Source organism: Bombus vancouverensis, chromosome 17, assembly GCF_051014615.1.
Source record: "Bombus vancouverensis nearcticus chromosome 17, iyBomVanc1_principal, whole genome shotgun sequence".
Taxonomy (NCBI): domain Eukaryota; kingdom Metazoa; phylum Arthropoda; class Insecta; order Hymenoptera; family Apidae; genus Bombus; species Bombus vancouverensis.
In genome coordinates, this window is record NC_134927.1 from 2,960,648 (window position 1) to 3,032,736 (window position 72,089).

Below are 72,089 nucleotides of genomic sequence, written 5' to 3' on the forward strand. Positions count from 1 at the left end.
ATTGGAACCAAATGACAAGATAGCAATGGATATATTAGGACCACTGAAGAAAACGAAACAAGGCAATTCCTTTATACTCTCCATTCACGATGAACTCACAAAATACCTTATCCTTGTTCCTATAAAAAACCAACAAACAGAAACTATTTGGAATTCCCTGTTAGACCATTACATATACATATTTTCAGCACCTAAGAAAATACTGACAGACAAAGGACAAAATTTTATTAGTAGTTTAATGCAAAAATACGAATAAGGCTTCAAAATAAAACACATTAAAACTACTACCTTCCACCCCCAAAGTAATGGATCATTGGAGCGAACTCACGCTGTAATAGCAGATATGTTAAAATGTGTTCAAAAAGACTCAGGGAAAGAATGGGACGAACATTTAAATTTCATATGCCTAGCCTACAATACGATGATACACGACTCGACCGGTTATACACCTTTCGAATTAACATTCGGACATAAAGCAAATTTACCCTCGACCATTTCACGAAATCCACAACGCACTTACGCGGACGAAGTAGCACCCAGAAAACGAGAATGGGATTCTAGACTTTCGAAAGCTCACGACCAACTGATTAAAAGTGGCCCAGGTAACACGACCAGGCTCTTGTGACATCAATCTCATCTCAACCATAAGATATCGACCCCCGACCTTCGGACACATTTCCACATCATAACCTACACCGCGCCGCTCAACACCCTCAAACCGAAACGTATATAAGCCGAGCCTTCACCCAGCTCGGGGAGTTCTCGTTCTAGTTGGTGTTCTTGTACAACACTCCTTTTTCGGTTCAGTGTTATTCTTCTAAGTATTAAAATTTATAATATAGTTTTATAAAAGAAAATTAGTAGTTGGGTTACGACTCAGCCTTTTTACTACAACCCAAGTATCAACTTTACATGACACTCTCCTGAGCAAATCCACAATTGCTCCGTGCTACCTCTTTCGTGGCGAAAGTGCAATAGATCTCCCAAACCACTAGTGACACTAAAAACACTAAAAAGCGCAAAATAGGGTCAGTTAAAATAAACACAAACGCCACCCAGAACGAACAGTCAACAAACCAAATAACCACATACAATAGATACGCAATATTGGAATCCACAAACGACTCCATGGAAGTTGCAGATCCACCAATAAACAAACATACTCCCCCACCTATATTTGTTGATGATGTCATCGACATACAGCGAGCGAGCAGAAAGGGAGAGAAAGAAAAACTCTCACCCTTGTAAGATAAGACGATGGAGAAGGATGGCAGTCAGGCGACCTAGAGCAGCTACATCGTCTCCCCCCCCCCTCCCCCCCATCGCCAATTCAATAGTCAGGAAGTATTAGGACTGGCTAGAACAAGAGGACGCGGGAAGGGGGTGCAACAGAAGTTAATTCATAAGAGGTTCCTGGTGCACTCCTGTCATACGCGTAGGATGGTCATCGTGGAGTTTTAGTCGGTAGGAGTCCGACACTACTCTGCTGTCACGCGATTATTGCAACAGCGGAGTATCCATGAGGATTTCTCCACGTACAAAAAAAAGAAAAAAGATGGCAAACAAATGAAGAAGTGGAAAATGCCAGCAACACAACTGATAAACACTGCACCATACTCAGCACAACAGCGCAAGAAGTTACAAACTTAATTAAGGCAACAAAGACAAGTAAAGCCCCAGGATTTGACTTGATCAATGGAAAAATCTTAAAAGACCTTCCCCCAAAGGCAATAAAACTAACAACGATAATATTCAACGCAATTCTAAGAATACAGTACTTTCCTGCACTATGGAAAATAGCACAGATCGTAATGTTACCCAAATCAAACAAAAACCCACATCTAACTGCATCCTACAGGCCAATATCATTACTACCTGCGTTTTCCAAATTACTAGAAAAAATAATATATAACCGCCTAAAACCAACAATAGAAAAAGAAAAATTAATACCGGTCCATCAATCTGGATTCAGGAATAAACACTCCACAATAGAACAAATGCACAGACTCGTCAATGAAATCTTACAGGCGCTGGGAACAGAACAATATTGCACGGCACTCTTTATGGACATCGAAAAAGCATTTGACAAAGTTAACCATGAAAAACTTCTTCAAACATTCAAAAAGCAATTTCCAGAACAAATCTACATACTACTCAAATCTTACTCAAACAATAGAACCTTTGTAGTAAAAATAAATGATGCATATTCTGAAATTAAGGATATCAAGACAGGAGTACCACAAGGAAGCGTCCTAGGACCAATACTAACACACTATATACGGCAGACATACCAACAACTGTGAACAGCCAACCTGCTTGCTCATCACCTATCTAACGTATTTAAACCTCGCTCCTCCAAAACTGCCGCAAAAATAACAAATATCCCCTCCTATTGACCCCCTTCACTTCTGCAGAGATTATAGAATCAATCAGTCGCCTGAATCCCAAGAAAGCAGCGGGGCATGACCAAATATGTAATAAAGTAATCACGGAACTTCCCACAAAAGGGATTGCACTCATCATATTGATTTTCCGCCGACCGATGTTGTTTCATCTCCGACATATATATATATATGAGTTTTCTCTTACGAGGAGAGGCCGACGTTTTGGTCAGAAAATTCATCGACGGGCCCTGAAACTAAACGACGTAGGTCATCAGACCCTCGAATTAGGTGTCACCACTGTAAGCACTACGGATATAAAGTGGTGGAGTGACGCAAGAGAATAAAATTGGAGTAGGCGAAGAATATACGAAACCTGGAGGCAAACCGACCAGCCGCATCGTCGAAGCCATCTGGCTTCAAATGTCATGAGGAGGGCCATGTCGCGTATAATTGTCCGTTATTGCGGAAAGGAAACAATAACAGCAGCACACCGAAAGGAATCGATAACTTCAATAACTGGCATCGAGTCGACCTCTACGTAGTGGAAGCGGCAACTGGTAGATCAAGTCATCTGGGTGAATCGTCTCCAGTATTGTATAAAAGTCCGCTTACGAACAGCGTTAATACAATCAATTACTGTAATGTAAAAAACATGTAAATCCTATTCCAAATATTTTATAACTACGTCATGGCGTCAAGTTTAACGATACTTTTGCTAGAGCCAATTCTCAACTGAAATTCTTTGTTTGTTGAGTATGTAACATATGTAATATGTATTTCCTTGGGCAATAAACGTTATAATTAAAAATTAAAAAAGCACTCGTTCTCGTCCGATAACGAAAGTTCAGATGAAAAAAGTATTTAAATGAGTGACCGCTTGGGAACTCCGCGTGGTGCTCACCTTTTTATTTTTCCAACCTTTTTTACTTTCCTTAATGATCTATTTTTAATAATCTATGATCTAAACATAGAGAAATAGAAACGTTTTAGTATTACGCGACTAGTACCATATATCATTCATTTTTGCACACATTTATATTTTTTCAAATATTCTTTTTTTGTACATTAAAAGCAAATAAGAAAATCACTTATTTCAGCTAACTCTCATTCCGCGCTCAATGGAATCGTTCTCGTCTAAAGGCAGTTTGAGAGATGAGATAGAGTTTGGTTCTTTTTATGTGAAAATTTGATTTCTCTGTGGGACATGTTAACAGAGTCCTTTTTAGAGATATTTTTTATTTTGTTTGCCCAGTGTTGATTTATAGAGTTTGCGAATTCTTGTTTTAAACACAACTTTATTTTGTGCAAAAGGTACTTCTCTTTTATCGTAGGAATAGTTTTGTGATGGATGAAAAGAGAGTTGTGCGTTTCGTCCCGGGACTACCGGTGTACTCGTCAGTAAGGCTATGTCCGGTAGTCCCTGCCTTAGACGTAGAGGGGGTCTCGCTAGGTGCGGTATTTGTATCAATCGCTCATATATTCGACCGCTAGCGAGTTAGACAGACTCGTTATCGTCGTAGCAATCCAGTGTTGGCGGTTGGTATCCGCGGATCGCCCGGGAGGTGTTGCGCCGCGTTGATGCCTCGACCTGTCGGCGTCCTGTTGATACCGATCCGCCACAGTTTTATTTTAGATTGTTTATTTCGGAAGGTATGAAGCTTTTGTTTCGTAATTTTTTCTTATTACAGATATAGGGCTCGAAAGCCGACTTTTGTTTTATTTCTAGTATGGATTCTTGAAGGGCGGTTTGTACATGTTTTTCTATTTCGTCTATAAATGAGTCGATTTGCCTCTTTGTTAGGTTGACATTGTTGTGGATATTTAAGTCTTTTCGAGCTGATTTTGTAATATTTCCTACTTTCTTGTCTTTGTACTTGTACCTGGGTCCGCCACTCCGTGTTTCCAGCGTTAGGAAGTCAGATGTATTTTTGTTTATCTGGAATACGAGAACGTTATAGTCGCAATCGTAGTCTATGGTTTTGAGCGTGTTAGTTGCCCGTAAATTAAGGAATTGTAATTGTGTGTCTCCAAGGCATATGACTAGGTAACGAGCCTCCTTTTGGTTAAGACTCAATCCTTTCTTCCTGCGTTTTTAATGATTGTTTTAGTTCGTTTAATTGTGTTTGTTGTTCATTTAAGGCTTTGAATATGCTTTCTTTGATGGTTCGATAAGTTTATTACCTTCAGTTGTGATATGGTTTTAATTGGGTTTCAATTTTGAATTGCGCGCGGTAATTTGCTTGATGTGGTTGGTTTTCGGAGACTTGGTTTCGGCTTATTCCTTGTCTTAGGATGTCTGAGAACTACGGCATGAATTTGCGGCTTATTTGAGCAACACGTTTGCTTTTGATGCTTTGTATTTGTTGATATTTTCCCAAAGTTTCTTGCAAACTTTCTCCATACAACAAAGACACCCACTCCGAGCTTTCCTCCGTAATCACACAAGAACGAACTTTACTTGTTTTCGTAACTACAGAGCAGTCACTTCATCTCTATACGTGTTCTCACGACTACAGAACAGTCAACTTGTGCTCTCGACTTCATCTATATACTGGATCTTTAGACTTGTCACAAACAGTAACATTCAAGTAACAGTCAAATCTCACCAGTAACAGTTAACACCAGCTCGAGTTAAAATACAGTTCAAGGAATAGCAAGTGTCAGAAGTCAAGTCAGCAGAATCGCCAAATAGAAGACAGTCAATCGACAGAAGACGCCAACACGAAACGAGTCTCAGGTCGTACTGATTCATAGTTTGTCATTCCATATACGTAACCTTGTATCACATTGAAGTTGTTGGATCGTTGAAAATATATATTAGCCTGTTCATATCAGCGTTATATTCATCCAACCACCCTTATTATATGAACCGAAATAAAGGATCGACCGATTCGTGGCGTCGATCAGTCAAATTGTAACGGGAATTTACGACTCCCGCTGGCGCGCTTCTTCGAGATCGCATCTCGCCACGAACGACCGAAAGTTCATTCAAATGGAAAGATCCATTTTTGCAGCATTTTCTTTTTGGTTGCTTCTTTCATTCTGCCTATCTTCTTTCTGTCTCTTATTTTCTTGATTCTTTTTATAGTGAGCATTATTTGTCATTTTTCGTTATTGAATATCACTGTATAAATCGGCAAACTCACTAACAAGTCTTACGCCTGGTATTTTTGGCCAGTGAAGTCTGACCTGCTGGGGGGTTCACAACATTCTGACGAGAAAGAATACATTCAGCTCGGCATGAGCGTTAGTTGAAGTAATCAATTTTCTTATTTAATATTATTAAATAAAAAATATTTACAAAACATACAATTATGTAGTAGAATAAATAGGATATGTGAAACCATGCGTGACTTCGTTTTCAAGAAAATGGACTGTGAAGTTAAGTAGGGGCAATTTCATAATTGATTTTCGCGAAAACAAAGCGAAAAATGTCATTTTACATTTTCGACTTCATTTTCGCCACACGCAGGGAATCATCGTCCTTCGGTTTGTGTCACAATTTTCGGCACATGTATTTTTGCATTCTTTCAAACGACATATTCCGAATTCCGAATATTGCATAAATGTAACATTATCGGAAAATATAAACAAAGGAATATATAAGTAAACGTGTATGCTAGAATGATCAACGTATGGTGATAATCGTTTAATGCTAAAAAGATATTTAATTGATGTATACGACCATAGCTTATTAACACTTAGCCAACCGCGCGCGCCAGAGCGAGCTATACGCTTCACTGTCCACCACGCCCACACAGGCCAAATTATACGCTGTCCACCGTGCATTTTTCTAATTAAGGAGGACTAATATTCAGAAATACTTGAAAAACAAAGTTTAAAAATTAATTAAGTAGTCCATTATATTTTGCGGTAATGATTTCGTTTAACGATTTCACATATCGATTATACAAAACATCAAATTAAAAGTATATATTAAAAGTATAAAGAGATATAGATAAAATTAAAAACATTAAAGATGACTAAAGATAAATGACACGACTTGAACGTGAAATTAAAAATCCATAATGCATTTTAATATTTTTTTACAGTGTGATATCGTTCAACTATAACATTACTTAGTCATAACTGATAGTGTAACTTTTTAATTAATTTTAAAACTACTAAATTGGTGCATTTTATTACACATTGTACTCTATAAAAGCAGAAAAAGAGTAGCAATTAATTTGGAACAATTCCAGGTAAACAATAGCTTACAACGACAACGACAACAAAAAAGGAAACGAATTGGTAAAGTAAAAAAGAGAGACCTGCCAGTTCGGTTGGCTAAGTGTTAAGAAAGGTAAAAAAAAGCCAACACCACACGGAGTTCCCAAGCGGTCACCCATCTATGTACTATCCGTGCCCAGCCCTGCTTGACTTTCGTGATCGGACGGGAACGAGTACTTTCAACGCGGTATAGGCGTTGGCTGAAGTAATCAGTTTTGTTATTTCATGTTACCGAATAGACAACATATTTAAGAAAACATACATGAATGTATGAGGATAAATGGTATTCTTAAACGTGCATTCAGGTATATAAAATTTCTCCTGCCTTCGTTTCCCAAACAATGGATTGTGAAGTTCCGTCACATAGGTACGCGTATACTTAACAAGTAGCGAGTAAAGAGGACGAAACTTCATAATTGATTTTCTAGAAAACCAAATCTTGTGTCAAAACTTGTCACTTCGTACTCGATTTATTTCTGTATAGGAAATCAGGCCCTTTTGTCTTGCACGATCGTAATACTCTAATTTTCTCGACTACTTCAGTCTTACAACTATTTAGTTTCACTGGATTGCGTATAACTACCAACATCAAAATACTAACATTCACGGACGACACGGCTGTACTAGTCAGGTGACACTGTAGAACGGCTTCTTTGGTCTCTATTATAGTAACGTGGATAAAGCGCAACTGCCTACAAGCAGAAAGGGTCGGAAAACTTGAATAGGCCTGTAGCGGCACTCGACAACAAAACTTTCTAACGGTATTCACCGAAGCGCAAGTGCCGACAGGCCTAATAAGCCATCTATATCAGTAAGGACCTTCCGCCGAATATTTGGAAGAAGGCGTAGGTGGCAATGATTACGGACGCGTAACGAACACGTGCGTAGGAGGGATATTAACGGATGACAAAAGAAACGAATCGGATCAACAAAACGGTTGAGTTGTAACCGAGGGGAGAGAATCGTCAGTTGGAATCGGGAGTTGTACGTAAAGTCGAAATCGAGAATGGTACGTAAAGAGTCGAAAGCGAGAATTGTTAATAAGTATACTGTTAAACACCACCGAGTATTTCTTTGGTACCCTACACGTCCTACACCAAAATCATCTCAGGGCTGACGGCCATCAATATATTTCGGCACCGCAGCCGTTGATCCTCAGTTAGCCACCGAAGAGTCAAGAGTCGTCAACCGAGAGTCGTTATATCACGCCCAAACATTCTTAACCGTCACTCTGTTGAATTCACATAATAAATGTCTGAATTTTTCTTCCCTTGCTCGTGAAACGTTTAAACCTAAGCGAAATCATTCGAACGACGCAAGGACACGATCAGTGATTTCTTAATTTCACTGCTCCCCGTGCCTTCGACGTAACACAAGCACTCTAATCCAGAAACAGCAGTCATATTACTACCAGAAAGTATCAGAAAAATCGAAAAACGAAATGATAAATGCAAAGCCCAGTCGATTTAACCACATTACATTTAAAATACGAAAACAGAAGCCGTCTAATATCTAATTGAATGATACGCATATAACACAAACAATGCAAGTTAGATACTAAGACTCCACTTAGATTCATAACTTACATTAAAGCAACATACTAAATCAATTATAGACAAAATACGGATAAAAAGAAGACAGATGTACTGGCTAGTGTAGTATGAAAGGAGAGACGTTTAGCACTCCCCTAGACAAGGATGGAACACATATAAATGGTAAGGCACAGCTCGCCTTTCGGTGGCTCTTACCAGATTCTTAGCGCCCGCTTAGCCGCGGTGGAAACACTAGTTTCCCATCGATCACGAAGGTTAAGCAACGATCGCCGCGGCAAGGACAAGGATGGGTGACCGTTCGGCGGGCGCTGACGAAGAGGAAGGAGGCGCACCGAAGAAATTTTTCTGGGACTATCCAAGGAGCACGAGGCAGGCAGAAGCCCCCGGGACACGGGACTACCCTGGGAAACACCGATGGATCTGATATTTCTTATAGTCGGGTGGCGGCTGGCCGGTGTCCGCGGCACTAGCCAGTTCGCCGATCCGGTGCGGAAATTTCGGAGAAGTTGGTGGGCCCCACGCCTGCCAGGACCACTCACCACCTCATCACAAGGGGCTCCCTGGCACACCTGCACCGGCTCTGACCGGATCAGGGTGTGAAGAAGAGTGAGCGGCACCAGGACGGGACACACCGTTGACGACCTCGGCGAAAAAAGACCAAACAAAAATGGATATACAAAACATAAGTAACAAAGTTTACGGTGCAGGGGAGGGATACCCCAGTACCGGCGCAGCCGTGGGTAGTGAAGTGGGCCCCACTGCGTCGACATCTCGCGACCACGGCCGTTCGAGGGTGGACCGCCAGGCCCCCGGACGTGTTTCTACGCCTGGCGATGGAACAGGAGACAGGAGGAGGACGACAGAAGGACAACCGGAGGACAACCGGAGGACAACAGGATGGAAACAGCGGAGGAGTCTCCGAGGAGAGTGACAAGACGCTCGCTAAGAGCCGCGGACAGGCCGGAGGGCGCCTTTCTCACACCAGCGAGGCTGGACGATGGCACGTCACCGATGGCAGGAGGATCACGGGCGCGAGCGAGGTCCGACGACGAGGACCCGACCGCCTCGATCACCTCGCGCTCGGCCTCGGCGGCACCCAGGGGTAAGAGGAAGAGAACAGCAGCCACAACAACACCGGAGGTGTCCGAAGAGTTGGAGGTGCAAATGAGAACGAGCTCCCCGGCGGAAATCAGCGCGGGCCTGACGATGCACGTGTCTGAGATAATGCACGTCGCGACGACGTCGTCGAACCTGAAGGGGACCTACATCAGATCCCTGAAGAACGCGGCGAGCTATATCACCGCCGCCTGGAACAAGGAATCCGCGAGGAGGGCGAGGCCAGTGCGAGGCACCGACGACGACGTGGACGCGAGGCTGTCCGTGCTGGAGGAGGAGAACGCAGCCCTCCGCCAGGAACTGAGGAGACTGGCTGCTCGCGTCAGCGAGTGCCCGCGATGCGCCGGCGCGGCGCCCGAATACGTCCGCCCGCCGTGGGAAGGCGGAAACGACAGGACGCGTCTGGACGCCCTGGAAAGAGCAGTCCGAGAACTGGGACCCTCCATTCTCAGGACCATCGAAGAACGATTCGGGGACGCACGATGGCAACGCACCCCCGAAGCACGACCCAGCGGGGACCGCTCCGTCGACCCTCCCGCGGCCCAACCGACGCCGCCCCGAAGGGAACAGGAGGACGGCGGATGGGAGCTGGTGGAGACGAAGAAGAAAAGGAGGAGAAGCAGGAAGAAAGCGAACGGGACGAAGGCAGCCGCCGCCGCCGCCGGAGGAGAGGCGGCGAGGAAAGGACCGACCGCGCCACCACCGACGCGGGTACGGCAGCAGCAGCAACCCCAGCCCGGCAGGACGACGGGCGCACCGAAGGCGAGCGCCCCCGTAACGCAGAGAGGACCACCGCGGACACCCAAGGTGGTCACGCCCCCTCGCGCACCGCGAACATCCGCGGTGACCCTGACGTTGAACGAGGGAGCGAGGATGTCGTACGCCGACGTCCTGGAAGCAGCAAGAACGAGGATCCCGCTATCGGAGCTCGGCACGGAGCGCCTCGAGATGAAGAAGGCGATGACGGGTGCCATCATAATACAAGTCCCCGGAGACAAGGACAGGGGAAAGGCGACGCTACTGGCGACGCGGCTGGCCGAGACGCTGGACCCGACAGCGGTGAGAATCGCCACACCGACCAGGATGGCGGAGTTACGCGTGACCGGGATAGACATCTCGGTCAAGAAGGAGGAGCTGCGAAGAGCACTGGCCTCAGCGGCGGGATGAGGCAGCGCGGAGATGCAGGTGGGCGAGATCGGCGCCACCAGAGGCGGCCTCGGGTCGGCATGGGTCAAGTGTCCGGCAGCAGGAGCCCGCAAGCTGGCCCAGGCAGAGAAGATAGCCCTGGGCTGGTCAACGGCGAGGATAAGGGCCATACCGAAGCGGCCGTTGCAGTGTTTCAGGTGCTTGGAACTGGGGCACGTGCGCGCCACTTGCGTATCCGGCGAAGACCGAGGGCACCTGTGCTACAGGTGCGGCGGGAGCGGACACCGCGCCAGAGACTGTCCCGCCTCCACTCCCAAGTGCCCCCTGTGTGAGTCGCTCGGGGCGCCCGCGAACCACAGGATGGGTGGAGAGGCATGCACCCCACCGAAAGTCAAGAGAAAGCGACCGATCCGCCAACCAGCAGCAGCAGCAGGCGCGGAAGGGACACCAGGAAGCGCCGCCGAACCAACAGCGGCAGACGGCCGGGAGGAGGCCATGGAGGTGACCACATAATTCAAGCGCCTCCTGCAATGCAACCTCAATAGGTCGAGAAGGGCGCAAGATCTGCTCCTTCAGACCATCCGGGAGAACGAGGTCGCCCTGGCGGCGGTGGCCGAACCACATCGCATTCCCGACTCGCCCAACTGGGTCGGGGACCTGAACGGATCCGCAGGGATAACGTGGACGGCAGACCCGGGCGTCCTGCTGGACCGTGGCAGCGGCTTCGTCGCGGTCGAGTGGAAGGGAGCAGCGGTGGTGGCGGTATACGTCTCCCCAAACATCGACCTGGCCGCGTACGGGGACTTCCTGGATCGAGTCGGCGAGTGCATCGGAAGATGCCTCCCCCGCCAAGTACTCGTCCTCGGGGACTTCAACACCCACTCGACGCAATGGGGAAATCCCAGGACCAACTCTCGAAGAAGGATGCTCACCGATTGGGCAGCGGGTCTGGGGCTCCTGCTGGCAAACAGGGGCTCGGCGAGCACCTGCGTGGCGTGGAGAGGATCCTCGGTAGTGGACATCACGTAGGCCACCCCGGAGCTACTCAGGCGAATCCACGATTGGAGGGTGGCCGAGGGGGGGTGGAAACGCTATCCGATCACCTCTACATACTGATGGAGGTGGCCCTGGGGGCCGAAGACGACGCCGGAAGACAACGACGACCGGGAGAAAACCGCCGCCGCCCGCCACCGCGATGGCGTTTCAAGGAAAGGGACAAGGAGATGCTACGGGCGGCCACGATCGTGTCCGCCTGGAGCTGGGACGCCCGACGGACAACCGAGCAGGAAAGCATCGACGAGGAGGCGGAGGAGCTCCGAAGATACATGTGCGCGGCGTGCGACGCCTCGATGCCGCGCTCCGTCCCGGGGGGGAGACGCGACCAAAGAACGTACTGGTGGACTCCGGAGATCGCGGAGATGCGAGAGAACTGCGTTCGGGCCCGCAGAAGATTCCTAAGGGCCCGCCGTCGCAGGCTGACGCGCGACGAGGAACAGATCTCCAGCTGCTACGAGGAGTACAGAGAGGCGAGACGCACTCTTCAGCGGGAGATCAAAACCGCGAAAGCTCGGTGTTGGACGGAACTGATCGAGGAGGTCAAATCCGACCCGTGGGGACGGCCCTACAAAGTAGTTACGAAGAAGCTACGACCCTCGGCGCCTCCACTGACCTCGAACATGGATCCGGCGTTGCTGGACAACGTCATCGGGACGTTGTTCCCGCCGGAGGACACGGACACGAGCCAACCTGCGCCATCCTCCCCCTCTGTCGACGACGACGAGGAGGCAGCGACGACAACCGCAACAGGATGGAGCGAAGAACTGCGAGTGACCGAAGAAGAACTCTGCGAAGCAACCAGGAGGATGGCATCCCGCGACGTGGCACCCGGTCCGGACGGAATACCGGGCGGAGCGTGGGTGGAGACGATCGTCACCATGGCTCCCCGCCTGCGACACCTGTTCACCAGATGCCTAGAGGAGGGCGTCTATCCCCGGTCATAGCGGACGGCTAGACTGGTCCTGCTGCGGAAAGAGGGCCGCCCGCCGGACTCACCGTCCGCGTACAGGCCGATATGCCTGCTGGACGAGGTGGGCAAGATGCTCGAAAGGATCATCGCCGCCCGGCTGGAGGCTCACATGACCGAGAGGGCGCCCGGATGGCACGACAGCCAATACGGATTCCGCCGCGGCCACTCGACCGTGGACGCGGTGAAGAGGGTGAAGACCATGGCCGAGGACGAGGTCTCTCGAGAAGGGGTGGCAGTAGCGGTATCACTAGATGTCACCAACGCCTTCAACTCGATCCCCTGGGCCAGGATCGTGGAAGCTCTGCTACACTTCGAGGTCCCGGCGTATCTGGTAGGGATCATCCGAGCATACCTAACAGACAGATACATCGTCTACGCCGGGAAGAACGGGGAGGAAAGAAGACGGATCGAGCGCGGCGTTCCGCAGGGATCGGAGTTGGGACCGATACTCTGGATCACAGCCTACGACTCCGTCCTCCGATGTCCGATGCCCCCGGGAGCAGGCATGGTGTGCTACGCCGACGACACCCTGGTCCTGGCCGGGGGACGGTGGTGGCACGACACGGCGAATCGCACGGCGACGCCGTGGCGTGCGCGGTGCGCGCCATTCGAAGGCTCGGCCTGACGGTGTCGCCGGCCAAATCCGAGGCACTGTGGTTCTTCGACCAGCGACGAAGAGGAACACCTCCACCCGGACTGTCGGTGAACATCGGCGGAGAAGAGGTCCCGGTGAAACGCCAGATAAAGTACCTGGGTCTCACGATAGACAGCGGATGGACCTTCGGACCGCACTTCGAGCAACTGGTCCCGAAGGCGACGGCCGCAGCCAACGCCCTGTGCGGCCTCCTACCGAACATCGGCGGAGCAGGATCTTGCTGCGGAGGCTGCAGAGGACGACCGCTATCCGCATAGCGAGAGGCTACAGGACGACATCGTACGCGTCGGCGACCGTGCTGGCGGCATCCCCCTCGTTCGAGCTGCAAGTCCTGGCGCTCGAACGCGTGTACGAACACCAGAGGGGCCCGACGCCATCGACCGCCAGCCAGCCGGCCCCGAACATCCGGGAGGAGGCGAAGAAGGAGACGTGGGAACGATGGCGCTCGCAGCTGATCCAGGAGGACGCCGTGCGGCCGCACCGGGCCGTTCGCGCCGTGCTTCCCAACTGGGAGGCCTGGAGGGATCGAGGCGGAGCACCGCTGACCTTCAGGATGACGCAGGTGCTCACCGGCCACGGAGTGTTCGGCGAGTACCTGCTAAGGATTCGGCGAGAGGCGACGTCCGTCTGTCACCACTGCGAGGAAGAGGAGGACACGGCGCAACACACGCTGGAGTTCTGTCCGGCGTGGGCGGAACCACGACGCGTCCTACGGCTCGAAATCGGCGAGAGCTTAGCCCCCGAAGCGGTCGTCGCGGCCATGCTCAGAGGGCGCCAGGAGTTCGCCGCCATCCGCACCTACTGCGAGCAGGTCATGCTGGCGAAGGAGCGGGCGGAAAGAAACCGGGAGCGAGCTCGCGATCCGTCCAGGACATCGCAGCGCCCGAGGAACACAACGCGCCGCAGGGGCGCGACGCCGCCACCGGCGCCGCCGCGGCCACCGTAGGAGCGCGAAGAACCGGGAAGAGGCGTCAGGGGACGGGGTCCCCAGGATGACGCAGCAGGAGCGAGGCGCTAGGGGGCGTGGACCCCCCCCCCCAGCGGTCCAAGAAGAGCAGGACGCCTCCCTTCGACAAAAAGGAGAGATAGACGCCCGGGGGTAATCGGTAGTAATTCGGGAGAGATCCCGGGTGCATCTCGACTCAGGCGTCAGGACAGGCCACCGTGGAGGCTTTAGCCGGTACGAATCCGACACTACCCAGCACCCTCTCCCCGGAGGGCGCGGGGCGCCTATGAAGGTTTCCTCCACGAAAAAAAAAAAAAAAAAGGATCCATTCATCGCATCAAGAGGAAACTTCAACGGGAACTCTACGGATTCTACAGCGAAGGACCACGGTCACCTCCTTGATCAAAAGAAGAATCTGCAAAGAATCTCGGTAAGCTGGCTTTCGTACATTGTCGAAACCGTAAACCTGAAATACGTTCTGAAGATAGTGACTCTTCTTCCGCCGAAAGTGTCATATTTCTCAGCATGAACCCAACTGACAAGAGTACCGCTAAACAAAACGAACTAATCGCTACCCTGATTGAACAATTTGAAAGCCTAACTCACGAGTTTAGAAGCTTTAGAAATAGCACCGATCAAAACATTAAAAACATAAAGGAATTTGCGGAAACTAGCGATAGAAATCGCTCTAAAGAAATACGCGATCTTGCAAAAACCATGGAAATAAAATACGACACCGAGACTGACCAGTCGCAAATAAACACCCATTTAGAAACCGCTGCTGATAACGTAACGGATGACGAAACTGACGGACCGAAAACGTCACAAAGACCACGAGCCGCATCTAGCCGCGCCGCGATTAAACCAATAAACAACTACAACGAAGATCGAGGGCTCGAGGCAGATAAGGCCATACGAACTGTCGAGACACTACGAGGTCGAGATGACGTAGGCGTTGAAGATTTCATCTTATCGGTCCGCAAAGCAAGAGCTAGGTGCAAGGCAAGTGACAGAGAGCTATTATTAGATCTCATACTGATCGAAAGGATTACCGACAACGCGAAACGAAACATACGATATCTAAAAATCAACTCGTTCGAAGACTTATATTCATGCTTAAGACAACACGTATTAACACCAACAACTATTAGCAACTGTAGGGACAAATTAAAGAATTTAAAACAAGGGGCAACAGAAAGTGTACAATCTTTTAACTCCAGATTCCGACAACAGCTAAACGAATTAAATTATGCAGTCCAAAACGAAAACCGCACACCAACAGAACGACGCGTAGCTATAGATATTGAAGAACGCGAAGCACTTAAAACATATTTGCTCAACTTACGATACGAGATAGGACAGATGGTGGTATCTAGCGATCCAAAGAACCTGAACCTTGCCCAACAACTAGCAGCTGATAGAGAACAACGGTTACGAGAAGCAAATCGTGTCGCCAACCGCCCAAAGAATCAATCTCACAACACTACATTAGTATCCAAGCGAACTACTACCGATTCACAGCCACAAACTTTTGCTCAGCTACCTAGCCGACCATTAGACGACCGCATGAAACCGAAGTGTCCAAAGTGTTTACGAATTGGACACACAGTCGAAAACTGCTACTCTCGAAATTTTCCATTCGCCAGCCAAGGAAAGATTCCACCTCGAGTAAACCAAACAACGGAGAACCCAGAGGAAGCTTACCTCGAGTTAACTGCGCCACCACCGAAAGATTACTATCAATCGTACTGCAACGAAGAGACGGAGGAAGAGCCAGATTCCTCGTCGATACCGGAGCAGGAATCAACCTTATAAAAGAAAAAGCCTCACTAAACGTCCAAACTTCTAACCCAAAAACCTTCCTAATGGGAAGTGACAAACATACCACTAACAAAATTTGCAATTTAACCATGCTCAAGAAAAATCATCAATTCTACGTAGTCCCTAACAACTTTCCCCTAATCGAAGATGGAATAATCGGACTCCCATTCCTTACAAAGTATCAATACAGCGTCACTAACAATAAACTAACCTTAGACGAAATTATATTACCATTCCAGGAAACCGATAGCAAGATAAGACCAGGCGAAACTCTAATCTCAGCCCAATACATCGAAGGAAAGCCCACAACAGTATGTTTCATCAACACTGGTAAGCAAATCTGTCACATTACAAACGAAATAGAGAAACCCGATAAACTAAGCCAAATTAATAAATTCGCACAAATAATACGTACCAAACATATTGATCCAGAACTTCGAGAACCCCTTCGAAAATCCTCATCAATTACTTAGACGTTTTTAATATGGAAACAGACTCATTACCATGTACCAACTTGACAGAACATACAATCACACTCAAGACAGACAAACCTATAAACATCAAATCTTATAGACCGCCCGAATGTCATAAAAAGGAAATCGAGACTCAAATCAACGACATGTTAGACAAACAAATCATAGAACCATCGGACAGTCCATATAACGCACCAATTTGGGTAGTTCCAAAAAAATTAGGTGCATCAGGCAAACAAAAATGGAGAATCGTTATAGATTTTAGAAAATTAAACGAGCAAACAGACCAAGACGCGTATCCTTTACCAAATTCGGACGAAATACTCGATCACTTAGGCAAAGCTAAATTTTTCTCGGCCCTAGATCTCTCGTCAGGATTTCACCAGATACCTATGGAGCAAAATTCCAAAAAATATACTGCATTCTCAACCCCACAAGGTCACTTCCACTATAATCGCATGCCCTTCGGCCTTAAAAACGCACCGGCGACGTTTCAACGTATGATGGATACCGCGCTACGGGGGTTAATAGGAAATAACTGTTTCGTATACCTGGATGACATTATAATATTCGGGAGCACCATCCAAGAACATAACCGAAATCTAGCCATTATACTAGACAGACTACAAAATTTAGGATTAAAAATACAACCGGACAAATGCGAATTTTTGAAACCAGAATTGGAATACTTAGGACACGTAGTAACAAAGGAAGGAGTAAAACCTAATCCCAAAAAGATTCAAGCCGTGAAAGACTTTAAAACACCAAAGACCGCGACCCACATAAAATCATTCTTAGGACTCGTTGGATACTATAGAAAATTTATACGTAATTTTTCTAAAATCGCAAAACCATTGACAGATCTCACAAAAAAGGACACTCCATTCCATTGGACCGATAGACAACAACTTGCATTTGACACACTAAAACAATAACTCTGCGAAGCCCCTGTACTACAATATCCAGACTTTGACAAAACATTCACATTAACAACAGACGCAAGTAACGAAGGGTTAGGAGCAATACTCTCCCAAGACGGACATCCATACTGTTATATATCCCGAACTTTGAACCCTCCTGAAAAGAATTATTCCACAACCGAGAAAGAGTTATTAGCAATAGTATGGTCAATCAAAAGACTAAGACAATACCTACTTGGTAGAAAATTTAAAATTCAAAGCGATCATCAAGCCTTGAAATGGTTAAAGAATGTTAAAGACCCCTCATCGAGACTCATGCGATGGCGTTTGAGACTCGAGGAGTACGATTATGAAATCGAATACAAAAAAGGAAAAGAAAATACAGCTGCAGATGCTCTATCCCGATTGTATCCTATCACTAATGAAGAAATCCAACCCAATGTAGAAAACCCGGACTATTATGACGAGTATATAGACTGGAAAATCAATATCACCCCAGCTCCGATAACTCAAAAACCTAACAGACCACACTTTAAACAAATTACAAAGACCGAACTGGGAGACTTTAACGAACAGCATTGGTTGCGTCAATTAACCAAACACTTTATTAAACATCGAACCGGACGCTTACAAATAGGAATAAACGACAATAGCTTCAGCACGTTAGAAAAGGTAAATATTCAACTCATGCTGAGGTTTCTAACAACTAGATTCCCTCAAATTAAATTAATATTTGGACAAGATCCGCCAGTAGACTACGATAACGAACAAAAACAAACGATACTACGCGAAAATCATAACGAATTAGTAGGACACTTAGGTATACACCGCACCGTGAAACGAATACAAGAGCACCATCACTGGACAAACCTAGAACAAGACGTTACAGAATTCATACAAAACTACGAAACCTGCCAACGAGAAAAGCTAAATCGTATCAGGGCCAAGGAACAACTCATGATAATTGACACACCCCTTAATCCTAATGACAAAATCGCAATGGACATATTCGGACCTCTCACCAAAACCAAACGGGGCAATCAGTTTATCCTGTCTATCCAAGATCAATTAACCAAATATCTCATCCTCATACCCTTAAAAGACCAAACAGCCAACTCAATCATTAACGAACTTTTGGATCACTATGTGTACATATTTTCCGCACCAAAAAGTATTCTGACGGACATGGGACGAAATTTCGTATGTAAATTGATGGACACATTTGAAAGGGCTTTCAAAATTCGACACATAAAAACCACTTCTCTCCATCCACAATCTAACGGATCCCTTGAACGAACGCATGCCGTAGTAAAGAACCTTATTCGAACTTGTACGACCGACCGACAGAACGACTGGGATGAAAACTTAAAATTAATATGCATGGGATATAATACTTCAGTACACGAGACGACCGGACATACCCCATTCGTATTAACATTTGGACGACAAGCTAACATGCCATCCTCAATATCAACCACTCCTAGCCTAACCAGAGAACAATTGTTTAACCTCTAGAAAAATCGACACAACGCCTATATAGCTAAAGCAAGACGAGTTACCGAATCTAACAAAAGGCGATACCAGAGGGATCAAATGCGAAAAATTATTAAAACACAGACGATATTCCAAGTAAAAGATAAAGTATGGGTACATAACGATCACAAAACTAACAAGCTAGACCACGAATGGCTAGGACCTGCAGAAATCCTCTCATCCAATCCACCCACCTATCTTATCGAATATTCCAACGGTCACACGCAAAGAATCCACGGTAACAGGCTAAAACCCTACCTTTCAGGAAGAAGACCATAATATGGATCATCATAACACTCGAGTACATTAGAAGCGATCTAGAAGTAAAACCATTCAATTACGCCAACATATTCCTGGAACACATTGACAATTGCTATCTGTACAACGAACAAATAGATATCTCCCTTATAGTAGGCCTTAACGATCCAATTGACCAAGTTAATAGATTACAACGCGTAATAGATTTAATAGACCGTCAATGTAAACCACCTTGCGCTTACACACCAGAAATAAGCAGCCTAAAATTTAAGTACAGAAATCTTCAAAACCTGACTCGACAACTCAAATTATTATTGCGTTATAAAAGCAAACGCGGATTGCTCAATGTCATAGGCTCAGTATCCAAAATTTTATTCGGAACTCTCGACGAAAACGATCTAGAACTCATTAACAAGAACATCGATACATTATTTGATTCCAACAATAAAATAAAAACAGTTCTTAGTAACCAAACCGCACTCATCAAACGCGTGCTAGACAATACCAAAACAAATCAACTTGAAAACTTAGCCAACGATATACACAAGATTGAAAACCACAATGAAAAAAACGAAATATTAGTCTCCCTACTAATTCAAACCGAATCTACCATATCAGAACTCCATATAAACATCGACGAAATTTTTAACACTGTTATGTTAGGGAAACAAGGAATCATAAACCCACAAGTTATAGAACCTGAACAATTCTTAAAAACACTTGACCAAATAACGAGACAAAACTTTATGACTAACCATATCGAACCTTCAGTTCAAAACTTTCAACTAATTCTAGATCTAAGCAAACTAAAGGTATGGATAAGAGATAACAAACTTATATATACAATAACTGTGCCGCTTTTGGAAAGCAATGAATGGAAAATAACTAAAATTTACCCGATACCTTCCAAACAAAACTTTGTATTCATTGCGCCTGTAATAGAAACTGATTTGATACTAACCGACTCAGAACAATACACCTTTGTCGATAGTCACTACTTAAACAAATATTGTAAACGAACGGCAATCATCCACATTTGTAAAAGAACTCAACCGAGTCACAATAGAATCAATTCACCTGAATGCAGATCGGAATTAATTAATAATCGACAGACAGTCAAAACTTGCCCGACTGCTGTCTTCAAGCTGGAAGAATTGACGTTCGTACCTTTGCAAACGGAAAATCATTATATTATTATTCCCGCGAAAAACGTACAAATCGACGTGTTATGTAAGACACATAAAATCCTAGAGATTAGACGACCAAGCTTAATCAGCAGTAAAACCGAGTGCATAATCACATACGATCATAATATTATGAAAATAGGAGGATCACATAAAAATATCTCTTACGAAACCAAATTTAAGAATAGCATATACAGCTTCGAAGAAACAGATGTTCCAATCTTAGAGAAAATATTAGAAACAGCTCCAAAAGTAACTCACAATTTTAACCAATATAAAGCCAACCTCGACACATTACAAACACAAATCAGTACCCTGCAATTTGAGCGACGCATAAATTCATTGAAGGAATATGGCATATCCACACTACAAATATTAGGAATCGTAGCCCTAGGACTAGGAACAATATATGTAATGTACAAATGTAAACTTTTCGAATGTCTACGCCGATCACTTCCTAAAAATGTACGTATCAAAATACTCTGCCCTACCGCTCGCGTAAACAGGATCGATCAAACATCAACAGTACCAAGGACTGTCACCTTCCAAAATATCACCGAAGACGAAGATGAGGGGATCATTCAACTTAGAAGCCCCACCAGAGCCTTGCGCTTTAGCGGAGCAAAGCGAAGCTAAGGAGGGGGGAATGTCACGGTGGTCGTGAGAACGCAGCGAAAGGATAATTATATCTCACATACCTTAGCCAGCAGAATGGTGGCTAAGCAGTAATAGAAACCCTATGTGACCGGCATCCACCGATAACCCCTCCACAGGAACCAAGTCCTTGATATAAAAAAATACCTCTCAAGTCAGTACTCGACATTCTTTTCTGTGCTGCTTTACCATTCTGTATCGTTACTCTGTCAGTGTTTAATAAATTTTCTAATAACAATCAAAATTGAAGTACGAATCTCTCACCTTGCGTGCGGAACGTGAAATTACCCCGAATCGACGTGACAATACACTCGTTCGCAAACGCGAGTCGGTGCGCATTTGTACGACCCGCACGAGACGGTTTACTAATCGTTCGCTCACGAAAATGATACTTACCTTCGCGTATGCTTGGAGATACTGTTCACAACTGAAGATTTCGCACAGGACTGTCCACAGGTCGTTACGCCTGATGGAACGACTCTGTCTCCACCAACGCTTACAGCCATGTCCACGAATGCTTGAAGATATTGACGCACCGAAGAAGCCAGCTCTGAAAAGTATCAACTGATAATTACGACTGACGAAACGATTTCGCCTACACGAGCGCTTAAAGAGCACTGAGAGATTCGTTCTGAGCACTGAGTGGTTCGTTACTCCACGTTTAGCGATTCGAAGGCACGGAAGCTGACTCTCTCATCGACATTCACCATTGAAATACTCGAACGAGACTGCCGATACCGTTATTATACTCGGGCGGGCCCAACTCCAGCGAGCGACTCTAATAAGGCTCAAAACGAAGGAGCCGAAATACGAACGCTGATTGGTTTTCAAGAAAATCGAAAAACGGCATATTCGCCCGCAAGATGGCGTTTACTGCGTGAATACGCCCCAAGTGTGGAGGATCCTTCGTGGGAAGAGAGTGAACGATACCTGGATGAATGCGAGGCTTCGATGTTGTGTAAGGGTGGCGCTCGACCGCTCGGACCGTTAAAATCCGTCAGTTATCCTTATAAGAAACTTATAGCATAGGAAATTAGAAATACTGCTACGAGTATCGAAAGGAAACGTTTTAGCTGTTGAAGCCCTTGCTCTTTAGCTCTTCCAAAATAACGCCTTGACTGCGAAAGCGAGTTACAACGAGCTACAACGAGATAAAAGCTACATCATACTATCCAAAATAAACAATCTAAAGTACGACACAATTCCTACGATAAAAGAGAAGATGGATAAACAAAATAAAAAAATATGTCTAAAAAGACTCAGCTAGCGTGTTACCACAGACAAATCAAATTTTTAAGTCAAAAGAACTCTAACTCTATCCCTTCTTTCAAACTGCCTCCAGAGAAACCTCCCCTCCACCAAGAAGCAGGTATAGCGATACAGAAAATCAATAAAGATATGAAGTCTAGTTATTTCATATCATGTAAAGCAACGGAAGAAGTATATGTTATCGGCACTCACTTTTCCAAGACACACACACACACACACATACAACGAACATATGGATCGAGGATAATTACCACAGACAAATCAAATTTTTAAGTGAAAAGAACTCTAACTCTATCCCTTCTTTCAAACTGCCTCCAGAGAGACCTCCCCTCCACCAAGAAGCAGGTATAGCGATACAGAAAATCAATAAAGATATGAAGTCTAGTTATTTCATATCATGTAAAACAACGGAAGAAGTATATGTTATCGGCACTCACTTTTCCAAGACACACACACACACACACATACAACGAACATATGGATCGAGGATAATTACCACAGACAAATCAAATTTTTAAGTGAAAAGAACTCTAACTCTATCCCTTCTTTCAAACTGCCTCCAGAGAGACCTCCCCTCCACCAAGAAGCAGGTATAGCGATACAGAAAATCAATAAAGATATGAAGTCTAGTTATTTCATATCATGTAAAACAACGGAAGAAGTATATGTTATCGGCACTCACTTTTCCAAGACACACACACACACACACATACAACGAACATATGGATCGAGGATAATTACCACAGACAAATCAAATTTTTAAGTGAAAAGAACTCTAACTCTATCCCTTCTTTCAAACTGCCTCCAGAGAGACCTCCCCTCCACCAAGAAGCAGGTATAGCGATACAGAAAATCAATAAAGATATGAAGTCTAGTTATTTCATATCATGTAAAACAACGGAAGAAGTATATGTTATCGGCACTCACTTTTCCAAGACACACACACACACACACATACAACGAACATATAGATCGAGGATAATTACCACAGACAAATCAAATTTTTAAGTCAAAAGAACTCTAACTCTATCCCTTCTTTCAAACTGCCTCCAGAGAAACCTCCCCTCCACCAAGAAGCAGGTATAGCGATACAGAAAATCAATAAAGATATGAAGTCTAGTTATTTCATATCATGTAAAACAACGGAAGAAGTATATGTTATCGGCACTCACTTTTCCAAGACACACACACACACACACATACAACGAACATATGGATCGAGGATAATTACCACAGACAAATCAAATTTTTAAGTCAAAAGAACTCTAACTCTATCCCTTCTTTCAAACTGCCTCCAGAGAAACCTCCCCTCCACCAAGAAGCAGGTATAGCGATACAGAAAATCAATAAAGATATGAAGTCTAGTTATTTCATATCATGTAAAACAACGGAAGAAGTATATGTTATCGGCACTTACTTTTCCAAGACACACACACACACACATACAACGAACATATGGATCGAGGATAATTACCACAGACAAATCAAATTTTTAAGTGAAAAGAACTCTAACTCTATCCCTTCTTTCAAACTGCCTCCAGAGAGACCTCCCCTCCACCAAAAAGCAGGTATAGCGATACAGAAAATCAATAAAGATATGAAGTCTAGTTATTTCATATCATGTAAAACAACGGAAGAAGTATATGTTATCGGCACTCACTTTTCCAAGACACACACACACACACATACAACGAACATATGGATCGAGGATAATTACCACAGACAAATCAAATTTTTAAGTGAAAAGAACTCTAACTCTATCCCTTCTTTCAAACTGCCTCCAGAGAGACCTCCCCTCCACCAAGAAGCAGGTATAGCGATACAGAAAATCAATAAAGATATGAAGTCTAGTTATTTCATATCATGTAAAACAACGGAAGAAGTATATGTTATCGGCACTCACTTTTCCAAGACACACACACACACATACAACGAACATATGGATAGAGGATAATTAACAGAATTATTATGTCAGAAACAGATAAACTGAAAAATGAAATACAGCAAGACATATCGCTAAATAAGACAGTCTTCACATTCTCTGACGAAAACACCTCGAACAACCACAAACAACAAGACACAGAAATAAACTACTTTACAAATTATAACCAACTAAAAATCATTTTCTCTAAATTAAACAATAAACGCTTACCCAACAAAATAAAATGATATTACACAGTGCTCTTTAAATATGCAATAAACAACACGTATTTCCCCAGAAAATAGAAAAAATCTAAATTAACAGCCATCACAGAAGAAAAAAAAAATAAAGACCGCAACTCACCTTCAAACCTGCGATATATAAGTCTCCTACCCAACATAAGCAAAATATTCGAAAGAGTCATAAATAATCCCCTAATCTCCTCTTGCACAAAAAATAAGGTAATCCTAAGAAATCAATTCGGCTTCCTCAACAATCGTTTTTTAATAGTCTATATCCAAGGCATCATGAAATTGCAATGTTTTAGTATTAGGCGACCATTACCAGACATTATATCATTCTCGTTTTGGCACACACTCATGTTTCTTTAAATATTCTATTATTTTGACAATCAAAGACAAATAAGGAAAATACTTATTTCAGGCAACACTCATACCGCGCTCAGTGCACTCGTTCTCGTCCGGAGAAGTTAAATCGTTGTGGTGGTTAGGACAGAGAAGAAGCCATATTGGGTCGCGCGACTATATTGCCGCCGCACGGGCTACTTTGAGACCAAGCGTCGGCGTTCGTAAAGCAATACGCCGTTGGACTTAGCGTCTGCGTTCGTAAAGCAATACGCCGTTGGACTTAGCGTCTGCGTTCGTAAACCAATACGCGGCTGGACGTAGCATCTGCGTTCGTAAAGCAATACGCCGCTGGACTTGGCGTCTGCGTTCGTAGAGCGATAAGCCGCTGAACTTAGCGAAAGAGCAGCTATATTGGACGAGTGCCGATTTCGCCGTCGAGTGACGACGGCACGTGTTATCCTCATTATAAGTAAAAACAAAATAAAAATAATAAATAAAAAATAGGAGACAACGATAATGAAACCGAAAGCAACAAGGCGGAACCCACCATAAACTCAACAAAAGAATGTATTAAACGAAAAATAATAATACAAAAAACAACCAAAGACACTAACAGCATCATAAGACTTTCAGCACAAAAGATACGGAAACTCAACCAGCAGCCAAATCTGATGGCCAGGGCTAAAGAGTTAGAAGACAAATAGGAAAGCACAGACGAAGAAAAGCAATACATCCAAGAAGAAAAGGCAGAAAGAAAAGAAACCATGAAGAATACAATTTGATATACAACAAAGCCAAGAGACTATCAAGTCACAACCACAAACTGGGCCAACAAAAGAGACCACAACGCCAAATGCAATTGTGAAATTAATAGAAGCTTTACAAATAGACGACGTCCATTTCACAAAAGTCTCGCGGTTTACGACGAGAAGATCAAGGGAGAACAACATATTGCTCCCAATTTACATAGTTCAATTATCCCCCCAAAGCAACACAAATAACCTATTAAAAATAAACCGTTTTAACTATTAGGATAAAATGGGAAAAAATAATTAAAAAAAAACAGCATAACACAATGTCACAAGTGCCAGATGATAGGACACACGGCTCAAAATTGCAACCTCAACTACCGCTGCATCAAATGCACTGAGTCGCATGGACCAGGCGAGTGTAAAATAAAAAAAGAAGACGCAGTAAGCATCCCTAAACTCGTGGAGCTACGCAAAAAGCTCAACGAAAAAATAAACAATGCGAAAAAATAAAAAATCGAACGGATCGCCCAAATAAGCCATAAATACGTCCCTGGACTAAAGTTCGCGAACGTAGCAAAACAGGGAAGAGGCCTAAACCAGGCCATCAAGGACTCCCCGCAATTAACAAATATATCTCCGCGCTTAAATCAAACCCCAAACTCAGCCCCCTGCTTAATAGACCCCGAAAAAGCTTTCGGCACGGTCTGGATGCCAGGTCCTATATACAAAATGATTAAGAAAAACCTTCTGAAATACCTATTTAAAATAGTCTGAAATATTATTGAATTCCTTTTGTTGCTTTTCTTGTTTTAAATAAAATAAAAATTTCACAAGATATATACATATATATATATGTCGGGTTAACATTAGAATTTAAGGCGCGTAACGATTCTTCGTTTGAGTTAGCCATCGTTTTACGAGACAGAGATTATATTTACGCGAATATACAAGATTTTACAAAATATTATGAATATTGAGTTTAATGAATGATAAGATTAACAGACGATAAGTTTAACTAATAATTATATTAAAGAATAATAAATTTAACGAATAATAAGAGTAACGAATAATATGTCTTACGAATAATAAATTTAACGAATAATGAGATTAACGATTTATAGGTTTTACGAATAATGAATTTAATTAACACTATTAACAATGTTCCTAGGTTCAAACGAATCCACGGTCAACGGGATAACTCTTTACTATACGTAGAATAATTTTAAACACAAAAAATACGATTGCTGAGACACTCGATGTATCACTTTCCAAGGCGATCACACGAATGAATATCTGATGAAAATCTTTTTCGCTATATGACTGCATTTGTTTGTTATATGCTCGCTGGAGGCATCGAGAAGGTTCCAATCGTCGTTGCTAGACAGTTTCTGTCAAAAGTTTGTTGTATACTTTTTGGAAGCATCGAGAAAGATCCAAACGCCGTTGCTAGGCAGTTTCTGTCTGGAGATTGATTCCTAATACAACGTGTGTCCCATTATATCGACATCTCCAAAGTACAATTCTATGTGATTTCTAGGGAGAACAATACAACCGATCCACACCTTCGTCAGGCAAAACGTTTATCCCGTGACCGTGGCTACGTTCGGCGACCAGTTGTCACCTCGAACCCACTTTCGCTATCACAAATATGAAACAATTACAAATGACAATTGCTTAATTACAGCTATGGTAAAATCTAGGCTAAAGCATTAGAAGACTTTCTCAAAATTGCAAAGGGAAGGCTACAGTTTTCATTTCATCTCCGACATATATATATGTCGATTTATCATTGGTGTAAGGGGCGTATAATGAATCACCACGTGAATTGGCCATCGTTGTTATGTATGATAAATGATATCTTACTGATGCTAATGTAATTATTACAGAGTTTAACAAGTAATGGCGGCGATTAGATAATCAATGAATTTAGGTTCGATAACGAATCCACGGTCAACGGGATGACGTATGCGATTTCTGCCACAGTCTAAGTCGAACTTAACTTACTGATCCACGATTCGGGTATGTCTGAACGTACTTGTCCACAGTACAAATAGAACTTATCTGACTGAATCTCAGTCCAAATGGAACTGCCTTTGAATACTCCTCTTCGTACCTTTCTGTACCCCATGCGTCAATCTTTGTGTTTTTTAAGGAGAGCTATATAATTGTACCATACCTCTGTTATGACCCGTTATGTCACTTCGAGTCCGAACCCACCGTCATAAATCTCGGGCATCCATACTTGGATTAAATCATAAACAAATATTTCTCAGTTTTATTATTTATGTACAGATATAATAAAAAGTTTGGACTAAAGTATTGGGGACCTTCCCAAATATTCCAAATGAAAGACCCCGATGTCCTTTCATCTCCGACATATAAAATCGTGATTTACAACTAGCAGGTCATGCCATCTCTAATAACAAGGGATACCTTTATAAACGGAAAAATGACGGGAACAATATCATATGTGCAAACCATAGAAGAGTATACTTGCTTACATAAGTATGTTCTATCTGAAAATGCAAGAAAAGATATAACAGAGAAATCATAGTGTGAATTAGCAAATAAGATAAAATGACCTAGTGAATGCTATAGTTCCTTATTATTAATTATTATGTAGCAAAATATATGTGAAATAACTTTTTAGGATAATTATTATTCATTTCAATTAATTACTTCTAATTCCATTACTTTAGGAGTTGCAAAAAGTGCTGGACGTGTTAGGAGAAAGGATGAATGCAGCTTTAGCTGAGAAACAAAAATGTCAAGACGAAGCTGACGCTACTGCTTTAACAATTGACCTTGCAAATAGATTAGTGAATGGTTTAGCATCCGAAAAAATTCGGTGGACCGAGGAGGTTGAAAGGTCAGATTCTACTATTTCTCATTTCCTATTTTTGTATGTTATATATTATTTTTAAAATATTTCACATTAATATAAACATGATTATTTTCACAGTTAATGATATTTTTTTGACAAATATAGAACAGTATTTATTATTTATGTATATATCATATATGTATTAAAATATACACAAAAATAGATATACATAAAATAAATATACATAAATATGCATGTGTCATATATATGTATAAATATAGATACTATACAGGGTGAACTAAAAACAGGGTATACTAACACAGGTAACTTGAATATCTGGGCTGTTATTAGTGATAGGAAAAATGATAGAGAAATGATAGGAAAAATATAATTTGATGCAAATTATTCTTTCATAGGTGGGCTTGTAGAAGTCATATGAAGGTCAACTTTGTTTTTTTAAATGAAATGATATGTTTTCTTACAATCTAGTAGAACGTTTTAACACGCGTACAATGACCTATGATTTAAGAATACTTACTATCCTTATGACATAAAATTTGCTATTTTCTACGATAGAAATAAGATTATTTTAATGAATTTAAATTTTTAGTTTGACGAACTCGTGTGTAACGGTACCAGGGGATGTGCTGATTGTAACAGCATTTTTATCATATATGGGTTCTTTCACTCGAAAATATAGATCTGACTCAATGTACGAAAATTGGTTACCGTTTCTGGAAAATTTGGAAGTAAAAATACCGAGGACTACTGAATTGGATGTACTGGCTTTATTGACAGACGATGCACAAATTGCACAATGGAACAACGAAGGTGAATACATTTATACGTTCTACAGCTTAGTTAATGTCAAAAGTTATTATCATTTGAACGTGATGCTATAGAATAGATACATAATTCCCCGTGTAACTGAAACACCTTAAACATCTCACAATCAGTCGATTTCTACGATAGGAAGAAATGTAAGAGGAAAACGCTATTTTTGTTTCAAATAGACAAATAATATCATACACAAAAAGATGTTCTGTTTTCTTTATAAAATCTTTCTCATGTTCTTCGAGATATTAGAGTCATCGATATAATATTTTAATGAAAATATTGAATATCTCCCCGTACTGATTCAAATCTCCTTTTCGTGAACAATTTAAGCAACAAAAGATCAACAAATGTACAAAGTAGCAACAGCAACTTAATAGTATTACACATTCTACGTTGAAATGAAAATATGAGAATATTTGGCTCACAACCAAGAGGTTGCTGAAGAGATCCCTTAAGTGAAGGGAGATTATTCCTACTTCCACTGCCACTTTCAATGCAATTACGAAAATAAGTGAGCTTATTGGCTGAAAAGTCACATGTACAAGTTAAATCTCTCTATAAAGAGACTAAATTCCTTCGAGGTTCTAAAGTAAAGCTGGAGGTGCACTGAAGCTAAGCCAATCAAGATTCAGTCAAGTTCAGACCAAGTTACGCTGCACTAAATTATTACAGTTTTTAATACACACCCTCAGTACATACCTATTTCAAGTGGCACATCGCTGAACAGTTGGTCGGGAGCAGTATTCTTCTGTTTGCGATGACAGGCAAAAGCTGTCTTGACATCGAAGAAGGGACCTTTATAAGGATGCGGGAGAATTCCTCGAGGGTCTACTAGAAATTTATGATACGTGCGGCCCGCAGGAGTCATTAAATCCGCGGCGTATGTCCTATTAGAAATATATTTATAATTACAATTTGCCATCTATTATTAACAGCTACCAATTGGAGCACACTTCTAGCTCCAATACACATAATATAAAGAAATACTTAAAATATCCAAAGTACAATGTCTTCTATAATATTACTTGATAGGTAAAATAATTTTCTATCGAGGTTCCTTCTTCTTATTTATATTCTCAAAAATATGAATTTGAATAAAAATCCGTAGACAAGTAGTGTAAACAACAGCAAAATAATTTAACAAATCTCGAATTGTAATGATTTCTAAACTAATATATGTGTTTTTAAGGTGCTGGGACAACATAACAATTTTTAATTACAGTTTTTATGTACAAAGTACAGAACTACATCGATTAATGCTGCGCATTAACATTATAACGCGTAAAGCGCAATATACTATTAATAACGATCGAATCATCATAAAAGTTAAAAATCTAAAAATTAATTGTGCTTTTATATTTAACTTTAATAATAAATCATTATAACGAAATACTGATCGTTTGTTAAGGTTTACCTACAGACAAAATGTCCTCGGAAAATGCAACAATTTTAATGAATTCAACGAGATGGCCTCTAATGATAAATCCACAATTACAAGGATTAAAATGGATAAAAAATCGATATGGTGAAGATTTGCAAGTGCTGAGACTTACTCAACCGAATTATTTATATTTAATTGAAATTTCCATTGCGAATGGAGGAATTGTTTTAATTGAAAATATCATGGAAGCCATCGACCCCATTTTAGATCCTGTTATAAAGAGAGGTCTAATAAAGAAAGGAAGGTACTTGCTTATATATATTATTATTGTAACATAAATTCATATTAGATAAAATTGCTGTTTAGAACCTTTAATGATTCTGACCTTCATACATATATGCTATCAAGGTCACCGTTCTGAGTGACCATTAAAAAATTTTAGCTATCGCTTGTTATTCGATAAAAAGTTATTAATATAATCATACTAAAATTTATTTAAAATAAGTCATATTTAACTATTCATTATTACACATTTTCTGATAAAGTCCAAGGAAATATGTTGTTAAACAGCAAATATGACCCGTTGTAATGTGAGAAAATTTGACATTGTTCATAACTGGGTTAACGATGTCAGCAACTATCATTTCGGTAATTATGCACAAATGGGAATTTCAACTCCAATTTTGTTGAATTTCGGATATGTTGTGGAGGGGATGGTCTCGAGTAACATGCACTCTGTTCGAGTCGTTAGACGATCGTAGTCCTGGAAAAAACGAAGATTTTTATATAGCAAACCCCATACAATTTCGAAACAAAATGATATGACTGAGGCGAATGAAACAGAAACAACTTAGCGCAAACGCAATTTTCGAAATTATGAGTTCGAAGTTCTCTTTAGAATAATTAAATATTGAATAAACCTCTCAATCTATATGTTTAAAGTTAATGTAAACATTTATATTCGTCTAACGACTAACATTAGGTTTGGGTTTGATTTTGTTTGCTAACCTTAACCTAAGTCTCAGGCATCAGGTCTAGTTTGGGCATTGAGAGGGACCTCCCCTCTCAACGCTATCCCTTGGGCCATTGTGCACGTCCGAGGAGGACCCAGAACTTCCTTGGCGTGACGATAACCTAACTCTAATACTAACTCTAACCTTAACTCGTGTGAAGCAAAATTATTTTTTTTTTTTCAGTTATTTGTCTAGTTTGGGTATTTGGTGGAATTACAAAATTATTGACCCAAAATTTTTGCCTCGTTTGCCAAAAATTTTACAGACGAGCGGCAAGATTAGCGACTTCTCTTCTCCATTATCTCTTTCAGCACTGCTAGCCCCTCTCCTGTCTCCTTTAGTGTCTCTTCCAGTCCCTTTGGTCCCCCTGTTACCTTACATTCTTCCAGGATATGTCTCATATATTCCTCTCCTTTATTGCACAGCCTGCACCTTCTTTCTTCCTCCTCTTTCCAGTGCTCCCTTGCCTTAGCTACGTTGCCGCATCTAAATCTGGAGAGCGTGCTTCTCTCCTTCCATTTCATCTTCCCTTCTAGGTACTTTGGGGTTTCTTCTCTTGCTATATTACTGTAATACCTATTATACCTCGATTCTCTTATCCTTTTCTCTCTCTCCTCTGTTTCCTTTTTCCTTCTTTCTTCCACGATTTGGTCTGCTGTTAACGGTTCTTGTCCGTTTTCTGCTTCCACCTGTACCCTTCCCTCTCTTACTATAACTATTATATACTCTATATTTTATAAATACTTTTTTATTACTATAAAGGGCGATAAAAATTTGGGACAAAGAAGTAGATTATGACCCTCGTTTCCGGCTAATTTTACAAACGAAATTAGCTAATCCTCATTATAAGCCCGAGATACAAGCTCAAACTACTCTTATCAACTTTACTGTAACAAAAGATGGTTTGGAGGAACAACTTCTGGGTGACGTTGTGAAAGCTGAAAGACCTGATTTAGAATCCAAAAAAGCGGAATTAACTACTCAACAAAATACCTTCAAAATTACCTTGAAGAGATTGGAAGATGATCTTTTACACAGGTAGGTATATGATACAATTTTAGGTGGTATCCTATGTGTTGCGAATTATCAACTAGGTGGCGGCCAAAATCTCGAACATACCGTCCCCCTTGAACGGTCACATTCAAAAGTTTTCATTGTGAAGAAGTATGTAATTGCGCATAGTACATTTTGATGAGATATGGATTTACAAAAGTGCGATTATGGAATGAATATGTTAAATTCTAACATCTATGAACATTTTCCATCCTTCATACAGAGTTCTGTATTCGGCTATGGTTTTTGCCAACTTGCTGATAGAAAATCGACAAGATAACAGTTGGGAGTACATGGGACAAATGACATATTAGATGTGTTTAAGCTGACTGCGATGAATTACCCATATTCGAACGCAGGAGATTGTGGTGCCGTGTATGGCACGGCGTGCAGCTACCCATTGGGCATTCTTCAACAGAGTGTGTGCTACACAGACAATTGAAGCAAAGGTTTTTTTTCTCTCACTAGTTTTGATCGCTCGGGTACGGACGTTGTTAAAAATTTCTTGCAGTATCGCGAGACATGAGATCTATTACAAAGGTTGCACGTGATTCGAGACTGTGAGATGAATGTTTGGTTTGGAGTCCGGTTGGATTCGTGCAGTTTGCGTATGCCGTCTTGTTCCGGTAACGTAAATTATCCTGACGGGTTGTAGAGTGTGATAGCGTTTGATATGATGATGCTGTAAGTTCTAACATGCCGCAGCGACCGTCTAAAAATTTGAACAGTTCTTCGACTATTGGGAAGGGTGTGTTTACTATCCTTTCCTTCCATTTTAACTCGGTCTCGCGATCTAACTTGAATGTACGCAAATAGAGCAGCACTGCATCCGCGGTCGGTTGTTTGAGCGCCTGCAAGACTCTATAATGAGTTTCTATCTTCTTTGAATGGGATTATAGGTCTTGGTACGATGTAAAGGCCGCTGTAAAGGAGCCATGTAAAACAATGTCTTTAAATGGTTGACTACGATTTTTACAGGTTCGTTGTATCTCTTTTGTAAAATCTCCCATGCTATCGAATAATTTATGGCTCTAATGTCTAATGATGCTATTGCGTTAGCATCCTGTATTAGGCAAGGGCGAAGATAAATGAATCGCTTACAGTCGTCAATACGTAAATTCTCGTGTACTATGAAGCGAAATTGCACCGCGAGCCTTGGCCAGGATCCCGAAAATGTACATAGCTGATTTTTTAATAATGCTATTTCATTGTCGGCTGGAACCGAATATGGTGTGCCCAGTGAGATTAGCGTACTATCTGTTGGCTCTCTTATCCGCATTTTTGTCTGTTTAATTATATCTCGAGCGCGTTCTTTACAGGTATAAAATGTTGCTTTTGGTTAAGGTATTCTTCTATTGTCTGCCCATAGTCTGTCTCGTCTAATTCGCTATGGGTTTCTTTAAATGGGACATATTCTTTTTCCAAGTCGTCTAACGTATATCGAATAGGGGTTGCTGACCTTCCTTCATCATAGTATCAAGTACCGCATATTAAACATTTTGTAGAAAAAAGTCATTAAAATTTAATTTTCATTTAAATGGTAGCCAGTTATTAATAGATCTGGAAGAAATCTCCAAAAATGAAGTGATTAAATAGTATCAATTTTTAATTGTTGTGATTACGAATAACTATTAACTATTATTTAATATTTATAATATTTCACTCGTAATCAAAATCTTTTAATTAAAGATATTAACTGTTATATCTCAACTTTCAAAATTTGTCTTATGACAGTTATGGTGTGTGTTTACAAATGTAAATATCATGACATAATGTTGTGTTTCTTTTCAAAGGTTATCGACTGCTGGGCCAGACATTTTAAGCGACGTCGATCTCGTGATCAATCTCGAAACCACGAAAAAAACTGCTGCGGAAATAGAAATAAAAGTAGCTGAAGCTAGAGTAACTGCTGTAAAGATAGACGAGGCTCGAGAAATTTATCGTCCTGTTGCGGCTCGAGCCAGCCTCTTATATTTCGTTTTAAACGATTTGAACAAGATCAATATGCTCTATCAGTTTTCTTTGAAAGCTTTCAGCGTTGTCTTTCTAAACGCAATTAGATTTGCAGTAGCTTCGGAGGATTTGGCTAAGCGCGTGGCTCTTTTAATGGATAGCATCACTTATCTAGTTTTCATTTATACAAGCAGAGGATTATTTGAAGCCGATAAATTGACATTCCTTTGTCAAATGACCATTCAGGTAAATATTTTATAATTTAGATCAGCGGTTCTCAATCTGTGGAACCCGCCATCCGTGTTGCCAGATCCAAGGGATTTCTTTTTCTTGGTTTTGTTTTGTCACTATTCCTATCTTATACCTAGTAATTACTGTATTACTTATACGCTTCGTATCAGTAATTTGTATAAAACAACCATCTTCCATTAACTACATTGCAACATATCCTTAATACTAATTACTGAACATCGAATATAGATATATATAATGAAATATATATACGTTAAAAATATATATTTGATGGAATCTAAATTAAATAAACTTTGGTGGATATTAAAAATTCCATATTGTTTTTATCATTTTATCAATTTATTTACTAATTTATTGATTTCATCGAAATATCTTTTCAACGAATCTATTGTTTTATCACATCAATAGGGTCTTTGTTCCACTAAATATCTTTTTTTTTTAATTACCGAATCGGCCAAAAAATCGTGTCTTCTGAACAATTAGCCTGCACTTGACAAACAGGTTGGTGCCATAGGATAGGTGTTAATATGATCTTTTTATTTACTGCATTATCAATTGTATGGAATCTCATGTACTGTACTATATACTATTTTACTCTACTATATTAGATGTGATAATTATAATTGGTATAATTGCATAATTTATTATTAATCTTATAATCGAGTTCAATAATACAAACCAAACGGTTAGATACTTCTAACAAGAAAAGAAAAAAAACGTTAAAATAGCGATAAATAACGTAGTATATTGATTAGAAAAATTTTGCATAGGAGTGCAAAGTTTACCAAAAAAATCTTCCTGGGATAAACTAAATCATATGAGGGTAGCTTGCAACACTACGTATCGCATTTTTCTTGCAACTAACGTCACATCGAATAATTCTATTTGTTTCAGATTTTTATGGAAGCAAAGGAAATATCACAATCAGAACTTGACTTCCTACTACGATTTCCGTATATTCCCGAGTTAACAAGCCCTGTAGACTTTTTAACAGACGTCGGTTGGGGAGGGATTAAATATTTGAGCCAAATGGAGGATTTTCAAAATTTAGAAAAAGACATAGAAGGTGCTGCAAAACGATGGAAGAAGTTTGTAGAATCAGATACGCCGGAACGAGAAAGTTTCCCACAAGATTGGAAAAATAAAACTGCTCTGCAAAGATTATGCATTATGAGATGTCTTAGACTGGATCGTATGACTTACGCGATTAGGTATGTTCCTGTCATATTAACTCATTTGATACTTCACGTTACATTACAAATCCTAGGAATTTATTTTTTCAGTTATATCTTACTTGAATCATGTTATTCCTATAGAATTTCTGCGACGTCGTTTTTTATTCTAATGTCCTTTTTATTGAGCCATTACGAGCTATCATTATCAAGCACATTCCTTAAACCCAGGTTAATGAGTGCATCATCTGCTATCTATGTACAGCATACAATCATCATAACCTGTTTCGGCCGTAATGACAGTTTCAGCATTTGTTTAAGAGTTTCATTAGTATCCAACCATTGTCCAGATTGTGTACGATTACCGTCTACTAAAACAGCCTCTTGACTGCGAAAGTGAGTGTCGCAGATTACCAATCAACCGTACTTCCCTCGAAAATGGGAAAAGCTAAATTAACAGCCATCACAAAAAAATAAATAAAAACCACTTCTCGTCCTCAAACCTGCGACCTCTAAGTATCCTACACAACATAAGTATTCGAAACAGTCATGAATAACCCCCTATAGTCTCCTTTCGCATAAAAAATTACGTAATCCTAAACAATCAATTGGGCTTCTAAAAAAGAAAATCTTCGGCTTCTAAAGACGAAAAGCTTCGGCTTCCTTAAGAATCGATTATTAATAATTTATAACCTAACCATCCAGAAAAAAGAATGTTTTGGTATTACACGACTATTACCTCACATTATATCGTTCTCATTTTGGCACACACCTATGTTTCTTTAAATATTCTATTTTTTGATCATCAGGAACAAATAAGAAAGGTGTCTACTTCAGCCAACGCTCAAACCGCGTTGAGTGCACTCGTTCTCGTCGGAGTCGACTGTTGACCACCGAGCGGGACGGACCCCTCGGAGCGCGCGTCGGAGTAGACTAACATCCACTAAAGTAGAAGGATCAAGTGACAAAATAGTGACAAAAAAGTGAAAAATACTGCATCGTCATCATCTCCATAAATACAAATAAGAACAAAAAGAAAATAAAATAAGATAAGACAAAATAAAATTGTACAAAAAAATAAAAGCCACCGATAATGAAGCCAAGAGCAACGAAACGGAACCCACCGTAGACCCAATGAAAAAAGCCATCAAGAGAAAAATAATTATACATAAAACAGCCAGGGAATTCAACAGTATCTTAAGACTCCCCGCTCAAAAGACGCGGAAACTCAACCCACAACCTAACCTGGTGGCCAGGGCAAAAAGTCTAGCAAACACCCCAAGAAACACAGTTGTAGATCATCACCCCAGCCAAGAAGAAAAGGCTAACGAAACCAAAAACATGAAGCCCACAAGAGCTACTTCGCCTCCAGCGATAGTAACAAAAAATAGGTTCAGTATATTACAATCTGAACCAGAGCCTCATCCACAACCGGGACCATCAAACTCCACGTGGAAATCAACGCTAGAGCAAATAAAAAAGAAAAACGAAACATTACGAGGCAAAACGGGAAGACACGGTCCCACCACGTCACCGGAACAATCGGCGCAGCAAGGGCGTCGCACCCCACCGTACAACCCAGGAGGCCCGGCGCCTCCAACACCGCCAAGGGGGGACCGAGCACCGGACGGACGCCCCACCGGATGCTCCGCGGAGGAACGCACGAGCACCCCACCCACCACAAAAGACAACAGGCCGCCACCCATAAACATACTCCTACAAGACCCCAAGGACACGGTACTGCTCATAGAGAAAATAGCAGACATCAAGCAATTTCATATCAAAAGAATACACTCAGGTAAACACGCACTTTACCTCCGAAACCTATCCGACTTCCATAATGCGAAACAAACACTCCTCTCAGCGAACACAACCTTCTACACATACACACCCAAAATAGAGAAACACCACACATACTTGTTAAAAGGTCTAGACAATAGCTACACTGAAACAGAAATACTCACAGACCTACAAACTCTACAAATAGACGACGTCCAGTTTACAAAAGTCTCACGATTTACGACAAAAAAATCAAGGGAGAACAATATATTGCTCCCAATTTACATAATACAATTATCCCCCGACAGCAATATAAATAACCTGTTAAAAATTAACCATTTTAACTACTACAAGATAAAATGGGAAAAAATAATAAAAAAAAAGGATGACATAACTCAATGCCACAAATGCCAGCGATTAGACCACACAGCGCAAAACTGCAACCTAAACTACCGCTGTGTTAAGTGCAGTGAGCCCCATGGCCCAGGCGACTGCAAAATAAAAAGGGAAAACGCAGTAACCAAAGACAAAATATTCTGCGTCAACTGTAAAAGCTACGGACACCCCGCGTCATACAAAGGTTGCCCCAAACTCGTAGAGCTTCGTAAAAAGCTAGCAGATAAAATCAAAAAAGACAAAGGAGCAAAGACACAACGAATTGCCCAAATAAGCCGCAAATACGTCCCAGAACTAAAGTTCTCTGACATAGTGAAGCAGCAAACAACACTAAATCAAAAAATCGAAAACACATCACAATCAGCAAACTTAGATCCGCGCTCAAGCCAAAGCTCAATCACAATCGATGACTCCCCCCATCTATTATAAACGTTATCGAAGACTTTAAAAAAGGTATTCTCCAAGCGTTAAAAGAGCAACAAATGCAATTAAACGAAATAAGAAATACACTATCAACGCACGAAGAAAGGTTCGACGCCATCTTCAGCACTTTCAATAGTACAGATGACGAATAACCAAAACAAGCCAAACCAACAATCACAGCAAAAAACACATAAATTTAATCTAAAACATCTGAAAATAATCGCAATAAATGCTAACTCTTTAATTTCAAACCAAAAAAGATACAGTATGCTAACCCTAATAAATAAAGAAGCCCCCGATATGGTACTCATCTCAGAAACAAAACTAAACAAAAGACACAATGTACACTTCAAAAACTACCATGATCAGACACGACAGACCGAACGCCAGTCAAGGAGGAAGAACAGCGATCCTCATAAAAAACCCTATAAAATACAAAACGATCCTAATTGATAAAATAACACGTCTCAGAACCTTAGAAATAACGATCATAAAAATAAAAATAAGCAATAAGGAAAATTTATTCATCACTGCAGCCTACGCAACCTACGGAAACCAGAAAGAATTTAACTACGAATTCAATAACCTTTTCGAACTCTTGCAGCTCAACAAACTGGAAAACTACTACATAATAGCAGGAGACCTTAACGCAAAACACACAAGCTGGAAAAACGAAATAAACAACACGAGAGGCAACTTCATTAGAAACTGGCTAGACAATAAAAGCATCCACTACAAAACAAACTTATACGGCTCCGAGCTACCCTCTTACCCAAAAGGAGGCTCATACCTGGACATATGCCTAGCAGATGCGCGACTAAAATTCCAAAACCTACGTCCAAACAACACCCTAAAAACCTTAGCCTATGACAGTGACCATAACGCCCTAGTATTTCAAATTAACAAAAACACATCTGACTTCCTAACTCTCGAAACCCAGACCGAGACACCCAGGTACAACTACAAAAAGACAGACTGGAAAAAGTTCCAAAACACGCTCGAACAAAACTGCGACCTAGAGATCTACAACAACGTCAACCTAACAAACAGACAAATCGACTCATTCCTAGACGAAATAGAAAAACACACACAAATCGCCCTCCAAAAATCCGTGCCAATCATAAAACAAAAAAATTCACGCGAGCCCTATATAAACAATAAAATAAAAGATCTGCAGCGAGATAAAAGCTACATACTGTCCAAAATAAACAATATAAAATTTAACTATTCTTACGACAAAAGAGAAGAATTAGAATTCCTAAAGTTCCTACTACACAGAATAAAAGCGCAACTGAAACAAGAATTCGCAATTTCTATAAACCATTACTGGACAAACAAAATAAAAAACATCTCCAAAAACGACACAGCCAACATGTTCCCACAAATAAATCAAATCTTTAGACCAAAAGAACAAAACCCCATCCCACCTCTCAAATTGCCCCCAGAAAATGCCTCCCTCATCCAAGAAGCAGGTATAACGATACACAACACCACCAAAGACACCGAGGGTAACTTCATAATACCCAAAACAATAGAAAAACTAGACATCATCGGCACCCACTTTTCCAAAATACATACGCAAAACGAACACATGGACCGAGAACAACTAAACAGAATTATCATCGCCGAAACTAACAAACTCAAAAATGAAATGGAACAAGACAAAACGCTAAACAAAACAGTCTGCACATTCTCAAACGAAAACACCGCAGACAATCCCAAACAACCAGATCCAGAAATAAACTACTTCACAAATTACAATCAACTAAACACAATCCTCTCCAAACTAAACAACAAAAAATCCTCCGGCTTCGACGGCATCCCAAACATCTTACTCAAGCGCCTACCGAACAAAATAAAATGGTACTACACAGTACTCTTCAACAATGCTCTAAACAACACATACTTCCCCAGAAAATGGAAAAAAGCCAAACTGATAGCTATAACAAAAAAGGATAAAGACGGCTCATCGCCCGCAAACCTACGACCCATAAATCTCCTCCCCAACATAAGCAAAGTATTTGAAATAATCATAAACAACCCCCTAACCTCCTTCTGCACAAAAAATAACATAATCCCAGAGAAACAATTCAGCTTCCGACACAAACACTCCACAATCCACGCAATAAACAAACTCACGTCGGACATCTGCTGGGCTCTAAACGCAAAAGATCGAGTAGCCGCCTGCTTAATAGATCTCGAAAAAGCCTTCGACACAGTCTGGATCCCAGGTCTCATATACAAACTGATCAAAAAAAAGTTCCCTAAACACCTGATTAAAATAGTCTGGGACATGATCACAAACAGAACATTCGTAATGACTGAAGGTTCACACTCATCAAGCAAAGAATTCTCCATAAAAAACGGTCTACAACAAGGTACAGTAAATTCCCCGTTACTTTTCAGTATTTACAACAGCGACTTACTAAACCTCTTTGATCTCAATACATCCACCCATAAACGCTCCATAGCCTTCGCAGACGACCTAATCATATACGTAACAGGCCGCAAAACCAAAACTATAAAAACGGAACTCCAAGAACTCTTTGAGAAAATAAACGACTATTACCACGCATGGAAACTAAAAATCAAAATAAGTAAATGCGAAACCATACTGTTTAGACCCAAGTCAAGTGAAATCGGCCCAATAGAAAGAGAACACTGCAAAAAATTTCAGATAAGAGAAAAAACAGACAAAGGGGCCCTCATACCACACAAAAATTGCGTAAAATACTTAGGGGTAAACATAGATTACAAATTAAACTACAAGCAGCACACCGAAATTCAACTTACCAAGGCCAATAAAGCATTTTGGAAAATGAAAAAACTATTCCACTCCAAACATCTCGATAGCAAAGTAAAAATTCTATGCTATCAAGCACTAATCAGACCGATCATAACCTACGGCTGCCCAATCTGGTACAACATATCAGCCTCCCAAATGGAAAAAATTCGCATATTCGAAAGAAAATGCATCAGAGCTTGTCTGAGCACTTACAGATCCGAACACAGCGGATTCAAAAAATACGTAAAAAACAAAATAATATACGACCTAGCCAGCGTTCACCGCATAGACTGTCACATCCTAAAGCTAATACGAAACCACTTCGCGCAAGCGGCAAAGATAAAAGAAAACAGTTTAATCTTCAGCTGCTTATTTCCAAATGACACATATTACAAAAACACTCTGACAACAGGCTACATCCCGCCAGAAGCTTTCCCATACCTTGACGGAAAAAACTACCTACAAGACCAAAATAACATCCCGATAATTTATCACATAAAAAGAAAAATAGGGACCCAAACTATACTTTACGAAGAAAACCTAGACGGTCAGACCGCAGACACTAGATGGAGATACAACATGGCCCTCCCTCTGAAAGACACCAAAGACAAACATAGAAAAAATTCAAAAAAATATTGGTGGATACTGAACCCATAATAAAATAAGAAAGAAAATCCATTAAAACCGATAAAACTCAATTCTGTCCCCGTACAACACAGGTGCAAACATTGTAATTTTCGCAATTCTCCTTCTTTTAAAGAAACTTATTTATTTAACATCCCCCTCCCCCGCCCCCTCATCCTCCCCCCCAAAATTCCACATCACCCAAAAACATACGACCGAAGCGTCCTGTTTTTGCGACCCAGTTTCCAGGACAACAAAAACAAGTAAAAACAAAATCACATAGAAGCTCCGCTCCTCCAGCGGCTTAAACCAAAAGATATATTCACACGAAAAATGTAAAGCGTCGACACATATTACAGCATGGCTACGTAGTACCGTTGCGTATCGGTACCTTTGCCTAAGATACCATTATATAAATTCACCGTTTATTGTGAACACTATAATGTATTTACAATTGTATATTGGGTTTAATAAACATTTAAAAAAAAAAAAAAGCACTCATTCTCGTCCGATCACGAAAGTTAAGCAGCGCTGGGCACGGATAGTACTTGGATGGGTGACCCCCTGGGAACTCCGTGTGGTGTTGGCTTTTCTTTTTTATCTTTCCAATATTTTTTACATTTCCTAACAATCTATTTTTAATAATCTACAATCGAAGCATCGAGAAAAAGAAATGTTTGGTATTACACGACTATTACCTCATATTATATGATTCTCATTTTTGCACACACATATTTTTCTTTAAATATTCTATTTTTTTAACATCTATTTTAGCCAACGCTCATACCGCGCTGAATGGCCTCGTTCTCGTCTGAAGGCATTTTGAAAGATAGAATAGAGTTTGGTTCTTTTGATGTAAAAATTTGATTTCTCTGTAGTCATGCTAGCGGAGTCCTTTTCAGAGATATTTTTTATTTTGTTTGCCCAGTGTTGATTTATAGAGTTTGCGAATTCTTGTTTTAAACACAACTTTATTTTGTGCAAAAGGTACTTCTCTTTTATCGTAGGAATAGTTTTATTTTACATTGTTTATTTTGCATAGTATGAAGCTTTTGCCTCGTAATTTTTTTTTTATTATTGATATAAAGTTCGAAAGCCGACTTTTGTTTTATTTCTAGTACGGATTCTTGAAGGGCGGTTTGTACATGTTTTTCTATTTCGTCTATAAACGAGTCGATTTGCCTCTTTGTTAGGTTGACATTGTTGTGGATATTTAAGTCGCAGTTCTTTTCGAGCTGATTTTGTAATATTTCCTACTTTCTTGTCTTTGTACTTGTACCTGGGTCCGCCACTCCGTGTTTCTAGCGTTAGGAAGTCAGATGTATTTTTGTTTATCTGGAATACGAGAGCGTTATGGTCGCAATCGTAGTCTATGGTTTTGAGCGTGTTAGTTGCCCGTAAATTAAGGAATTGTAATTGTGTGTCTCCAAGGCATATGACTAGGTAATGAGCCGCCTTTTGGTTAAGACTCAATCCTTTCTTCGTGCGTTTTTAATGATTGTTTTAGTTCCTTTAATTGTGTTTGTTGTTCATTTAAGGCTTTGAATATGCTTTCTTTGAAGGTTCGATAAGTTTATTACGTTCAGTTGTGGTATGGTTTTAATTGGGTTTAGATTTTGAATTGCGCGCGGTAATAAATTTGTTTGATGTGGTTGGTTTTCCGAGACTTGGTTTCGGCTTATTCCTTGTCTTAGGATGTCTGAGAACTACGGCATGAATTTGCGGCTTATTTGCACAACACGTTTGTTATTGATGCTTTGCATTTGTTGATATTTTCCCAAAGTTTTTTGCAAAGTTCCACGAGTTTTGAGCATTCTTTATACAAAGCAGGATATCCGTAGTTTTTACAGTTCACGCACTGCACTTAGTCTTTGTTTACCGCGTCTTCTTTTTTGATTTGCACTCGCTTGCTCCGTGCGACTCCATGGAGTTTACATTTGTGACATTGCGTTATGTCATTTTTCTGATTCTTTCCTAATTTACCCTAAAGTAATTTAGACGGTTCATTTTTAGTAGGCTATTCATATTGCTTTGTGGGAATACTTGGATTATGCAAATTGGAAGCAATACATTGTTCTCTATTGATCTTTTTGTTGAGAAGCGCCAAACTTTTGTCAATTGGACGTCGCACATCTATAGTTGCAACTCTGCGAATATCTCTGTCTCGGAGAAGCTATTGTTTAGACCCTTTAGTAAAACCGTGTGGCACTTCTCTGATTTGGATGTATATGCGTAAACGTTGTCTTAACCGCAATTAGAATTTTTTTCGCTTTGTTAAAGTCTGGTACACTTCGTAGCAATAGCACGTGTTTATCTGCGTGTAATGTGGAATGACTTTTGTATTTAGAGTCTCTTCAATGAGTTTTACTGTCTCCTTCGGGTCTTGGTGGGTGATGTATATTAGAGGCGGTTTGTCTCTATTTGTGGGTGCTGTGGTGTCAGCGTTCTTCCTTGGAAAGGTTAGTGACCTGTCCAGGTTGTGTCTGGCTTCTGGGTAGCGTTGTCGCTGGCGATGGACCCCGTGCGTTGTCCATTTCGCTGGGCTCTGTCTGGGACGTTGAGGGTTTCGTGGATGATGGTATACCTCTTCATCCATTCTTTATTCTCTTTCAGCTTGTAATTTCCCGTCCTGAGAGGTCGTATGTCTACTTACTTTCTTCCGTACGTTTTCATTCTTTTTCCTTATTATTGTGGATTCTTTTATTGTTATTACTTGAGGGTATTGCTGTGTCCGAGATAGGCTGGACTCTTGTGATTGCAATACGTTGAACCTATTTTCCGTTCGTATTGCAGATAATGGGAAACTATCTGCTGAATTTATGATTTCGTTTTTTTCGTGGACCGCGTCTCCTGTTCTGCTTTCCTCTTTGATTACACTTTCCTGGCTACTTTCTGCCCTTTTATTCCTGTTCACCAGGTTTGGCAGACGGTTCAGTGTCCGCTTCCTTTGGGAGCTAAAGCTTGTGTTGCTAAGGAAGTTCTTGATCCATTTTTGCTGTAGTATTTTTCTTTTGGTTGCTCTATTCATTCTTTTTATGTTCTTTCCTTCTCTTTTCTTGTTTTTTTTATAGTGAGTATTATTTATCACTTTTCGTTATTGAATATCACAGTATAAATTGGCAAACTCATTAACGAGTTTAACGCGCGGTATTTTGGCCAGTGAAGTCCGACCTGCTAGGGGGTTCACAGCATTCTGACAAGAAACAATGCATTCAGCTCGGTATGAGCGTTACCTGAAGTAATCGATTTTCTTATTTAATATTATTGAATAAAAAATATTTACGACGTACAATTATGTAGGAGGATAAAAAAGATATGTAAAACCTTGCCCGACTTCGTTTTCAAGAAAATGAACTGTGAAGTTAAGTAGGGGCAATTTCATAATTGATTTTCGCGAAAACGAAGCGAAAAATGTCATTTTACATTTTCGACTTCATTTTCGCCACGCGCAGGGAATCATCACCCTTCGGTTTGTATCACAATTTTCAGCACATGTATTTTTGCATTCTTTCAAACGACATACGTATATATAATACTTGTACATTCTCCAATTCCGAATATTAAATACATATAACATTATCGGAAAATATAAACAAAGCAATATATAAGTAAGCGTATATGCGAGTATGATATAACCTATGGTGATAATCGTTTAATGCTAAAAAGATATTTTCTTGATGTATACGACCATAGCTTATTAACACTTAGCCAACCGCGCGCCAGAGCGAACTATACGCTTCTCTGTCCACCGTGCCCACACAGGCCAACCTATTCGCCGTTTAATACAATTTTTGGGTTTAAGCTGCTGGGGAGCGGAGCTTATATGTGATTTTGTTTTTATTTGATTTTTTCTGTCCTGAAAACTTGGTCGCAAAACAAGACGCTTTGGTCGCAAAACAGGACGCTTCATGAGAACGAGTACTTTCAACGCGGTATGGGCGTTGGCTGAAGTAATCAGTTTTGTTATTTCATGTTACCGAATAGACAACATATTTAAGAAAACATACATGAATGTATGAGGATAAATGGTATTCTCAAACGTGCATTCAGGTATATAAAATTTTTCCTGCCTTCGTTTCCCAAACAATGAATTGTGAAGTTCCGTCACATAGGTACGCGTATACTTAACAAGTAGCGAGTAAAGAGGACGAAACTTCATAATTGATTTTCTAGAAAACCAAGTCTTGTGTCAAAACTTGTCACTTCGTACTCGATTTATTTTTGTATAGGAAATCAGGCCCTTTCGTCTTGCACGATCGTAATACTCTAATTTTCTCGACTGCTTCAATCTTAAAACTATTTAGTTTCACTGGATTGCGTATAACTACCAACATCAAAAGTTTGAACTAAAATATTGGGGACCTTCCCAAACATTTCAAAAGAAAGGCCCCGATGTCCTTTCATCTCCGACATATATTATATATGCTACATATTCAGATAATATATGTCGGAGATGAAAGGACACCGGAGCCTTCCCTCTGGAACTTCGGGAAAATCCATTAACACCGTAATTTAGATTCTACCTCAGGTGTAATTAAACAATTGTCGCCATTCAGATCGATTGTATTTGAGCGAGATTTATGATAATGAGCTTGGGCTCGAGGCGACAATCAGTCGCCTAACGTAGCCGCGGTCAGGAGACGAACGTTTTTACCTAACAGAGGTATGGAGTAATTCTATAGCTCTCCTTAAAAGAAATATTTGCAGCGGCACGCGACAGTAAACATCCCAATGGTTTCTGTGATTTGTGTTGCTTTTGAATAATTAGCTGTGTGAGATGGCAGCTTCGCGTACATTGATCATCTTCAACCATTATTATGCCATCTTTGTTAATGAAAGGACTTAACGATAATAATTTATTATTTCGAATCAAGGTAGAGTTTTTCATCAATGTATTGAGTGTTCATTATGAAGTGCTGCTAGTTATAGTAACTTAATGATCGCAAAGAACGATGTACAGTATTTTCTCCATAATTGGTCGAAAATCGAGACTCCACGGCGATAAATTATCGCGTACAAAACTCGATCGTATATAATTACATGCAAAATACGTTGAGTCTGTGTCACCTGCTAGCGTGATTTTTCCATTTGTAAGGAGGTCCTAAGGCACCGACAAGATTATCCATTTCAGATATTTTCTGAACTGTCGCGTCTGCAAGGTAGATATCGACTGCTAAACCGTTGTGTTGCTAAACCGTTTCAGACATCATTGATCGTTGATCGTTTTGAGGTACCTTTGCAGATAATGGCGTCAACATGGTTCAGCTAGCGGTGTTATCTCGTCAGCGGTTACACTGTATCCTAAAAATGTTATTTCGCTCGCGCCACATTCAGATTTCGCAGGATTTATTATTACGCCGTGCTCGTCTAAGCGTTTAAACAAGGTTCGTAAGAGTTCGCGGTGTTGTCCTCCGTCTTCCGAAGCTATCTGAAAGTCGTCGACGCACGCGTGAACGAAATCTAAACCGCGTATGATTTCATCGACGAACCTTCGATATGTCTGTGTCACATTTCGAAATCCGAACGAGGTATGAATTGCAGCGAACAATCTGAAAGATGATCGAGATCGTTGTTTTTCGACGTCGTCGGGCGCTACCGGAATTTCATGATACACGCGGACGAGATCGATTTTCGAGAAGATACGCTTATTATGTGGTCGCTGTGCAAAATCTTCCATGCGCCGTGGCAAATACCTATGAGTACGTTGTGAGCATTCAGCTCACCGGTAGTCGCCACAGATTGTAGGCCTCCGCCTTTTTTAGGAACGACATGCAACGGTGATGCCTATGGACAATTCGACGGTCTAATCACTCCTTGCTCTATCATCATCTCGAATTCCACTTTCATCTGTTGAACTGGTCGGGGGCGATACGTCATTGAGATTTGCAGTTGACGGGAGATCCTGACGTCGTCTTCACGTGTTGTTCCAGACCGCGCCGTGGTATACTTCTTCCGAAAAGGGACGGCCGGGATAGATCCAAGAATTTCGGCCGAATTTGATAGTAGGTTTTTTTCGCCGATTATCGTCTTTATCGATGATACGGGGACTTGGCCGCATATCCCATTGATGATAATTGTGTTGTCGTGTAAAGCAATAGTCAGTCTCGCGAGTTGTCGAGCAACCCATAGCAACTCAAAAAGTGCATGCTGATGTTGAAAGTTTGATTGTCAGCTAGAACAAAACGCCATTTGAAAGCTCGCCTGAGCGACAGGTTCAGGTTAATTATAATGATACCGTATGTCGCGATTTGCTTTCCGTTGGCCGAGAACAGTTCCTAATCGTTTCCGATCGGGGGTCTGCGTAATCAGTTTTGCAAGTACACACATATATCGCCTGTGTCCATAAGGAAGGAAATCCTCGAACTCAAGTGTGTGACAAATATACGGCGGTATACAGAACCGTCTTCGTGCGTCGCATTCACGGACAGCTGTTTCCGTGACTCAACGTGCATGGGCAGTGACACTTTCTTGCGTGGTCTTGGAACGTCGCGTGGCGGTAGCAGAGGCCGGGCTGCCGCAGTCTTTCTCTCGAATACGATCTACGACGAATTCTGCTTCTTCGCCGTGTAGGGCGACCATTGTCGAAATTCACCGGGGTTATTTGCGCCCACAGTTGAATAATTTGTTCATTCAACGCATTGTTGCGCCCAACCTACCGTTCGCTTGCTCTAGTGTATTGTATTCGTTCGCGTAGCTTGCTGACCGCTGCAATTCGGGATGTGCCCGTTCGAGTCTAATGGACCCTGTCCGCCAGCTCCTTCAGGGCTTTCGGCTTGGAATCCGTCGCGGCGGCTAGGACTAACTGTACGTCTACTGGCAAGTGGATCTTCCAAGGCATCAGAACGAACTTGTTTGAGACCATAAGGGATAGTTTCTTCAGGTGACGGTAATACTGGAACGACATCCAATCTCCGACTTCCTCGGTCTCGAGCAATTTTTTCATTTCTGTACCGTCGGAATCGGCCAATCGTTTAACCAGCTCGCTTTTAATTCGTTCGTAGCGTCCCGTCTCCGGCTGATCGACCACTATATCCTTCACTTGAGCCAGGATTGTTTCATCTAGGTTCCCGATAGTAGTAGAATACTTCAGCTCGTCACTCGCGCTACGAGCGAATTTAAAGTACGTTTCTAACGTGACGTACCACAGCGCCACCCTATGCAGCCAAAACGTCTGTATGCGGTGTCGTTGCACTGCGTCAACTCTGTCGGCGGCATTCGACGCGGGTATTTGCTCGCTCGCTCGCTCTTTCCATTGCACAAACGCTCCCAATTTGCGGCAATCGAGGTCTCTGTAGCGCTATCACGTTCACCTCTTTCACGGAATTTTCCTTTGATGTATTGGGTTGAAGTCGGAGTTTGACCAGGTCCTATCTGATGTTTTGAAACGATAATATAATCTCGTGTAGAGTTAGTTTGTTGTTAGTGACGTTGTAGTGACTTTGTAAGGAATGGAATTCGGAGTATTCCATCTTCGATTAGACGAAAGTGGTTAGAGACTACGTTGAATTGATAGTTTTCTTTTAGCATGGTCAGATAGCAAATTTTGTTACTGGCGAGTTCGTCACTGTCCATTAGGAAACTCTTTGGGAAAGAGGTTTTGTCGTTTGGTGGGGCTTTTTCTTTTATGAGGTTTATTCCTGTTCCGATATCGACGAGGAAGAAGGCTCCTCTCCATCCCTTCGTTGCAATACAATTGACAGTAATCTTCCGGTGGTGGTGCAGTTGACTCTAAATATGTTGCTTCTGAATTCCTCTATTGTTTGGGTCACTCGAGGTGGGATCTTTCCATGGTGGGTGAATCGAAAATTTCGAGAATAACAGCTCTCGGTTGAGCGTCCGATCCATAAACACTTGGAACACATTAGTTTCGTTCGTCCATTCGGAGGGTCATTATTTACGTATTCAAATTTTCTTTCGGCTTCATTCAGTTCGCGGGATGCCAGTGTTATGGCTGGTTTCCGTGCTCTTTGTTTTTTTCTGATATGTAGCTCCATTACCGATTCTGGGCTTTGACCAGTATATCTGGTTGACTTGGGATAACTTATTGTCCAATGTCTTCTTTCAGGTTCATGACGTATGTTTTAATAGAGTCGTTTCTTTCGCTTTCCGATTTTTGTGCTTACAGGTTTTGAACGTTTGATTAGAATGACATAAATTAATTCGTTTAATTGTTGTCTGAAGCGCATATTCCATGATTGTACGCTTTCCGTGTTTCCTTGTCTAATCATTCTAAGTTTTTAGTGGTAACTGGTTACTGTATTTGGTATTGAAAGGTTTTGCCTCTGAGTAACGTATATATCTTCGCAGTTTTCTATTACCATGAAGGAGATACTTCTTTTCGCACTTTTATTTTCTTGTAAGATAGCAATTTTAGAAATAATGGTTTTCGTAGCATTGGCTTCTGATGTATCTGACATTATTTATGAAATCTATTAGACCAACGTCGTCTCTTCGTTAACAAGGTTTCGATTTATTCGTTGGTAGCTTTTGCAGGTAGCTCGCCAATTTCTTGTTGGTATTGCTGCTAATGGGAAGCATTCTGTTGAGTTCATGATTTCGTGTCTTTCGCGATTTGCGTCTCCTATTTTGTTTTTTTCTTTGCTTTTGCCTTCTACTTTCTTTCTTTTTGTTTCTGTTCATTAGGTTTGGCGGAGGCTTGAGTTTCCGCGTCTTTTGGAAAGCCAGGCTTGAGAAACTAAGATGGTCCGTGGTCGATTTTAGTAGTATCTTCTTTTCTTCTTTTATTTTCTTGATTATTTTCATAGAGAGGATGACACGTGCACTATTTATCACTTTTGTTGCTAAATGTCATTGTATAATTTGACACACTCACTGACAAGTCCTACGCGTGGTATTTTTTTGGGTACTGCGGTCCGAATTGTTCGGGTTTCGCTAACTGACGACAACCAGAGCACTCGGCGCGGTATAAAGGTTGGCTGATATAACTAGTTTTCTTATTTGTTTTTGATCTTCAAAGAAATAGAATACTTGAAGAAATATGAATTGGTGTAAAAATAAGTTGTATTTGCGTACCTTCAAAAAAGTGGCTATAAGGTTCCGTCATGTACGTGTGCACTTGGATAGCGAGGATGAAGTGGACGGAACTTTTTAAATTAATTTTTTTTCAAACTGAAGCTTTGGATTTAAAAATTATGATGTTACATTTTCGACACACTGTGTGCAAGAAATAAATACGATTGGTACCACCCAATTGAGAACTTAAGTCCGCAGGAAGCTTCCCGTGTCTTCGACCTAACAAATTTGGCCATCCCTCCCAGGATACTCATCATCCTCAAGGGGAAAACTTCCAACCAACTCTACGGACGTTTGGCAACCGAAGGACTACGGTCATCCCGGTTGAAGACACGAGTATTCTACGAGCCCAGGTAATGTACCAAACTGGCTTTCATAAGCCATAGGAATCGAAGACCTACGATTCTACGAGTTCTATGGAAAACCCTGGCGAAATACTATTAAAAGCTGTCAACGTATAAGTCGAAACCTTGTGACGCAGACACGCCGTTCGTGTAGAAGACTTTATAAAGAACGTCAGATACGCCAAAAGCCAATGCTACCAAAAAGCATTGCTTCTAAAATTAATTCTTGTGAAGAAAATAATTGAAAGTGAGAAAAGAAGTAGCCGCTTCGTCGGAATAGAAAACGGAGCACAAAGGCAAAAAAAATCTATATGAAGCACAAAGGCAAAACGTTTCAATCCCAAATACAGTGACCAGTTGCCGCGACAAACTTAGAACGACTAGACAAGCAAACACGGAAAGCGTACAAGCAGCTGTAAGCAGCAAAATCGCTACAGAAGAAGAGAAAACCAAAGCAATAAAAGCATACATCATGAACCTCAAAGAAGACATCGAACAATAAGTCATCCCAAATCAACAAGATACGCTGGTCAAAGCCCAGAACCTCACATCGGAAATGGAGCTATATATCAGAGAAGAAGAAGGTGCACGGCGACCAGCGATAACACTGGCATCACGCAAACCGAACGAAGCTCAATGAAGATTCGAACACGTAAATAACGAATGGACGAACGAAACTAATATGTCCCAAGTGTTACGGATCGGACACTCGAACGAGAACTGTTCACACGGCATGGAAAGATCGCATGCAAGTGAACCAAACAGTAGAGGAACCCAGAAGCAACGTACCTAGAGTCAATTGCACCACAGAAAGATTACTGGCAATTTTATTGCAACGAGAAGATGAAGAGGAGCCACATTCCTCATCGATAGCGGAGTAGTAATAAACCTCATAAAGGGAGAAGTCCCACTAAACGACAACCTAAACCTCTAACCTAAAGAGTTTCCTAATGGGCAATGACAAACACACCAGCTATAAAATTTGCAACCTGACCATGCCCAAGAGAAATTATCAATTCGACATAGTCCCTAACAACTTTCCTCTAATCCAAGATGGAATACTCCGAAGCTATTCCTTACAAAGTATCAGTACAACGTCGCTAACAACGCACAATCTGTATACGAGATTATATAACCATTTCAGAACACCAGACAGAGCAAGGTCAAACTCCGACTTCAAGCTAATACATTGAAGGACAGCCCACACTAATATGTTTAGTCAACACCGGTAAGCAAATCTGTCACGTTACAAACGAAATAGAAAGACCTGACAAACTAAATCGAATCAATAAATTTGCACAATTCGTACTCTCGAGAAAACCCTTATCAACTACCTAGACGTTTGGCCGCATAGGTTTGAAACGTACCTTAAGTTTGCGCGTAACGCGAGTCACAAATTGAAGTATCTTACCATTGTTGCGAACCTAGATGAAACAATCCTAGCTCAGGTGGAGGATATAGTGGTCGATCCGCCGGAGACGGGACGCTATGAACGCATTAAAAGCGAGCTGATTAAAGGACTGGCCAATTCCGACGGTATAAAAATGAGAAAATTTCTCGAGAGCGAGGAAATCGGAGACCGAATGCCGTTCCAGTTCTACCGCGACTTGAAGGAAATAGCCATCCCCATGCTCTTATACCAGCTTGTCCTGACGCTTTGGAAAAACCGCCTGCAAGCAGAGACATAGCTGATACCAGTCGCCGAAACGGAATCCAACCCGAAAGGACTGGCGTTGACGAACTGCATCCATGAGACCCGAGCAGGCACATCCCGAATGACAGCGGTAAGCGAGTCACGGGAACGAATACCAAACGACAGAGAAAGCGAATCATGGGCCAGGAGCAGCAATGCGTTGAACGAACAAATTATTCAACTGCGGGCACATATAAGCGCGTTGATTTTCGGCAATGGCACTTCACGATGACGAAGCAGGAGCCGTCGCAGATCGTATTCGAAAAAAAGATTGCATCTATCCGGCCTCTGTTACAGCCACGTAATGATGCAAAACCGCGCAAAGAGGTGTCGTTCCCCGAGCACCTGGAATCACGGAAGCAGCCGTCCGTGAATGCGACACGCGAAAACGGTTCTCTATCCCGCCGATATTCATCACAAACGAGAGTCTGAGAATTCCCCCCTTGTGGACACAGGCGCCGATATATGTGCGCACTAGCAGAGCAGATCATGCACACCCTCGATCAGAAGCGAGTATGAACTCGTGGCCAACAGAAAACAACCTATGACATACAGTCACATCGTAGTTAACTTGAACCTGTCCCTCGGACGAGCATTCAAATGGCGTTTTGTTCTAGCTGACAATCAAACTCTCATCATCAACACAGACTTTTTGAGTTGCTATGGATTGCGAGTGTACCCACGAGACAAACCACTCTCTACACGATAACACAATTGTCATCAATAGGATACGCGGTCAAGGCCCACGTAGCGTCAATGAAGACGATAATCCGCGAATAAACCTACTATGAAGTCGATCGAAATTCTTGGAACTAACTCGGCCGTCCCTTTTCGGAAGAAGTACAGAGCGGCACGGTGTGGAACACCACATCAAGACGACGCCATGATCACCATCAATAACAAACTTCAACGAAGCCTCGCTCCCGACCAGTTCAACACATGAAAGTGGAATTCGAGATGATAGAGTAAGGAGTGATTAGACCGTCGAACTGTCCATGGGCATCATCCTTACTCGTCGTGCCCAAAAAAGGCGGAGGCGTAGGATTTGTGACGATTACCGAACGCTAAACGCTCATAACATACCCGATAGGTATGCACCGCACATCGAAGATTTCGCACAGAAACACATAATAAGCACATCTTTTCGAAAATCGATCTTGTACACGCGTATAATGAAATTCCGAGGTCATCGAAGAAACAACGATCACGACCTCGTTCAGATTGTTCGAAGCAATTAATACCATGTTCAGATTTCGAAATGCGGCATAAACGTATCGGAGCTTTAGATTTCGTTTACGCTTATATCGACGATTTTCTGATCGCTTCGGAACACAAAGAACAACACCGCCAACACTTTCGAACTTTGTTCAACCGCTTAGACGAGTACACCTTAGTAATAAATCCTGCGAAATGTGAATGTGACGCGGGCAAGATCACATTTTTAGAATACATCGTAACCACCGACGGGATAAAACCGCTAGTCGAACCTTGTTCACGCCAATTTCGAAGTACCGCACCCTGACAAACATCTGCAAAGACACCTCGGAATAATTAACTTCTACCGACGTTTCATACAGCAGCACACAGCAAATCTACAACCATTCAACGACCTGTTAAAAGGTGCGAAAGAGGACAACACGCCCATCGAATGAGATCACAAACCCCTTACGTGCGCGTTCAATCAAAATGTCGACAAGTGTTTACCGCGACAATTCCGTCACTTGACTATATTAGACAATTCACGACCAACATCCGGTATATAAAGGGGCTAGATAACAATGTAGCCGACACTTTGCCTCGGATCGAAGCGATAGGGAAATCGGTAAATCACCGAATTTTAGAACACCGCGCCAGAGAACATTGCCGAGTTACGCGAAATTGTCAACGAGAGGACCTGGACCGTATAAGGGCAAGAGAACAACCCGTAATAACTGACACACCCATCAACCCAAATGAGAAAATCACAATGGACATATTCGGATTTCTCAGGAAAACCAAACAAGGTAATCAATTTATCCTGTCTATCCAAGACCAATTGATCAAATACCTCATTCTCTTCCTTTAAAAGGCCAATCAGCCAAGTCGATCATTAACCAAATTTTGGACCACTATGCTTAAATATTTTCCACACCTAAAAGTATCCTGTCGAATATGGGACGGAATTTCGTATGTAAATTGATAAATATATTTGAACAAACGTTCTAGATCTGAAACATAAAAGCTACTTCTTTCCACCCGCGATCTAACGGATCCCTCGAACGAACACATGCTGTAATAAAAGACCTTATTCCGACTTACACGACCGACCGGCAAAGCAACTGGGACGAAAACCTAAAACTAATATGTATGGTGTTACGTTTTGTCTGGCTCGTTTTGGTTGCGTTGCCGTTAATTTTTGAATTTAGATTAAGTTGTAGTATTGTTTGTTATTTAATGCGATTTGAAATTAAACTCCACGTTTCGGCTAACCTGCTATGCGCAGGAGTACTGGCACGGGAGAGGATTAAAGTCGGTGAAAATAAATGTTCGCTTAATCCTGCTATATTATTAGACAAATATTCTTCACAAAAAAATGTTTATTCGTATCCTAATTGGATATTGTCAGAATAGTCGTTGAAATTTCGAATGCTCGGAGTTACAATCGTTCGCAATACGTTTCGCTCTTATTAATTACAAGATTTTAATTTCGATAGATTTTCGATAGTTTACAAATTGACAAATACAAACACGTCGATTAACAAGACTAACAAGAATTGGAAACTAATAAAACAAAGAACTAAAAGCTAAAGAACTAAAGGACTAAAGAACCTAAAAGCTGAGAGCAAAACTAAGAGCTAAAGGAATTAAGAGCTGAAAACTAAGAAACTGAAGAATTAAAAACAAAGGAATTGAGAAATTAAGAGCTAGAGGAATTAAGAATTAATCGCTATAAACAAGAAATTACTTGCCAGAAAATGGGAACTGATCGCCAAGAACCAAGGAGTTAATCACCAAGAACTGAGAAAACTAATCACCCAAAACTGAGGAATTAACTACTCTAAAACTAAGGAATTATTACCGCTTCTTCTATGCCGCTACGCTTATTTATATTTAGGTCTACCGTGGAGGGGTTGTCATGTGACGGGTTATTCCGTGGGGGTTGTGAGGTTCGAATTTGGCTTATATACAAATTGTTAAAATTTATTTAAATTTCAAATTGGAACGCTCACTCGCGCTATTGGTAGTTTTAGCCTACGTTACGGAGCGTGCGCAGCGCGGGACGTGACAATGGACATTAACATTATAACATTAACAATTCTAACCCTTGAGTACATCAATGGCAATCTAGTAGACAGTCACTCTCCAAAACACCACCGAAAACGAAGATAAATGGATCATTCGACCTAGACGATCTACTGGAGCCACACGCTTTTACGGAGCAAAGTGTAGCTAAAAAGGGGGGTATTAAATTAGCATTACAAAAACCAGGGGGATAGAGCCCTAAGGAACATCCTGCATGCTATCGAAACAACAACGTTGTTCGACCGTTCCCAGAGAGACGTGATCGCGAGGAAGCACGCCAACGGGAGCCGTAGATTCCCGTTAGGATTAGGCAATCGACGGCGTGAAATAATCGATCTCCTATTTTGTTTAGGATAATAAAGGGGTGGTTGAATTGATGATAACACTGAGGTAACAGATTACAATACACACTTCATTCCAACAACTTTATAGACAAGATAGTTACGCTCGGTGCGTATAGGTATAAGTTAACTAGGTGATTGAACTAAGATATAAACAATGAGTTAAGATTGAGAATGAGCAGAGTACGCAATATAAGTTAACTAGATGATTGAACTAAGTGTAGAAACCCGATCAAGAGATTGACTGAATTAAGGATGGAAAATCAGTCTAGAGATGTTGACTGATCTAAAAATGTAAGACCAGTGAAGTTCGGTCACGATGCGGTGGTGAAGGAAAACTAGTGATGGGAGTATCTAGCGCACGGGACCATCGAATCGTTGCTCCTGATTGGATAAGAAAAAGGTTGGTGGGTAAGGAAGGGTTCTAGCCGCGCCTGAGACACCAAACGTGAGAAAAACCAACTTTCCGGTATCTTCACGTAGTAGACAATAAATTTACGGAACACTTGAAATAAAAGATACTTGCTTGGTCTGAACCTTGCTCGTGAAAAGTTTAAACCTACGCAAAATCATTCGAACGCCGCGAGGAAACGACCAATGTTTTCTTAGTTTCACTACTCCCCGTGCCTTCGACGTAACACACTCGTTTAAATCCGATTACGAAAGTTAAGCAACGCCGAGCGCGCATTGTACTACTTAGATGGGTGAACGCTTGGAACGCTGGAACATCAAAGACAAATAAGAGAACCAAACTATTTTAGCCAACGCTCATACCGCGCGTTCTCGTCTGAAGGCGTTTTGAGAGATAGAATAGAGTTTGGTTCATTTGATGTAAAAATTTGATTTCTCTGTAGTCATGCTAGCGGAGTCCTTTTTAGAGATATTTCTTATTTTGTTTGCCCAGTGTTGATTTATAGAGTTTGCGAATTCTTGCTTTAGACACAACTGTATTTTGTGCAAAAGGTACTTTAATTATTCTAAATCTTCTCTTTTATCGTAAGAATAGTTTTATTTTACATTGTTTATTTTGCATAGTATGAAGCTTTTGCCTCGTAATTTTTTTTTTATTATTGATATAGAGTTCGAAAGCCGACTTTTGTTTTATTTCTAGTACGGATTCTTGAAGGGCGGTTTGTACATGTTTTTCTATTTCGTCTATAAACGAGTCGATTTGCCTCTTTGTTAGGTTGACATTGTTGTGGATATTTAAGTCGCAGTTCTTTTCGAGCTGATTTTGTAATATTTCCTACTTTCTTGTCTTTGTACTTGTACCTGGGTCCGCCACTCCGTGTTTCTAGCGTTAGGAAGTCAGATGTATTTTTGTTTATCTGGAATACGAGAGCGTTATGGTCGCAATCGTAGTCTATGGTTTTGAGCGTGTTAGTTGCCCGTAAATTAAGGAATTGTAATTGTGTGTCTCCAAGGCATATGACTAGGTAATGAGCCGCCTTTTGGTTAAGACTCAATCCTTTCTTCGTGCGTTTTTAATGATTGTTTTAGTTCCTTTAATTGTGTTTGTTGTTCATTTAAGGCTTTGAATATGCTTTCTTTGAAGGTTCGATAAGTTTATTACGTTCAGTTGTGGTATGGTTTTAATTGGGTTTAGATTTTGAATTACGCGCGGTAATAAATTTGTTTGATGTGGTTGGTTTTCCGAGACTTGGTTTCGGCTTATTCCTTGTCTTAGGATGTCTGAGAACTACGGCATGAATTTGCGGCTTATTTGCACAACACGTTTGTTATTGATGCTTTGCATTTGTTGATATTTTCCCAAAGTTTTTTGCAAAGTTCCACGAGTTTTGAGCATTCTTTATACAAAGCAGGATATCCGTAGTTTTTACAGTTCACGCACTGCACTTAGTCTTTGTTTACCGCGTTTTCTTTTTTGATTTGCACTCGCTTGCTCCGTGCGACTCCATGGAGTTTACATTTGTGACATTGCGTTATGTCATTTTTCTGATTCTTTCCTAATTTACCCTAAAGTAATTTAGACGGTTCATTTTTAGTAGGCTATTCATATTGCTTTGTGGGAATACTTGGATTATGCAAATTGGAAGCAATACATTGTTCTCTATTGATCTTTTTGTTGAGAAGCGCCAAACTTTTGTCAATTGGACGTCGCACATCTATAGTTGCAACTCTGCGAATATCTCTGTCTCGGAGAAGCTATTGTTTAGACCCTTTAGTAAAACCGTGTGGCACTTCTCTGATTTGGATGTATATGCGTAAACGTTGTCTTAACCGCAATTAGAATTTTTTTCGCTTTGTTAAAGTCTGGTACACTTCGTAGCAATAGCACGTGTTTATCTGCGTGTAATGTGGAATGACTTTTGTATTTAGAGTCTCTTCAATGAGTTTTACTGTCTCCTTCGGGTCTTGGTGGGTGATGTATATTAGAGGCGGTTTGTCTCTATTTGTGGGTGCTGTGGTGTCAGCGTTCTTCCTTGGAAAGGTTAGTGACCTGTCCAGGTTGTGTCTGGCTTCTGGGTAGCGTTGTCGCTGGCGATGGACCCCGTGCGTTGTCCATTTCGCTGGGCTCTGTCTGGGACGTTGAGGGTTTCGTGGATGATGGTATACCTCTTCATCCATTCTTTATTCTCTTTCAGCTTGTAATTTCCCGTCCTGAGAGGCCGTATGTCTACTTACTTTCTTCCGTACGTTTTCATTCTTTTTCCTTATTATTGTGGATTCTTTTATTGTTATTACTTGAGGGTATTGCTGTGTCCGAGATAGGCTGGACTCTTGTGATTGCAATACGTTGAACCTATTTTCCGTTCGTATTGCAGATAATGGGAAACTATCTGCTGAATTTATGATTTCGTTTTTTTCGTGGACCGCGTCTCCTGTTCTGCTTTCCTCTTTGATTACACTTTCCTGGCTACCTTCTGCCCTTTTATTCCTGTTCACCAGGTTTGGCAGACGGTTCAGTGTCCGCTTCCTTTGGGAGCTAAAGCTTGTGTTGCTAAGGAAGTTCTTGGTCCATTTTTGCTGTAGTATTTTTCTTTTGGTTGCTCTATTCATTCTTTTTATTTTCTTTCCTTCTCTTTTCTTGTTTTTTTTTATAGTGAGTATTATTTATCACTTTTCGTTATTGAATATCACAGTATAAATTGGCAAACTCATTAACGAGTTTAACGCGCGGTATTTTGGCCAGTGAAGTCCGACCTGCTAGGGGGTTCACAGCATTCTGACAAGAAACAATGCATTCAGCTCGGTATGAGCGTTACCTGAAGTAATCGATTTTCTTATTTAATATTATTGAATAAAAAATATTTACGACGTACAATTATGTAGGAGGATAAAAAAGATATGTAAAACCTTGCCCGACTTCGTTTTCAAGAAAATGGACTGTGAAGTTAAGTAGGGGCAATTTCATAATTGATTTTCGCGAAAACGAAGCGAAAAATGTCATTTTACATTTTCGACTTCATTTTCGCCACGCGCAGGGAATCATCACCCTTCGGTTTGTATCACAATTTTCAGCACATGTATTTTTGCATTCTTTCAAACGACATACGTATGTATAATACTTGTACATTCTCCAATTCCGAATATTAAATACATATAACATTATCGGAAAATATAAACAAAGCAATATATAAGTAAGCGTATATGCGAGTATGATATAACCTATGGTGATAATCGTTTAATGCTAAAAAGATATTTTCTTGATGTATACGACCATAGCTTATTAACACTTAGCCAACCGCGCGCCAGAGCGAACTATACGCTTCTCTGTCCACCGTGCCCACACAGGCCAACCTATTCGCCGTTTAATACAATTTTTGGGTTTAAGCTGCTGGGGAGCGGAGCTTATATGTGATTTTGTTTTTATTTGATTTTTTCTGTCCTGAAAACTTGGTCGCAAAACAAGACGCTTTGGTCGCAAAACAGGACGCTTCATGAGAACGAGTACTTTCAACGCGGTATGGGCGTTGGCTGAAGTAATCAGTTTTGTTATTTCATGTTACCGAATAGACAACATATTTAAGAAAACATACATGAATGTATGAGGATAAATGGTATTCTCAAACGTGCATTCAGGTATATAAAATTTTTCCTGCCTTCGTTTCCCAAACAATGAATTGTGAAGTTCCGTCACATAGGTACGCGTATACTTAACAAGTAGCGAGTAAAGAGGACGAAACTTCATAATTGATTTTCTAGAAAACCAAGTCTTGTGTCAAAACTTGTCACTTCGTACTCGATTTATTTCTGTATAGGAAATCAGGCCCTTTTGTCTTGCACGATCGTAATACTCTAATTTTCTCGACTACTTCAGTCTTACAACTATTTAGTTTCACTGGATTGCGTATAACTACCAACATCAAAATACTAACATTCACGGACGACACGGCTGTACTAGTCAGGTGACACTGTAGAACGGCTTCTTTGATCTCTATTATAGTAACGTGGATAAAGCGCAACTGCCTACAAGCAGAAAGGGCCGGAAAACTTGAATAGGCCTGTAGCGGCACTCGACAACAAAACTTTGCAACGGTATCACCGAAGCGCAAGTGCCGACAGGCCTAATAAGCCATCGATATCAGTAAGGACTTCCGCCGAGTATTTGGAAGAAGGCGTAGGTGGCAACGGTTGCGGACGCGTAACAAACACGTGCGTAGGAGGGATATTGACGGGTGATAAAAGACACGAATCGGATCAACAAAACAGTTGAGTTGTAACCGAGGGGAGAGAATCGTCAGTTGGAATCGGGAGATGTACGTAGAGTCGAAATCGAGAATGGTACGTAAAGAGTCGAAAGCGAGAATTATTAATAAATATACTCTTAAACACCACCGAGTATTTCTTTGATACCTTACACGTCCAACACCAAAATCACCTCAGGGCTGACGGCCATCAATATATTTCGCCACCGCAGACGTTGATCCTCAGTTAGCCACCGAAGAGTCAAGAGTCGTCAACCGAGAGTCGTTATATCGCGCACTGTCCAAGCATTCTTAACCGTCACTCTGTTGAATTCACATAATAAACGTCTGAATTTTTCTTACCTTGCTCGTGAAACGTTTAAACCTAAGCGAAATCACTCGAACGACGATGGAAACGATCAGTGATTTCTTAATTTCACTACTCCCCGTGCCTTCGACGTAACACAAGCACTCTAATCCAAAAACAGCAGTCATATTACTACCAGAACGTATCAGAAAAATAGAAAAATGACTGCAAGATAAAAGCAAACCTCAGTCGATTTAACCACGTTACATTTACAATACGAAAGCGGAAACCACCTAATATCCAAATACATGGCATGCACATAACACAAACAAAGCAAGTTAAATACTAAGACTCCACTTAGATTGATAATTTACATGAAAGCAACATACTAAATCAATTATAGACAAAATACGGATAAAAGACAGATGTACTGGCTAACTAGTCTAAAATCTAAAGTCAGCGTGGAAAATAAACTAAAAGGTTACTAAACGATAATAACACCAATTTGGAATACCACTATGGGGGACAAGAGCAATGAGTCATGTAAATAAACCAGAGTTGCTTCTAGAAGATTCAGAACAATAGCTAACGCCCCATGGTATGTCAGAAACGAGGATATACACAAAGCTTAAAAATACCACAAGGTCGATGAAGAAATTAGCAGATACGCAGAAAAATACAAAGAAAAAACGGCAACACATCCAAATCAGCTAGCAACTGAATCGGGCAAAACCCATATAAAAAGGAGACTGAAAACATCCCACTGACCTCGCTAAAGAAATAAAATAAACAAACAGGGAGATGGTATCCTGCTGGGGACAGCCATCCGCAATTAAAGATAGAAAAATTTAACAAATGTCCAGCTGGACAAATTGTAAAGTACAAATTAAATAAAAAAAACGGATTGTGTGTTTGCCCACAAAGGAGTAATCCAAGTGCTGAAAACTTTAAATAACACTTGTTACTTACGAATACCCATACTTAACCCTGCTGCGGTCTTCCATTCAACTAAATTATTCGCTAAGAGTTTGAAGAAGAAAATTATCTTTGCATACAAAGATTCGTTTTTATTTATTTTATCTCATAGCTAAAGGGCCGGAAAAATGTAGTAGTATGTTACCATATCCTTCATAATAACTTTTATTGCAAAGAACCGGTACATTCTACTATCGCAAACAAAATTGTGTCATTAGTGAAATTTTTACGAACTCTTATTTTCTCTTTGAAATGTTCCAATGTATTTATAACACTCTCTGCTATTTCTTTTGTAGCTTCCCTACGCGGGTCATATTACCGTCATATAATATAATTTTGTATCTGTTCGTTCCTTAAATTTTCCATGATCGCACATCTTTTTCTCAAATATGTCGATTTCAACAGTCGGATAATATTTTGCTCCACACACTTAAAGAATACAGAAGTTCTTAGAGAAAGAAGGGAGAGCAGTAAGAACAAAGAGACCCGGAGACCGTAGCAGGGTTAAAAAGAACATGAATTTAATTTGTAAACATTTTGGATTCTTGCATCCTGATACTAACATTCTGCTTAATCTATTTTCAATGTTAAGAAACATTTTAAACACTATTTACAATACAAAGATAAAATACTTTATTTTGTATACCACATTGTGAAAGTAAAGGTAGTTTCTTTATTATGACATATTTAAAATATTTTATTCAGCCTGTAGACCAACAACTACTTAAAATAGTATTTAAAACATTTTTCCTATACATTTGACCCAGCACTGCTCAAGCACAGTTAACATATTCGCAAGAAAATTCAGAAATAGAAATAACTTTTAATTATATAAATATCTAACTCATCGATTTCATCAGTCTCTGTAAAATACTACTTCGAATCAATTTTACAGTCTCTCACACCAGTAGTGACAAGTTTAACCGTAATTAAAAAAGTATTGTAATCAATATTGAAATAGTCTAGTAATAATAATCTTTTAATGTTTCGAAAATTATATAGAGTAAATAGAACAAAAATTATTTGCTTATAATATTGACATAATTTAACCGTTTGAGTCCTAGGGGTGTTTGAAAAACTAGGCTTGAAAAGTCCCGAATGTCACGATAGCCTCTTAATCGATTGTGAAGAGAAACGAGCGGCACAATAGCGCTCGTCATATTTCTTATTTTTATGAAATACATCTATATTTTTATATATATGTACTATTAGTTTATAAATATTTTAAGCTTTGTTCAATAAAAATTATTAAGATAACAATGAAATACAAAATACCGTGAGTCGTGCGTAGCGTTCAAATGTACCGAGACTTTTCGACACAAAATCTAAACAGCGCAATTACGCTGCTTGGTACTCAAGCGTTTAAAGAATAACGATATCTCTAACATGCGCGTGTGTCTGATATCGACGATACCGCGCTCTGTAACTTGTTCCCCGTCGAATTAACCTTGGGTAACAGATTTACGAAGGAGAGTAATAACTCAATGCGCGAAGAACAATTGACGAAGTTAAAACTCGAAAACAAAATATCGAAGAACAAACGTTGAGAAAGTTTCGACGATTAGGATGAAATTTACCTATGCTTACTGCGGATGATTATGCGATACGAAGCAACTAAAGCGAATGCCGCGACGCGATATATGATTGAACGAATGTGACTGAATTATTGTACGACGATACCAATGATTAACGATACACTCGTCCGCGAACGCGTGTCGATGCCGCTCGCATTTGAACGATCCGCACGATGCGGTTTACTAATCGTTCGCTCACTAAAATGATACTTACCTTCGCGTATGCTTGGAGATGCTGTTCACAACTGAAGATTTCGCATAGGACTGTCCACTGTTCGTTACACCTGATAGAACGATTTCGCCCGCACGAGCGCTGAGAGATTGAAACGGTTCTTTAGTCCACGTTTAGCGATTCGAAGGCACAGAAGCTGACTCTCTCGTCAACGTTCACCACTGAAATGCTCGAACGAGACTGCCGCTACCGTTATTATACTCGGGCGTGCCCAACTCCTGCGAGCGACTCCAACAAGGCTCAAAACAGAGGACCCGAAATACGCATGCTGATTGGTTTTCAAGAAAGTCGTCAAGCGGCATATTCGCCAACAAGATGGCGTTTACTGCGTGAATACGCCCCAAGTGAGGGGGATCCTCCGCGGGAAGAGCGTGAACGATACCTGGATGAATGCGAGACTTATTGGTTAAGGGTGGCGCTCGACCTCTCGGACCATTAATATCGGTCAATTATCCTTACAAGAAACTTATAGCATAGGAAATCAAAAATACTGCTACGAATGTTGAAGGGAATCGTTTTAGCTATTGAAGTACCCTTTCAAAATAACGCCTTGACTGCGAAAGCGAGCTACAACGAGCTACAACGAGACAAAAGCTATATACTATCCAAAACAAACAGTCTAAAATACAACTATTCTTACGATAAAAAAGAAAATGGCCAGGGAATTCAACAGTATCTTAAGACTCCCCGCTCAAAAGACGCGGAAACTCAACCCACAACCTAACCTGGTGGCCAGGGCAAAAAGTCTAGCAAACACCCCAAGAAACACAGTTGTAGATCATCACCCCAGCCAAGAAGAAAAGGCTAACGAAACCAAAAACATGAAGCCCACAAGAGCTACTTCGCCTCCAGCGATAGTAACAAAAAATAGGTTCAGTATATTACAATCTGAACCAGAGCCTCATCCACAACCGGGACCATCAAACTCCACGTGGAAATCAACGCTAGAGCAAATAAAAAAGAAAAACGAAACATTACGAGGCAAAACGGGAAGACACGGTCCCACCACGTCACCGGAACAATCGGCGCAGCAAGGGCGTCGCACCCCACCGTACAACCCAGGAGGCCCGGCGCCTCCAACACCGCCAAGGGGGGACCGAGCACCGGACGGACGCCCCACCGGATGCTCCGCGGAGGAACGCACGAGCACCCCACCCACCACAAAAGACAACAGGCCGCCACCCATAAACATACTCCTACAAGACCCCAAGGACACGGTACTGCTCATAGAGAAAATAGCAGACATCAAGCAATTTCATATCAAAAGAATACACTCAGGTAAACACGCACTTTACCTCCGAAACCTATCCGACTTCCATAAAGCGAAACAAACACTCCTCTCAGCGAACACAACCTTCTACACATACACACCCAAAATAGAGAAACACTACACATACTTGTTAAAAGGTCTAGACAATAGCTACACTGAAACAGAAATACTCACAGACCTATAAGCTCTACAAATAGACGACGTCCAGTTTACAAAAGTCTCACGATTTACGACAAAAAAATCAAGGGAGAACAATATATTGCTCCCAATCTACATAATACAGCTATCCCCCGACAGCAATATAAGCAACCTACCAAAAATAAACTATTTTAACTACTACAAGATAAAATGGGAAAAAATAATAAAAAAAAGGGATGACATAACGCAATGCCACAAATGCCAGCGATTAGGCCACACAGCGCAAAACTGCAACCTAAACTACCGCTGTGTTAAATTCAGTGAGCACCATGGCCCAGGCGACTGCACAATAAAAAAGGAAAACGCAGTAACCAAAGACAAAATATTCTGCGTCAACTGCAAAAACTACGGACACCCCGCGTCATACAAAGGTTGCCCCAAACTCGTAGAGCTTCGTAAAAAGCTAGCAGATAAAATCAAAAAAGACAAAGAAGCAAAGACACAACGAATTGCCCAAATAAGCCGCAAATACGTCCCAGAACTAAAGTTCTCTGACGTAGTGAAGCAGCAAACAACACTAAATCAAACAACCAAAATCTCCCCACAATCAGTAAACTTAGATCCGCGTTCAAGCCAAAGCCCAATCACAATCGATAACTCCCCCCATCTAAACATTATAAACGTTATCGAAGACTTTAAAAAAGATATCCTCCAAGCGTTAAAAGAACAACAAATGCAACTAAACGAAATAAAAAACACTCTATTAACGCACGAAGAAAGGATCGACGCCATCTTCAGCACTTTCATTAGTACAGACGACGAATAACCAAAACACGCCAAACCAACAATCACAGCAAAAAACACATAAATTTAACCTAAAACATCTGAAAATAATCGCAATAAATGCTAACTCTTTAATTTCCAACCAAAAAAGATACAGTATGCTAACCCTACTAAATAAAGAAGCCCCCGATATAGTACTCATCTCAGAAACAAAACTAAACAAAAGACACAATGTACACTTCAAAAACTACACCATGATAAGACACGACAGACCGAACGCCAGTCAAGGAGGAGGAACAGCGATCCTCATAAAAAACCCTATAAAATACAAAACGATCCTAATTGATAAAATAACACGTTTCAGAACCTTAGAAACAACGATCATAAAAATAAAAATAAGCAATAAGGAAAATTTATTCATCACTGCAGCCTACGCAACCTACGGAAACCAGAAAGAATTTAACTACGAATTCAATAACCTTTTCGAACTCTTGCAGCTCAACAAACCGGAAAACTACTATATAATAGCAGGAGACCTTAACGCAAAACACACAAGCTGGAAAAACGAAATAAACAACACGAGAGGCAACTTCATTAGAAACTGGCTAGACAATAAAAGCATCCACTACAAAACAAACTTATACGGCTCCGAGCTACCCTCTTACCCAAAAGGAGGCTCATACCTGGACATATGCCTAGCAGATGCGCGACTAAAATTCCAAAACCTACGTCCAAACAACACCCTAAAAACCTTAGCCTATGACAGTGACCATAACGCCCTAGTATTTCAAATTAACAAAAACACATCTGACTTCCTAACTCTCGAAACCCAGACCGAGACACCCAGGTACAACTACAAAAAGACAGACTGGAAAAAGTTCCAAAACACGCTGGAACAAAACTGCGACCTAGAGATCTACAACAACGTCAACCTAACAAACAGACAAATCGACTCATTCCTAGACGAAATAGAAAAACACACACAAATCGCCCTCCAAAAATCCGTGCCAATCATAAAACAAAAAAATTCACGCGAGCCCTATATAAACAATAAAATAAAAGATCTGCAGCGAGATAAAAGCTACATACTGTCCAAAATAAACAATATAAAATTTAACTATTCTTACGACAAAAGAGAAGAATTAGAATTCCTAAAGTTCCTACTACACAGAATAAAAGCGCAACTGAAACAAGAATTCGCAATTTCTATAAACCATTACTGGACAAACAAAATAAAAAACATCTCCAAAAACGACACAGCCAACATGTTCTCACAAATAAATCAAATCTTTAGACCAAAAGAACAAAACCCCATCCCACCTCTCAAATTGCCCCCAGAAAATGCCTCCCTCATCCAAGAAGCAGGTATAACGATACACAACACCACCAAAGACACCGAGGGTAACTTCATAATACCCAAAACAATAGAAAAACTAGACATCATCGGCACCCACTTTTCCAAAATACATACGCAAAACGAACACATGGACCGAGAACAACTAAACAGAATTATCATCGCCGAAACTAACAAACTCAAAAATGAAATGGAACAAGACAAAACGCTAAACAAAACAGTCTGCACATTCTCAAACGAAAACACCGCAGACAATCCCAAACAACCAGATCCAGAAATAAACTACTTCACAAATTACAATCAACTAAACACAATCCTCTCCAAACTAAACAACAAAAAATCCTCCGGCTTCGACGGCATCCCAAACATCTTACTCAAGCGCCTACCGAACAAAATAAAATGGTACTACACAGTACTCTTCAACAATGCTCTAAACAACACATACTTCCCCAGAAAATGGAAAAAAGCCAAACTGATAGCTATAACAAAAAAGGATAAAGACGGCTCATCGCCCGCAAACCTACGACCCATAAGTCTCCTCCCCAACATAAGCAAAGTATTTGAAATAATCATAAACAACCCCCTAACCTCCTTCTGCACAAAAAATAACATAATCCCAGAGAAACAATTCAGCTTCCGACACAAACACTCCACAATCCACGCAATAAACAAACTGACGTCGGACATCTGCTGGGCTCTAAACGCAAAAGATCGAGTAGCCGCCTGCTTAATAGATCTCGAAAAAGCCTTCGACACAGTCTGGATCCCAGGTCTCATATACAAACTGATCAAAAAAAAGTTCCCTAAACACCTGATTAAAATAGTCTGGGACATGATCGCAAACAGAACATTCGTAATGACTGAAGGTTCACACTCATCAAGCAAAGAATTCTCCATAAAAAACGGTCTACAACAAGGTACAGTAAATTCCCCGTTACTTTTCAGTATTTACAACAGCGACTTACTAAACCTCTTTGATCTCAATACATCCACCCATAAACGCTCCATAGCCTTCGCAGACGACCTAATCATATACGTAACAGGCCGCAAAACCAAAACTATAAAAACGGAACTCCAAGAACTCTTTGAGAAAATAAACGACTATTACCACGCATGGAAACTAAAAATCAACATAAGTAAATGCGAAACCATACTGTTTAGACCCAAGTCAAGTGAAATCGGCCCAATAGAAAGAGAACACTGCAAAAAATTTCAGATAAGAGAAAAAACAGACAAAGGGGCCCTCATACCACACAAAAATTGCGTAAAATACTTAGGGGTAAACATAGATTACAAATTAAACTACAAGCAGCACACCGAAATTCAACTTACCAAGGCCAATAAAGCATTTTGGAAAATGAAAAAACTATTCCACTCCAAACATCTCGATAGCAAAGTAAAAATTCTATGCTATCAAGCACTAATCAGACCGATCATAACCTACGGCTGCCCAATCTGGTACAACATATCAGCCTCCCAAATGGAAAAAATTCGCATATTCGAAAGAAAATGCATCAGAGCTTGTCTGAGCACTTACAGATCCGAACACAGCGGATTCAAAAAATACGTAAAAAACAAAATAATATACGACCTAGCCAGCGTTCACCGCATAGACTGTCACTTCCTAAAGCTAATACGAAACCACTTCGCGCAAGCGGCAAAGATAAAAGAAAATAGTTTAATCTTCAGCTGCTTATTTCCAAATGACACATATTACAAAAACACTCTGACAACAGGCTACATCCCGCCAGAAGCTTTCCCATACCTTGACGGAAAAAACTACCTTCAAGACCAAAATAACATCCCGATAATTTATCATATAAAGAGAAAAATAGGGACCGCAGACACTAGATGGAGATACAACATGGCCCTCCCCCTGAAAGACACCAAAGACAAACATAGAAAAAATTCAAAAAAATATTGGTGGATACTGAACCCATAATAAAATAAGAAAGAAAATCTATTAAACCGATAAAACTCAATTCTGTCCCCGCACAACACAGGTGCAAACATTGTAATTTTCGCAATTCTCCTTCTTTTAAAAGAAAATTATTTATTTAACATCCCCCTCCCCCGCCCCCTCATCCCACCCCCCCCCAAATTCCACATCACCCAAAAACATACTACCGAAGCGTCCTGTTTTTGCGACCCAGTTTCCAGGACAACAAAAACAAGTAAAAACAAAATCACATAGAAGCTCCGCTCCTCCAGCGGCTTAAACCAAAAGATATATTCAACACGAAAAATGTAAAGCGTCGACACATATTACAGCATGGCTACGTAGTACCGTTGCGTATCGGTACCTTTGCCTAAGATACCATTATATAAATTCACCGTTTATTGTGAACACTATAATGTATTTATAATTGTATATTGGGTTTTAATAAACAGTTTAAAAAAAAAAAAAAAAAAAGCACTCGTTCTCGTCCGATCACGAAAGTTAAGCAGCGCTGGGCACGGATAGTACTTGGATGGGTGACCGCCTGGGAACTCCGTGTGGTGTTGGCTTTTTTTTTATTTTTCCAATATTTTTTACTTTTCTTGACAATCTATTTTTAATAATTTATAACCTAAGCATCGAAAAAAAGAAATATTTTGATACTACACGACTATTACCTCACAATTATATATTATATCAAAAAATAATATTATACAGGGTGGTTGGTAACTGGTGGTACAAGCGGAAAGAGGTGATTCTACGCGAAAAAAGAAATCGAAAATATAGAATAAAAATTTTTTTTTAATTTTTCTATCGAGACAACGATCTACGGTGAGATCCGTTATAACGAGATGTGATAAAGTGCACGCGTACCGAGCGAAAATTCAACTAAAATTTACAAAACGATAATAACACCAATTTGGAATACCACTATGGGGGACAAGAGAAATGAGTCATGTAAATAAACCAGAGTTGCTTCTAGAAGATTCAGAACAATAGCTAACGCCCCATGGTATGTCAGAAACGAGGATATACACAAAGCTTAAAAATACCACAAGGTCGATGAAGAAATTAGCAGGTACGCAGAAAAATACAAGGAACGAACGGCAACACATCCAAACCAGCTAGCTACTGAAGCGAGCAAAACACTTATAGAAAGAAGACGAAAAGGACACCCCGCTGACCTCGCTACAGAAATAAAGTAAACAAACAGGAAGATGGTATCCCGCTAGGGATAGAAATCCACATATTACTTAGCAATTAAGTTAGAAAAATGTACTAAATGCCCATCTGAACTAATTGTAAAGTACAAATTAAATAATAAAAAAAAAATTTGTCGCATACGGCGCTCAAACTTATTCGGAATAACGAACATAAAAGTATTTTGCACTTTATACATGTATATATGTACATGTATATGTATACCAGAAATAGAGATGTTACAAAATTTGAAACCTATACTGGGCCCTTGACTGTTAGGCTCTGTTGGTTATAGACAACATAAGTTAGAAGATGTAACAATTCTGATTGTAATAATTGCGTAATGTAATTAATTTTTATCTGCGGAAGACACGTCTGTATTTCGGACTGAATTCTTAAGAACTGACAATTAACAATGATTAAACTGTTTAACAATTGAACTATTAAATAAAAGGAAATAATATCGGCATCTTTTATATATATTTATATATAAATAAATGGTTGCTGTGTCTTTTTCCCACTTATATTGCAGTCTATGTATAAAGAAATTTATTTTCAATACGTTGAATAATATGTGTTGTCATATACTACGCACAAGCACTCATTTCTCGTAATAATCCAACAGGTACAAATAGAAATTTGTACGTACATTTTTTGATGAAGTTTCGAAATAGTCCAATAAAAAAAATTCTAATTTGTCCTTAGAACTCATAAATTGAACTATATTCGAGAAGATGACAAACCAGATATTAACGAATCTTCTTTCAGACGATATTAACGGGTCATTCATATTGTTTACGTGTACCAAACGCAGAATTTTCCTTTTTTGCCAATTAACATTAAAATCTAAAAACTCTTACAACATTATTATTCAACTTTATTGCAATCTTATTCTACTCAGCAATTAATCTATTCTAATGGCATAACGAATCATTATGTAGTTACCATCATCGGTATGGCTAGGTGGTTTTTTCAATCCTCAATCATTCCTAACTGCAATTATGCAACAAACCGCAAGCAAAAATGAATGGCCATTGGACAAAATATGTTTATAT

General features: G+C 40.8%; 1 protein-coding gene, 1 long non-coding RNA gene and 2 other non-coding genes across 4 annotated transcripts; 2 read left to right on the forward strand and 2 right to left on the reverse strand.

The window, feature by feature from the left end:
• Positions 1-6,696: 6,696 nt before the first annotated feature.
• LOC117165128 (5S ribosomal RNA) lies at positions 6,697-6,815 on the reverse strand. Its single transcript, XR_004465838.1, has one exon. It is a non-coding gene; the product is annotated as a 5S ribosomal RNA (ribosomal RNA).
• Positions 6,816-8,267: 1,452 nt separating this feature from the next.
• LOC117165127 (U6atac minor spliceosomal RNA) lies at positions 8,268-8,373 on the forward strand. The gene has a single exon (XR_004465837.2). It is a non-coding gene; the product is annotated as a U6atac minor spliceosomal RNA (small nuclear RNA).
• A 5,100-nt stretch (positions 8,374-13,473) lies between these two features.
• LOC143303870 (uncharacterized) lies at positions 13,474-26,063 on the reverse strand. Its single transcript, XR_013060537.1, has 3 exons — positions 24,766-26,063; positions 21,296-21,449; positions 13,474-14,471 (listed from the first exon to the last, which is right to left on the reverse strand). It is a non-coding gene; the product is annotated as an uncharacterized LOC143303870 (long non-coding RNA).
• A 2,100-nt stretch (positions 26,064-28,163) lies between these two features.
• On the forward strand, positions 28,164-51,799 carry LOC117165120 (dynein beta chain, ciliary-like). Its single transcript, XM_033348576.2, has 8 exons — positions 28,164-28,297; positions 28,863-29,083; positions 30,498-30,774; positions 32,246-32,521; positions 34,330-34,735; positions 35,636-35,952; positions 51,435-51,544; positions 51,648-51,799. The coding sequence occupies exons 1-8, from the start codon at positions 28,164-28,166 to the stop codon at positions 51,797-51,799; spliced, it is 1,893 nt and encodes a 630-aa protein (XP_033204467.2).
• Positions 51,800-72,089: the final 20,290 nt, after the last annotated feature.

Excerpts from the sequence above, each read along its gene's own strand:
- LOC117165120 (XM_033348576.2), top strand. The coding sequence starts at position 28,164 with ATGAATGCAGCTTTAGCTGAGAAACAAAAATGTCAAGACGAAGCTGAC. Across the intron at positions 34,736-35,635 it reads TTTGTCAAATGACCATTCAG|ATTTTTATGGAAGCAAAGGA; the intron begins GTAAATATTTTA and ends TATTTGTTTCAG. Across the intron at positions 51,545-51,647 it reads TGTGAAGAAAATAATTGAAA|TGACCAGTTGCCGCGACAAA; the intron begins GTGAGAAAAGAA and ends TCCCAAATACAG.